Here is a 72,089-nt window from a genome sequence, read left to right as displayed (position 1 = left end):
TTGGTTAAGGCTTATTAATGAAAATAAAATTTATCCAAGCGGACCTGCCAGCTCAACCAAAACCAAGGGCTCTGCCCCTTGGACCCTGCTAGGGGCTGCCGCCCCTAGACCCGCTACCAGGGGCGTCCCCCCCCCCCCCCGGTTCGTTGAGGGTTTCATTAACTTAGAAGTATGAGATAGATATAAAAAGAAAACTAATACATGTAACTTGTTTAATAGTCAGCCGTGCCCAATTGAAGAGAGGTGTCATTATTTACTTCGAGAGGAACCAACTTCAGGTGAGTTCTAGCTCCTTTTCTCTGCTATGTTTTCGGGCTTGTGTGCATACTCCTATGTGTTAGTTACTACAGCTACCTTGAGTGGTAAGTGCATATTAGATGGATGTTTGTAAATGTACATTAAATGATATAGGAGTAATGAGTATGTATGTAGTTATATATTTAGTATATATATATAATATAACATATGTACTGAACATATTGTTGTATGGAACAAGTAGAAGGGCACCAAACCCTAATAATATCCGAGGTATGAAGGGTACCGAACCCTAATAATATCCGAGGTATGAAGGGTACCGAACCCTAATAATATCCGAAGTACATAGGGTACCGGACCCTAATAATATCTGGGGTATGAAAGGTACCAAACCCTAATAATATCCGAGGTATGTAGGGCGAAATTCTCTTTAAAACATAGAGGTATTATGAAAGTAATATAAGTATGAAAGAATAAAGAGAGAAAATATTAAATTTCGAAAGTACGTAAGTATGAAAGTATAAAGAAAGAAAATATAAAATATTAAAGATTGAATGAACGTGTGTATGTAAGTATGTATAACTGAAAGATGAACAGGTAAAGTATTTAACGCATATCTTTGGATGCATATTAGTAAATAAATGAATGAATTGTATATTGTCTGATAAACTAGAACTCACTCAGCGTAACTGACTTTTTGTATGAACGCATGTGAGTAGGATAAGACAGGTTGCTTAAGATGGGACACATGGCATTCAAGGAAAAACTGGCATCGGAAGAATGAAGAATCATGTGTCATTTAATGTTCATTATTAAGACTATTGTTATGTAATTTTGAGACAAGTACCTTATGTTTTGTAAGAAGTGGTTGACCTTTAATATTCCGCAAAATTTTAATTAACTCTGATTTTAGAATTGTGTTTATGATTAAATCCAACACCCGAATGTAAGGCTACTGGGCTCGGGGCCTTACAGTTTCTCGCTTAGGATCCTGAGGAATATCTTAAACGATATCTTGCTGATCAAGATCCATGACAGGTTCGATACTATGAACCCTATATTATTCAGATTAAGCAACAAGACTATCCATAATTCAAACAAATGAATGGCTAAAATAGATAGTTAAATGAAAACATACTTCTTTAACTATCCGCTATGACTTTAAACGCGAAAGATAGTTACGAAACAAGCATTGTATCATCCGTTAAGTCGAAAAAGACTTACAAAACACTTATTTGGGATATTTTTAGCGATCCATAAAAATATTTTTGATTTAACAAACAAATGGTATGTTTTTCTAAATTTACAAGAAATTTGCCGAAAAACTGTAACACCCGTTAATTTTGCGGTTCAAAGAATTAAGCTTGTAAAGTATGTATACTTCTCGAAAGTCATACGGCATATTTCGTTGACCCTATCATCTAAGTTATCTAATCTTTCCTTCCAAGTTGCCATATCTCTTAAATTAGAAGGGCTAGAGTGTAACATGTTTATTTATATCATAAAAAAAAAACCTAAACCCTAGCCTCCCTACTCAGCCGATCGGAGCTTTGGCAGCCATATCCCCTTCGATTTTTCTTTTTTTGTAGCCAAGGTTTGAGCATAAAACTTCAATTGAAGGTTAGTACTATGTCCCTACAAGTCTTTTACACATTAATTGATCTTTATATCGCGCGTGTTGATCGATAAATGGCTTGTTTTAGGTTAACCGGGTGGCTGTCCAATTAAGAGGTTTCGGGACTGTTTTGATTGAGGTTTTTGCACCAAAATCTTCCTAGGTATGTCTAGTATAACATACTTTAGAATCATGTTCTTTGGTGTTCTTTAGATTGGTCAACTAGTTGTAGTTTGAATGTTAGTGTTCGGTTGACTAGAATTGTAGATTGTTGTATTTAACGCGAGGGTTGAAGTGATTAATGACCAATTCAGCTCGGGTGAACTCGGTTTGATGTACGGGCTGTTGAAAAATCAATTTTTTGAGTTATGGGGCTGAATTGGTTGTCGGTTACTCAAATGGGTCGGTACAACGCGTATTCGCGTTTTTTGAATAGTTAGTGCATTGTACTTGCGAATTACCGACTCATTCAACTCGTGTAGCGTCGTGTGGATTCGTTGGCGGTGAATTTATCATAATGGGTCCACACGGGGCTGATTTGGATGCTAGTTGCCTAAACGACTCTTAAACGCGCGTGTTAGTATCACCTAGTGCTTCCGGGGGTAATTTGGGAATTCTTTATTCTCGGGAGTATCTAAGGGTCGTGTTGGGGTATGTAAGGCCCCGAGGGGCTGTTATGATCGAGTTTGATGAGGTCGAGGCTTTAGGTAACTCGAACCATGTTAGAATGTCTCGTAGGATAAACGAGTCCTTTCGATGTCATTAGGAATGTTTGAATGTAAACCGACAGGTGTTTGAGTTTTGAGATTACTTAGGGGTCCTCTAGCTTGTGGTGAAATCGTGCCTTGTTTCAGGTGAGTTCAGGATGCCCCTTTTTACTCTTTTTAAGTTTTTGGACTAGCATGCACACCTAAGCGATTTTGCTTGATGAACCGTTTAAACTATTTTGTATAGGCTTACTTGTATAGGGTAGGCCTTGGGATGATATTATAGTATGTTTGTATGTATTATTGTATGGCCAATAATTGGCGATGTTATTTAGTCGTTATCGACTAATGATGTTTACGTATGCCTACTTTGTGTTTGCATACGTTGGATGAGATGTTACGTGTTTGGGTTGTATGTGTGCTCGACCCTGATGTTATTACTTGGATGATATATATATATATATATATATAGGGATGTAATTATAAGGATGTTATATATATATATATATATATATATATATATATATATATAAGGATGATTATGTATTGATGATGATATATATATATAAGGATGATGTGTGTGTATATATATACACATATAAGGATGATTATGTATTGATGATGATGGCCTAACTGTTGCATCCCTTTTATTTTAAAACTCTTGGAATGACTATTATGATTATTAGTATAGATGTTATTTATTAAAACTTGAACTCACTCAGCTCAAGCTGACTTTGTGTGCATGTTAGTGTGAGTTTCAGGTTAGAGGATGGATGCATTACTGCTTGGACGTGCACGAAGCTACTTGGACGGTGGAGGGCATGCTTAGTCGGAAGTTTTAATAATAATAAACATTTTTTTTCTTCTTTTAAAGATTTTACTAAATACATTTCAAGATTGTTTTTGGGCATAATTCCCCGGTTTTGGGAACTTGTTTTATTAATCATGATTTTCCGCTGAATTATACTCTGAATTGGTTATTTTGTGGAATGAACTATTTTTGAGTTAAGTATTTTTCTAAGTATGTTGTATGAATACCAACTATAGGATTCCCGGTATTTGGGGTCTTACAAAAACACTCGTTTTCGCGCTGTTTGTCGTATCCGATATATTTTTCTAGCCAAAAACTGAACCCAAAATAAATTTGGTCTCGGGATTTTACGTTTGGGCATGCAAAACAAGGAAATTTGGCACAAAAGGAGGCCAATATTCCGGCCGCGATACATGGAGGACCCCCTCCCCTTGATCTTTCTTCACATTTAAACATGCATTGGGATATTTTACATTCTTATCAACTTCAAAAATGATGAACCACTTCTGTACTTTCACACACACACAAAGACTCGCAAGGTAACATGCTTATTTTGATCATTTGAGCTTGTTTTAAACATGAATTTTTCATAAAAATTGAATTTTGGTTAGTAAAAATCAATCCTAACCATGAAAAATTCCTAAAATTGTCCATAAACATATTTTGATCATACACATGGTTAGATATCTAAATTGATAAGTTCTTTGTCCATAAACACGGATTAGAGAGTTTAAATCGCGTCATTACGGTTCAAAAGTTTGGTTTGAAACCCTACCCGAAACCCTATGTTTCAAGGCTGGAATTTTGATGATACATGCTTGGTTGGGTGATATAGGACCTATAGCTACTCTAGCTAGAAGACCAAGAACCCAGAAAAGTGAGAAAAGGTTTGAAACAGTCGAAGACCGCATAGGTATTACCGAAACACTCATTTAAGGGTTGTTTATGATTAGATTGTGACGTGCTTGTTGTTAGATTGTGAAACTTTGCAGGGACATCAAGGACTATATGAATGAATCCCTGTCGAAATTTGGTAAATTTTTGACCATCTGAGAATATTTGGCGAATTTATTACCGTTTATGGACGTTTATTTGGGAAAAACACTTAAACTGCTTGAAAAATTATGAAATTTGTGGAGAACTCGGTATGGCATAATATGATCACATATAAAAATTTGGGGTCATTTGGAGAACCCTAGCTATGTTTTCTGGATTCGCGTTTATTCGAGTTTTTATGGTTGTTTTTGGCTCGAAAGGGTGTGTTGGCCAAATTGTTAAGTTCTGAAAGTTTTACAGAGTACTTTAGAAGCCATTTGGGTCACTCAAGAATTTTATCGGATTTTTAGGAAATCGTTTGGTATAGACGGACAATTTATGGGTTATTTATAGCATATAAAATGAATTTTACAAATTAATAAATCAGTAAATAATTCTAGAAATAATGTTATAAAAATCTACATATTTTAATTAGTGATTGTATAAATTTTCATAATTTAATAATAAACGGATAATTAATTGTGCTAATTTGAGTTAAACATATTCAATTCTGATAAAAACCGACAGGTTTATGATTAATGAACCTGTTGGAATATCAGAACATCAAGAGTGTTCAAAACTTATATAAAATGGGTTAGTTGAGTAAAAGCGAACTTTTTGTGAGAAATCCGGACAATTCGGATGAATTTTGCACGTTTTTCTCCAAACCAGATTGAGTAAACGGAAATGAGCCCCGTAAAGAATCTAGATATCTAATCTATGATTTCTTTTTATAAATTTAATCATTTTATCAACCGAAATGCTTACCCGAGTTTACATGCTTATACCTTTTTTCTGAACGCTTAAACGATCAACTTGGCCTAACGGGTGAAACGGTGAAACTGAGCCAAGTTCGATTTTTAGCAGTAGACATTGAACAACGTCACAATCTAAGCCTATTGACATGTTCTTGGCGTGACAGCCATACCCAGACTAGATATACAGCCCAGTTTAGTATGAAGATTATAATATATTAAAATATTAATACTATTATAATATTGATTATAGGAACTAAGTGATAGCATGTGAAAAAACCATGAGCTGATATTGCACTGAGTACATACTAAACCGTGAGTTTCATGACCCCTCTTGTAAACTGTTTTACGAACTTTTGGGGTGAAAAGCATTTTATATACGTCTAGCTTATCTGAAAACGGTTCAAGATATGAATTATCTAATATTCATATACGAGAAGTCCCCACAAAGACAATGATTGACTACGAGTGGATGAAATGTGAATAGTATTGTTGATTGATAAGTTAGATTGAGATGGTATGAATGCTGAAACATTATGAAATTACACATGATTACATATTTATACAAACACGCTATGTAGTGTTAGGCATAGCAAATTAGGGAATAACGGGGTCCGTGAAGGCCATGGGGATAAGGTGGTTTGTGAGGCCATGGGGATAACGTGGTCCGGATAGCCATGAGAAAAATGTGGCCAGTGGAGGCCACGAGATTGACGTGGGCAGTGGAGGCCACGTGGTACGAACAAACAGTCAAGGCTTTACTATAACTTAGCATAATTATATATATTGATACGTACACGCTATGTAATATTAGACGTAATTACTTGAGACATGTTGTGGGCGAAAGGAGGGACACAATGATTGACTTTACGTGGAAAAGGGAGGCACATAGCATGAACAAACAATCAAGGTTTCACTGTAGTTTTTCATATTTATATCATAAACATACAAACATACATATGTACATACATGCAAACATATATACATATTTACATAAGCGCTTACATAAAAACTATAATTGTGTGGTATGCAACTGATTTCGTTAAAACTTATGTAACTCACCAAGTATTCGTAGTTGACCCGTTTTAACTTCAGGTGACTAGAAAAGTGGAATAGACTGCTTATGTGCTGCGTGTTTGGATCGTGATCGAGACCATGTGAATAGATGTAACTGTAATAGTAAGGAGTAAAGCAGTTAATGGACTGATTCCAATTGTATCACCTAGTTTGTAAATGAAGTAGAACGATGTAATATATTGTAAATTAGTTAGTAATTTTTCTTTATAAACAATGCGTTTGATACCAGTGGTGTCTGTTACATTACCGTTTTACGCTTCCCCAAAATTGCCTAACGGGGTGTCACAGAAGTTGGTATCAGATCCATTGGTTATAAAGGATTAAGTTATCCCTTAGGATACCTAAAATTTAATCTTAGGCTCGATTATCTCTAGAAAAATAAATAATAAGTACCGATATATACTGATAGATACTGGGATGAGCTCGAAGGGCAAGTGAGTTATTAGGGTCCGAAATGTAATAACAAACTTGCTTGTACGAGGGAATTCGGGAGAAGTCGTGGAACATACCAATAGGTAAAAATGGCAACATATGTGTATAAAGGTGATGATGCTAAGTATATATATATATATATATATATATATATATATATAACAGGCATAAGCGATTATCTGGAACAAGATAAACGAATACGTACTGTACTGTCGATAATATTCAATCTTATTGTAATGAATATTGTTTTGGGTAAAAATCAACAAGTGCAATTTCGTAACCAAATTAGTAAGTGAGGTTAGGTGCTTTATTGAAATGAATATAGAAATGCAATGACAAAAGGATTTGTTGCGAGAAAAAAACCCGTTATCCTGAGGATAACAAGAAAAAACCCCGGGCGATGAAAACTATCACTGTCAGTTTATTAATAATCGAAAATGGTTACAAGTTTTGGAGCTTTCTCTTTGGAACGTGTTACAATGAACGAATACTGCTAAGTATTGAGTGTGTTCTAATCCAAAGATTAGCTCTATTTATACAAAAAATAAGCTAACTAAGTTCTCTATAAATCAAGAAAAGCTCTACTAAGTCCAATATAGCCATTACTCCATGGAGCATGTTTTCATACGACTGCTGAGAGTGGTCCGAGTGTTCAGGAAGACGTGTGAACGTTGTAAGACCTGGTAAACATCAAATAAAAGAGGTTGAACTGTTAGTATAACAATATATTAAGGATACTTGTTGCTTTGGAGGATACTATATCCTGAAGTTATCCTGAATACATCGCCTACTTAGGATACCGAAATTTGATGCCTAACAAATAATATATTCGATTATAATTAATATTAAACTTTATTTTAATTTTAATTAAAATTATACCTAATCATAATTAATATTATATTTTTCCTTGATTAATAATATCTGTTACTTTGATTCATACTATCGAAAAATATTATTTTAATGATTAACTGTTGCACCGAAAGATATTGAAATCTGGTAACTTTATGTCAGATGAAGAACCGGTGTTGCCTGTAAACGAGAATACTGAGAATGCTCTATCGAGTCCAAACTGGATCCTATGGTATGAGGGAACCACAGATAGGCTTAATATTCAAGGCCCAGAAAGGAACTGTAGGAGGTGTGATCTACATACACTCATTTCAAGGTGGTACAACACTTCTCAGTTTGGACCTAATCTTTATCCTATATACTCGTTTTCTAACAGTAAACTAAAATGCTTTCTGGTAATCTCTCCATTTTTGTTTTTCAAGAACAAACACCATTCCTAGGAGAATGCCTAGTGGCGAGCCCGATTTATTAAATTATGAATGTAATAATTACCATACTGAGTATTCAATTATAACATAACAAACCATGACTACCAGTACACACCATGTACTAACTATATTTCAAGAAGTAATACTAATAATAAAAATTCCCTTTACATATCACCACTGCAACCGACCCTAACTAGCAAACTCTTCAAACCATTTGTGTACGAGTACCTCCAACCACTCCTATATTTTTGCCACTTCGATCGATTTATTATAGAAGAGGAACCCCATGCTCACGGATCATTGATATGCCTTGGCTGGTGTGGAGCATACTTACTCTTAACTAATAAATTACCACTTTTAGTAAACCCAGCATGCTTGCGGGTACTGAATGATCTAGTGAAAAAATATTCTATAGTTATATTTAATAACATCCAAAGGTCAAGTGGAGTGTACAAGTGCATCCTGACTTATAACACACTGTTTAAACTCATAACAGTCAGATGTCTACTTACGAGAGAGGCTGGACAAAAACAGTTGCCCAATGGTAGGATTGTATCAGAATAATTACTGTGTTAGTCGTGACATGTTCGTGATTGTTATAATGTGTACTTGGATAGGCAAATGATAGTATGATATTGTTGTGCATAGCATCTTTTCGATACTCTACGCAAGCATCTAACAATGTTCTATGCTGACATGGAGGACAATTTGGACTTTTCATTACAATATTAACCCTTACCGGGTTAAAAACTTTTATCACTTGGTAGCAACTTTTGATATATACATACAGTCAATGGCCTTTGTTAGGATCTATATACTATCCTTGGTATATAGACACAAGAACAGATGTGTGCGATACATATGTGCTATCTGAAATACCTGATTACCAGTTAATGTGATTCATTTTGTGATTAGTTAGGTAGTGAATTATTATTAATTGCGGTATAATTGGTTATCGCTATAGAATGGCCCCAAAGAAAGCAAAGACATAGTCTGAGGCAGATGTAGCCGAGATTATTGCTCGGAAACTACAGACAGTCCTTCCGGCAATAGCAGCACAATTCTTTGCCGGTATTAATACAGCTATGAATACAAATCAAATGACAAACACTATGCGGAATTGAATACTAATCCCCCGACAAATACTAATACAACTACAAATGCTCCCCCGATAAATACTAACGCTGTCACAACTAATACTCTCCCGTTGAATTCTAATGATACTCCCAATAGTAATAATCCTCCACCAAACTTGAACAATGGTCGTAGAAACCCAAATCCACCACAACAGGGATATCAACTTAAGAACTTCGTGTTATGTAAACCTATAGATTTTATTGGTACTGAAGGACCAAATTGACTGGTAAAGTGGATTGAAAAGAATTAATCCATTATCAATATCACTAACTGCCCATCAGATTGTATTGTCAAATATACTACTTCTATGTTTGTGGACCACGCCTTAATGTGGTGGAATACTGTTGTGCAAATTCGGGGACAATAGGCAATCAACCGTATGTCTTGGACAAAACTTAAAGATCTTATGATATAACACTTTTGTCCAAGAAATGAAATTCAGAAATTAGAACAAGAACTTTGGAATTGGGAAATGAATGGAGCAGATCACTTGGGGTACACCCACTATTTTAACTAACTGGCCCGTCTAGTACCATGGCTAGTTACTCGAGAATCTAAATGTATTGAACGCTACATTTGGGATTTACCCCCGAAGTCAAGAGTCCGGTTAATTCAACAGGTCCCTTAACTTTCGAGAATGTCGTGTCACAAGCCGGCATTGTAGCTTCTGACTTGGCTAAAGTGGTGTGTTGAGAATGCCTAGGGAATCATCTGGTATAAAAAGAAACCAAGCATGGGGCGAGAATACAAAGAAGACAATCAAATAAACGTGCACGCACTACGATACAAAATTACGCCATTACCAGTTCGGATGTGAAACAAGAGAAGTATAAAGGGCTTTTGCCAAAGTGTGGGGAATGTGATTATCATCATATAGGTAAATGTCGAATGAATGGGTGTTATAGATGTGGGAAGGTTAGACACTATGTCCATGACTGTAAAACCATTGTAAACACTTGAACAGACCATCTCAAATACCACAACCACACCATCCACAACTACCTCGACAACAACCAATTCGCTTACAATCTATACAACTAACCCATCCTACGATAAACCATTATACTTTCTATGAGTGTGGTTGTACAAAACACTTCAAAAGAACTACCCCATTTAAATTAAGAACGAGCATTGACGTCTAACCAGACTAGAGACCATTTTCGTGATTGACTCGGATAGAGCACGACCAGATCCGAATGTGATAATAGGTGCACTCATAGTTTATGATTAGTACGCTTCAGTCTAATTGATATGAATGCCAATAGAAGTTTCAGTTTTGTTAACTTTCTGCCCTTGGAAAAATATACCAGTTAGTAAATTAATAGATTCTTATACTATGTAACCCACTAAAGGTAAGACTATAACTGTTAACCATACTCTCAAAAACTAACCTTTCAACCTAAGCAACTAACTATTTTTTTTATCGATTTACTCCCGGTGAAATTGGAGAGTTGTTATGTAATAGTCAGTGTGGACTAGTTATTTGAATTCAAAATGAAAATAGTATGAAAGGACAGAACTGTCGTAATACCTCTTCCAGATAAAGAAGTGATCCAGTACGTGGAAAAAAACAAAAAACTGATACCATAATGACTTTCATATCCCATCTTAAAGTATTAAAATATTTACATCAAGGACGTGTATTGTATTTAGCAATAGTTACAATCAAAGAATCCGATGAAAAGGGTATGGATTTCGGGCTAACTAGCGCACCGGTAGTGTTCATGAATCTTACAAACCGAACTTGAAGCCCTATCTTGACAAGTTCGTCATAGTGTTTATCGACGATATCTTAATATATCCGAAGAACAAAATAAAATATGGGTTACACTTATTGATTATAAGAAATACAATTTGTAGGGTATCTTGCAAACTAACCAAGGAATTCATGCATACCCCAGCAAGATGAACACTTTTGCAGTATTAGCTAAATTTTTATTTTCCTAACTCAAAAAGACCGAAGTTGTGAATGAAAGAAAAACAAGGTTATAGTATTTACTTCCTAACAACAAAAAGTGCATGAAAAAAATTATACTACCCATGACTCGGAATTGGGAGCAGTTGTCTTTGCCCTTAAGATCTTGGAATACTACTTGTATACCACTAAATGTACTAATTACACAAACCATAAAAGCTTATGACCTATAATTAATTAGAAGAAATTGAATATGAGGTAATGGAGATGGGTGGAGTTACCGACGGAATACTTCACTGCAAGAACCGAAATTTGAACCCCAAACTTTTATATCTATAAGGCTGGATCATGAATGAGGAAAAACTAAGTTTGAAATATTCTGTTCGTCCAAGTACTAACGAATATGAAAAGATGTAATGGAATTTTATGGGTGACCTGGTATGAAAAAGATTATAGTCGCATATGTTAGTAAATGTGTGGCATGTACTAAAGTTAAAGTTGAGTATCAAAAACCCTCGAGAATGCTACAACAACCTAATATACCCCAATAGAAGTGAGAGAAAATTACTATGAGCTTCGTAATACATCCCATAAAAACATCCGGAGAGCACAGTGTAATCTGGATAATAGTTCATCAACTGACCCAATCCGCACACTTCCTTCTGATTCGTAACAACTATACAATTGAAAAAATCACCCACGTTTATATTAACGAAACCGTATCTCGACATGGAGTGCCTATTTCAATTATTTCAGATAAAGATAGTTATTCCACCTCTCATTTTGGCGAGTTGTGAGTGAAGCTTTCGAACTCGAATAGAACTGAGCACGGTCTACCATCCTTAAACAGGCGATTAATCCGAACGAAATATTTAAACACTAGGAGAATTGCTTCACACTGGTGTACCAGACTATGGAGGAAATTGGAACCAGTACTTTCCACTAGCTTAATCCTCGTACATTAATCTAATATTATACAAGCGGCTATATCCTGTATTATATGAGAAAGAATATATATCAACACTTTATCAGACTGAAAATTAGCGACAATAAAAATACGAAATCCGATTTGATTCGAAACCATAGATAAAGCTCGTAAGATTAAAAACAAACTGAAAGTCGCCAAAATTGAAAAAAGAACCATATCAAAATATGTACGAATTTGTCCCAAAAGTTAATCCCGTAACATATTGACTGAAACTATCTCTGGAATTGAGCTAGATATTTTTATATATCGTATCTAAACAAGTGCCTTACTGACGAGGCGGAATTAGTACCGCTTGAAAACTTACATACAGCTAAACTTTGTAAAGAAACCCATGGAATATTAGACGTGAAAATCAAATAGTTATAACATAACAAAATTTCATTTATTGAAGTTCAGTGGAATTCACAACAGGGAACCAAATACATTCGAACACGAAAGAACAAATTCTGGAACAAATACTTATATCTTTTCCCTAAAAAGGGTGTAATCGGTACAATCGAATTTCATGAAAGAAATTTCTTAACTGGGGGAGAATGTAACATTTGTGACAAAAACGGGTATGCCTTTAGTATTTAATTATCGAATAAGCGATTAACCGCTTATTGCGTATCGAGCAAACGAATAACCGAACGAGTCTGGTTATGACCCGGATATCTCAGGGGGGGACATGTATAAATGAAATACATATATTATAATCCAACATATTGATATTATGGCCTTAGTACGATAGCAAACCAATTAAACAAAAATATGCTCGTTTAACTACCCGCTATGACTTTAAACACGAAAGGTAGTTGCGAAACAAGCATTGTATCATCCGTTAATCCAAAAAAGACTTACAAAACACTTACTTGGGACGTTTTAAATGATCCATGAAAATATTTTCAATTTTTACAAAAAATGGTACGTTTTTCTAAATTTACAAGAAATTGGCCGAAAAACATTTGTTTTCGCGCTGTTTGTCGTATCCGATATATTTTTCTCGCCATAAACCGAACCCGAAATAAATTTGGACTCGGGATTTTATGTTTGGGCACGCAAAACAAGGAAAGTGGGCCAAATGGGGGCCCAATATTTCCAGCCACAATACATGGGACCCCCCCCCCCTCCCGATCTTTCTTCACATTTAAACATGTATTGAGATATTTTATATTCTTATCAACTTCAAAAATGTTGAACCACTTCTGACTTTCATACACACACACACACAAAGACTCTCAAGGTAACATGCTTATTTTGATCATTTGAGCTTGTTTTAAACATGGCTTTTTCAAAAATATTGAACTTTGGTTAGTAAAAATCAAACCTAACCATACAAAAACCCTAAAAATTATCCATAAATGTATTTTGATCATACACATGGTTAGAAATCTGAATTGATAAGTTTTTTGGCCATAAACACGGATTAGAGGGTTTAAATCGCGTCTTTACGGTTCAAAAGTTTGGTTTGAAAGCTTACCCGAGATCCTATGTTTCAAGGCTAGAATTTTGATGATACATGCTTGGTTTTGTGATATAGGACCTGTAGTTACTCTATATAGAAGGCCAAGAACCCAGTCAAGTGAGAAAAGGGTTGAAACAGTCGAAGACCGCAAAGGTATTACCGAAACACTTGTTTAGGGGCTGTTTAGGATTACATTATGACGTTCTTGTTGTTAGATTGTGAAACTTTGCAGGGACATCAGGGACCATATGAATGAGTCCCTGTCCAAATTTGGTAATTTTTTGACCATCTGAGAATATTTGGCGAATTTATTACAATTTATGGATGTTTATTTGGGAAAAATACTTAAACTGCTTGAAAAATTATGAAATTTGTGGAGAACTCAGGTATGGCAAAATATGATCACTTATAAAATTTGGGGTCATTTGGAGAACCCTAGTTATGTTTTCTGGATTCGCGTTTTTCGAGTTTTTATGGTCGTTTTTGGCTCGAAAAGGTATGTTGGCCAAATTGTGAACATCTGGAAATTTTACACGGTACTTTGGAAGCCATTTGGGTCACTCAAGAAATTTATCAGATTTTTCAGAAAATGATTGTTATTAACGGACGATTTACAGGTTAATTATAGCATATAAAATGAATTTTTACAAATTAATAATCAGTAAATAATTCCATAAATAATTTTATAAAAATCTAAATATTTTAGTTAGTAAGTGTATAAATTTTTGTAATTTAATTATAAACATATTATTAATTGTGCTAATTTGAAAGTTAAACAAATTCAATTCTGATAAAAAAACCGATAGGTTTATGATTAGCGAACCTATTGGAATATCTAAACATCAAGAGTGATTAAAAATCATATTTTTGGGCTAATTGAGTAAAAACAAACTTTTTATGAGAAATCTGGACAATTCGAATGAATTGTGCGTGCTTTTCTCCAAACCAGACTGAATAAACGAAAATAAGCCCCGTAGCGAATCCAGACATCTAATCTATGATTTCTCTTTATAAATTTAATCATTTTATCAACCGACACGTTTTCCCGAGTTTACATGCTCATACCTGATTTCTAAACGTGTAAATGATCAACTTGGCAAAGCAGGTGAAACTGAGCCACGTTCGATTTTTGACATTAGACATTGAACAACGGTAAAATCTAAGCCTATTGACATGTTCTTGGTGTGACAGTCATACCCAAACTAGATATACAGCCCAGTTTAGTATGGAGATTATAACAATATTAAAATATTAATATTATTATAATAGTTATTATAGGAACTAAGTGATAGCAAGTGAAACAAACCACGAGCTGATATCGCACTGAGTACCTACTAAACCGTGAGTTTCATGACCCCTCTTTTAAACTGTTTTACGAAATTTTGGGGTAAAAAGCATGTTTATATACGTCTATCTATCTGAAAATGGTTCACGATATGAATTATCTAAATGTTCATATACGAGAAGTCCCCACAAACACAATGATTGACTACGAGCTCATGAAATGTGAGTAGTATTGTTGATTGATAAGTTAGATTTAGATGGTACGAATGCTGAAAAATTATGAAATTACACATGATTACATGTTTATACAAACACGCTATGTAGTGTTAAGCATAGCAAATTGGGTAAAAATGTGGTTTGTGACGGCCATCGGGATAACGTGGTACATGATGGCCATGAGAATAACGTGAGCAGTAGAGGCCACGTGGTACGAACAAACTGTCAAGGCTTTACTATAATTTAGCATAATTATAGATATTGATACGTACACGCTATATAATATTAGACGTAATTACTTGAGACATGTTGTGGGAGGAAGGGGGACCATAGTGATTGACTTTACGTAGGAACGGGAGGCACGCAGAACGAACAAACAATCAAGGTTTCACTGTAGTTTTTCATATTTATATAATAAGCATGCAAACATACATATGTACATACAAACATACATATGTATATACAAACATACAGATGTACATACATGCAAACGTATATACATATTTACATGCGCGAGTGCATACAAACTATAATTGTGTGGTACGCAGAACTGATTTCATTTAAACTTATATCACCAACTATTCATAGTTGACCCGTTTTAACATGCTTTTCAGGCGTCTAGAAAGTGGAATATACTTCTTATGTGCTACGTGTTTGGATTGTGATAGAGACCATGTGAATTAATGTAGTAATAGTACTAGTAAGGAGTAAAGCAGTTAATGGACTGATTCTGATTGTATCACCTAGTTTGTAAATGAAGTTAGGATGTAATACATTGTAAATTAGTTAATAATGTTTATTTATATATAATCTGTTTGATAACGGTGGTGTCTTTTACATTATCGTTTTACGCTTCCGCAAAATTGCCTAACGGGGTGTGACACTAGTTCTATACGCTTCCTTACCAGAAATCAAAAAATAACTAACATGAGTGTTGGTGACAAATTTAAATGTTAAGGTTATTAGAACCATAACAAAATGTCTTCTGATTACGCTTTATGATACCTTACAGATTCTGAAGATTAATCAGAAATTATTATCAATAATTAAGCTACACTATGACAATTGTGAGGTTTGCATAGCCAGCATAAAGTTACTCTTACCTTAAACTCTCATATTATTAGTAACTGCATAGAAACATTTATAAGATAGAACTAGATGGTACTATATACTTTCACAACTTTTGTTATCATGCAAATGAGAATTTTAACAAAATACAAATGAGACCTATATATTTCATCCACTGAAACCAAATTTCATGAGAAATCATGACATGGTTGATGAGGATAATTTTCATCTAATCTCATTCTCAGTAATTTCAAATAATGTGTTAGATGCCCTAAACATTACTTGGCTTAAGAAATAAGTATGGGTCCACCAGAAGTTATATTTCACTAACATTCGTGGAACTTATTCAAGACGGAATATTCAGAAATAATTCATTTATAATTTAAAGACTATCTACTATGACAAATTGGTCCTTGGTCCTAAAGAGATACATTCATATATGCTTAATACAATTTGTTCTAAATATGTTCCTAAGTTTACAATGACAAATTGGACGTTAAGGAAATCAAATCAAGTATAACGTATGAATGACACGTCATGTACATCATTGAAACTTCTCTCGTAGCTTTCATGGAGATTTGAGATCATTGGGATAATTAAGGTGTTAAAGACAAAAGATGTCTGCAATCTAATTTCATCTAATTTCATGTCTGCAACTAAAGATATGATATGAAGGTCTGCAATCTGAAAATACAATATTTTTTGTTTTATAAACTGGATATTGTCTATGTAAGTTGAAAATTAGTTACCTATGATACATATCACAGTAGATACAAGTCATTTAATATATGTAGACTACTAAAATAATTTGTGGTAGTGTACGATGTGTGGAAGTGGGTGGTGGTGGATGATTGGTGCTAGACGATTGTGGTAGGCGGTGAACGGTGGTGGTGGACGGTGGGTGGTGTTGATGAACGGTTGTGGTGGGTGGTGGATGGTGGTGGTGGTAGTGGACGGTGGTTGTGGCCAATGGTGGGTAGTGGTGGTGTCCAACGGTGGGTGGTAGTGGTGATGGACGGTGGTGGCGGGTGGTAGCAGACGGTGGGTGGTGGTGGTGGTAGTGGACGATGGTTGTGGCCGACGGTGGGTGGTGGTGGTTATGGATGGTGGTGGGTGGTGGGTGGTGGACGGTGGTGGTGGTGGATGGCGGACGGTGGTGGTAACGGACATTGGGTGGTGGTGGCGGACGATGGTGGTGGTGGCGGCGGACGGTGGGTGGTGGTGGTGGTGATTGCAGACGGTGGGTGGTGAGTGGTGGTGGTAGTGGACAATGGTTATGGCCGACGATGGTGGTGGGTGGTGTACCGTGGTGGTGGCGGACGGTGGTGGTGGTGGCGAACGGTGGGTGGTGGTGTTGTTGGACATTGGGTGTTGGTAGGATGTTAAGAAGTGTGAAGAAGTTGAATAATAGCTTATTTTTTAAGATCATAAAAGCATTTTTCAAATCTTTTTTTGTTTTACACACAGTCTTCAGAAGCTTATGTCTGTGCGCCCGCAACGCCCCTTGCAAACTTTTTAAGCAAAAACAAACAACACCTAAGTGTCTTAATCATATCTTGCAAGATTTGCAAGAGGTGAGGAGTGAAAACTTGAAATCATCTCAAGTTACACCTCTTATACAAAACTTATCTTCTTAGAATCCAATGCTACTCTTACAAAAGTTTCATTGTTGCTTAAATATGGGCATACTTAGATTTCTTACTAAAATAATCTTCACCAAGAGAAATTATAACGACTAATGTCATTAACTTGTTTCTCTATTAGAATCTATTGGTCATTAAATATTGACTTTAATCATGCAAATTTCCTAAAGGCTTCTAAGGTCAGTTAGAAGAGTAAAAGTACTTATAATGACTTGTCAAAAGTACAAGAGGTAGGGAAAAAGAGTCATTAAATTTTACTCCAAATTTAACTTTGATTACACCTATTGTAAACCATACTGCACTAACTCTTGCACGCTTAAAATCCTGAAAATGATAGCAACCTAACCAAAAGCTAATCCACAAAACTGAGACTTCTAATAATTACCTAATAATCAACTCTTGAGGTCATCTAGATTTTAAAACCTATTGACATTGATTATTATGTAACCACCCAAAATAAAGTCGAAATGGATGTTGGAAATTTTACTAATCTTACATCTTCTAATTAAGTCATTAGCATCAATCAATCTTCTGAATGGAATAAGCTATTATTAGAAGATTAAACTAAACTTCATAAGTCAGAATAACGTTTTGAGATTTGGTTGAATCACCCAAGAGTGTTGTTCATAACTAAACTAAATCCTAATACAAAACGTTAAGACACTAAGAAGCACGATTGTTTGTTAAATGTTATCTTCAAGAGGAAACAAATTATCAAAGAATCTTATTACCTATATTACAAAAGATTTCTTTGAGGATCATCACTGTTCAAGTAGCTTATAATAGCTAAGACCTAAGTTAGATGAACACTAAAACACCTTTCCCTAACAACATGTTCATAAAACAACCAGAAATTTCTAAACCGAAAGTCAAAGAACACTTAGTCTGTAAGTCAATATAATCCATGTATGGGTTAATAATGCAAATACATTAATACAATTATTTTTATCAAGAACCAAGTGGATTCATGTACCTACCTCAAGATGAGTGGGAACACCTAAAACAACCTTGTCCTTATATAAATGACATTCTTTTGACAAGTATATGCTACATAAGTAAATCATTATTCATCCATACTTTGATATGATAGATCTCAGGGATATCCCTTACGTGATAGATATCATATCATTCAGAGATAGACCCATAGGGACGTTAGTTTTATTTCATAAGCTTACCTTAAATGGGTCCTTACTCATGTAACAAACTATATTACTCTCCTTTGGAGGATAATAGGATCACTGAGATTATTTCCTTGTGCTTCATTAAGTAGAAGTAGTGTATGTTCAAGTCTATACTCGTTCAGATATTACTCAAATTACCACAAACTAGATGTGTCTAGATTAATGTGATGCATCTAAAAGAGTATTTAAATATTTTAAAGGAAACAACAGACTATAATTTAAAAGAAGAATTGAGAATTCAAACCGCTTTGATTACTCTAAGCAATGTTATGTACAAATATAACAAGATGTAATTAGCTCCATATAAATTGTAGATAAAGACTTATTGTGATAAAGTCAGCTAACATGCATTCTCAAACAGTAACAGTTCGAGAGGTGTTGTGTTAAAATTCGATTTGAAATTAATTGCTCGTTTATTAACGAATTGAGGAAACTAAATTTTTGTATCGAATGAATTCTTGATATGCTTAAGGATCCTATACCTAAAGGTCTATTACCCATAAGTATTATGAAAGCGCTTATAATCATGAGGGGTTTATTGATGACCATGTACAACTGCATATCGTACTACGAATGATTAACTATTAATTGTTCCTCACCCGTTTAATTTTAAATGTATCTTAATATGTTCTTGATGTGTTGTAAAACATACTTATTTTCCGCATCTTTTATCTATCTTTTTATATTATATTTAATGTAATTTAACTTATTTTATCTAGGTTTTACATAGTTTTATTTATCTTGTAGGTTATGGGTTAATGGAAGAAAAACCGGGCTTCACGAGGAGCTTAACGGTCTTTTATGCAGACGATTTCAAGTAAAGACACAAAGCCCGGCCCAAATTGCATCTTGGAAGCCCAAGCCTTACAACAATAATAATATAAAAAAAATTAACCCTAAGTCAGCCATCATCAGTTCCGATCGTAAATTGGCAGCGAGGAAAAAGAGAGAAAAAGTTTTGTACAAGCTAGGGTTTTGATCGTGTGGCGGCTAAGGAAGAAGAAGGAGTCAAGAACAAGTATTGGCCACGTTTTTCATCAGATTATTGCAGCCAAGAACAGCCCATAATCATCTTATATCCTTTCTTTTTAAACATTGTTCATCACTTTATTATTCTTGTTCAATTGATTAGTAGTTTTGCAATTATTTTGAAGATTGAATTGTTTATGATTAGTATTGATTGTTGAATGATTGTTAAGATGATTGGGATGAGTTATATGATGTTTTTATTGAGTATTCATGACTGTCCAAATATGATTGTAGGCTAAACTTGTCGGTTCTACCTAGGAATGATGATTGAGTTTGATGAGTTTTATGGATTGTTCGATTGATAGACTTGAATTGTTATTGTAAAGTTTGATTTTGACATGAAATAGGTTGTGTTTGATGGCTAGAAATTTTTACTAATTCATTGCTTAAACCCCTTTGCGTTGGTTAATTAGTTTTGTATTGATTGATCGGTACTTGTTTGATTCTAGACTTTGTGTTTAGGGTTTGTTTGCGGTAGGTACAACCGTAGGGTTTTGTTGCATGATTTATTGGTTAAAGTACAGTGGTTAGACGCTTTCTTAGGGACCGAGAGGTGATAAGAAGTTAGGGTTGTCTCATTGCCTTTGCATGCTAGAATCAGAATTGCGCGAGAGCGAGTTCGTTTCTTGTCCGGTTTAGGTGTTTTGAGCTACTAGTTGATCTATTTGGTTTAAATTAAATTTTTCCTCTATCCTTGGTTGCGTAGTATTCATTACCATTAGGGTCGAGTGTTGGTGAGACCGAGAGGTGAGTCAACATTAGAACACGTTAACAATTGTTTTCCGGTTTGTTTTCTCTACATCAAACAGGAAATGATATTATTACCGAGCAGTGTTTGTTTTATAACTTTTTGGTGTTTTCAAAAAATATATATAATAAATAAGAACAGTGCCCATTAGATCCACACATAGTGTATTGTAACTGAACGGTTTAAATTCAGTGTTCGATGTGCTGGTAGGCTCAGCCTCCAATAATGAAAGGGCGGTTTGGTTGTTGACTTGACTATAGAAAATGGGATGAAAAGTCGGGTCATACTCAAGCCTTGTGTTTAGTTTGATCGTAAAAATTAAAAATTTTATAGAAATTGGAATAGACTAATCATACGATGCTTGGGTAGGTTTAACATTAAGGTATGCCAAAGTAGCCTGTGATATAAACATAAATTTCATGCTTCTAGTTTTAGTGGTTAACATTTCATAGGTGTACGGTTTTATAACCTTAAATCCTGTATTGATGGAATGCTCCGGGGAACGGACACCATGGGTCTTTATGCGATATATCATCTAGGTATTCATATCTCCTAAGTGGATTTATGAATATTAAAAGAGCTCAAATAGCAAACCCGCAGTTTATCTGCCAAACATAAGTCAATAAACATGATCACCTCGTACTTCAAAGTACAAATACACTACTGACTTGATCATCCACGCTGTTAGTCATATGGGGCCCCCTTGCTCGCGCCCTATTACCATTAAGAAACGGGCCACAAGGGACACGTCATGTAAGCCCTACAGATGAATTTGTGCATACTCACCTTTGGAGATGGATTTTGGAGTATTGCTTGATAACGGGGGTATGTCATGTAGTAGGGAACACTTACTAGTTAGCTACTTAAGCATACATTAATCATATCTAATGACTGCTAGGTAGACCTTAATGCTTAAGCTTATGTGGATAAACAATACCCTTGATTGTCTTTAGCTATTCTAAAAAATGGTACATTATGTTTTGATCAACGAGATATAAGTTTTAAGTCAAATTGGGGTGGCTCGGGTCCGGGATGGTTCTTAATTGTGGATCCCACTTAGTCATTCAAACTGATAAAATTGTCGCGCCTTATTTGCCTCGGTAAGTATTGGGGGTATGGGTTTAAGTGGACAGCAATACCGGCAATCGACCTGATCTAGCTTATTAGGTGAAAGTTGGAAGAAATATTTGGGTAATGGGTCACTTGTTCTAATACTTTAAAAAGAAAAAAAAATAATAATAAATAAATAAAACCAAGAGTGGTCGTTTAAACTCGGTTATGATCCTGTGTAAAATTCTTTTTCGGGGACAAAAAAGTCTTAAGTGTGGGGATGTTTGATGTGTTGTAAAACACACTTATTTTCCACATCTTTTATCTATCTTTTTATATTAAATTTAATGTAATTTAACTTATTTTATCTAGGTTTTACATAGTTTTATTTATCTTGTAGGTTATGTGTTAATGGAAGAAAAACCGGGCTTCACGAGGAGCTTAACGGTCTTTTATGCATACGATTTCAAGTAAAGACACAAAGCCCGGCCCAAATTGCATCTTGGAAGCCCAAGCCTTACAACAATAATAATATAAAAAAAATTAACCCTAAGGCAGCCATCATCAGTTCCGATCGGAAATTGGCAGCAAGGAAAAAGAGAGAAAACCCTTGAGGTTCAAGAATTCGTCATATTTTTGGCTTTATGTGCCATGGACTTTCGGATGAGTCTTCATCATCTATACTTGGATCCTGTGAATGTTTGGCTTTATGTGCCATGGACTTTCGTTTCTCCTTCTTGAGGTTCAAGAATTCGTCATATGAAAATTCGTCATATTTTTTCATAATTACTTCATGTACTTTAAGGTTCTCAATTAACTTATCCATTTGAAGAAGATTCACTTAATTGTCTCGAGGTTCGAGAATTCGTCATATTTTTCCATGATTCATCATATTTTATACTAAGCTCATTGTCTTTTCTTTGGGTTTGAGATGTAACATTCACTTAACTTGAGAAAACAAGTATTACATTCATTGTGTATTACATTCAGGTAATTATATAATATGTATTTTTTATTGTGTTTTACGTTTCAGGTTATTGTGTAATATGTATTCACCATTGTGTTAATTGTGTTTTAGGTTATAGGTTATTATCTAATATGTATCCATCACTGCGTTTTATGTATTAGAAAATTTCTTGATATTTATCATTATATTTACATATTAGGATTACACAACGGTGTTGTTAGTATTAAAAAATAAATAAATAAAACACAATAATGAGTAGCAAGACACAATGGTAGAATAAAGGCAAAATGACGTAATTTTTTTTTAATTTTTATATAACAAAATCATACTCAAAATAAAGATAAAAAACGCTTGTTATTATGGTTTTTGAAAAAATATATCATATGAAAAAATTATATATGATTTAAAATTATTGAGGAATTAACACGTACCTTACATGTGGAGAGAGAAAATATATGTTATTACTTTTATGTCCCTCTCTCTTTCGTTCTCACTTAACACATGTCAATTCATCAAGGTTTCCCTCAATTTTTATTTTCTTGAGCCTTTGTGTTGTAGAATAACAAAACCCTATTAACCATATTAGATTATTAACCACATTAGATGGCCCAAGCAATAGAAAAGAATTTTCTTTGTTCATTCCGTTTCATATAATTATTTATAAACATAGCTTAGTTATCAATAGTAAACAATTTCTTAAATATATTTGTAAAATATCACAAACAAAAATAGTTTAGGCTTATTGGGTTTTAATAATCTCTATTGACGGGTATTGGCCGATAATAATCCTCATTCATTTTATCATCACCTGACGGTCCCAAATTTAAAAAAGTTGGCCGTCAATGGTCCTCTATTAAAAAGGACTTAACGACGTTATACTTTTTTCCGAATTTCAAGCTAATTTTTTAGGGTTTTTGATCAGGAGAAGCGAGTTGATTGTTGTAAAACTTAGCTCGAAACGATGATTCAAACGACTTGATTTTTGTTAATTGGAAGTTCAAGCACCCGAATTAAAGCATTGTTTCGGCTTTTTGGAGCACCGTTTCGAACTAAGTTTTACCTCAAACGACTCGTATCCTCATTCCGATCAAAAGCCCTAAAACATTAGTTTGAAATTCGAAGAAAAGTATAACGTCATTAAATCCTTTTTAACGGGGGATCATTGACAGCCAACTTTTTTTAAATTGGGACCGTTAGTGGCGATAAAATGAATAGGGATTATTATTGGCCAATACCAGTCTATAGGGATTATTAAAATTCAATAAACCAATAGTTTATTACAATAAATAAATTGGATATGAAAAATAAAACGAAAAGTGGATTATGTGAGGAATATAAATATGTAATAACGCTTATTATATATGCACAATACTTGAGAAAAGTTAACAAGCATGTGCTCATGATGTATATGAGGTGACTCCGTGTAATGTTAAATAGAAACAATTTCAAATCTATGCTTGTGTGTCTGACCCATCATAAGGGTTCGTATGATGTCAAATCAAGTCTTCACATGCATGGTTAGTTACAGTATCATAAATGCATCACTATTTAAAAACAATTAAAACGGCAAAACCCATCCACCGGGTTGGGCACGGAACCCGTTTTTTATGCACATCTAGTATTCGGTGGTTTTGCATGTAGATTTAATATTCACTTTTCCCTTTATAAAAAATAGTTTATTTATCAATAATGAATAATTTGTTAAATATATATTTATACAATATCTCAAACAAAAATAGTTTATTACAATAAATAAATTGGATACGAAAAATAAAACAAAAAATGGACTATGTGAAGAATGTAAATATGCAATAGCGCTTATTATATGCATAGTACTCGAGAAAAGTTGTGAACAGGCGTGTGCTCATGATGTATCCGAGGTGACTTTGTGTTATGTTAATTAGAACCAATTTCAAATCTATACTATTGTGTCTGAGCCATCATACGGGTCATATGATATCAAATAAATCTCTATATGCATAGTCAACTGCAGCATCATAAAAACATCATTATTTAAAAACATCCAACACAGCAAAACCCATCCTACAAAGAATCCTAAAAACATCCCCCACCCAGCGCCACCGCATGCACACATCACCCGTCTTTTCTAGTTTTTATTCAAGAACATATTTAAAAGATGAACACTAATAGTGGCTCTCACAATAGACAAAAAAAAAAGGACATAGAAAAGCACCAAAAATCAACCTCCAAACACATGCTATTTTGGGGGTTGAGTAATTATAAAAAGACCAACAAAAATAAGAAGTGTGAGCAGTCATTGTTGATTGACATGTATCAAGTGGGGATTAATGGTAAAAGGGTATAAAAGTAATAGTACATATTTTCTCTTTTACATGCAAGTCACATGTCAATTCCCCCGTCATTTTAAAACGTCAATAACTTTTTATACAACATATTTTTTAAAAGAATTTCATCATAATAACAAGCTTTTTTTTATCTTTAATATGAGTATGACTTTGTTATATAAAAATTAAAAAAAAATTACGTCATTGTCGTTGTGTCTTTTTGTCATTGTGTCTTTTTGTTTGTCAATGTGTTTTTTTCGTCATTGTGTCTTTCAAATCATCATTGTGTTTTTTTAAATGCTAATAGTACGGTTGTGTAATAATAATATGTAAATATAATGATAAAATAACAACAAATTATCAAATACATAAAACACAATGATTAATACATATTACACAATTACATGAAACGTAAAACACAATGATTAATACATATAACACAATGACCTGAAACGTAAAACACAATGACAACTACGTATTACGCAATGACATGAACGTAATACACAATGACTAAAACACAATGATAAGTTGAAAGACAAATTATAAGCACAAAAACGCAATGACAAACAAAAAGACACAATGATGTATCTTTGTTTTAACTGTTATCTTTAATATTAGTATCAATTGATAATACAGTGACCAAAATCTATAACAAAATGCATAGAAAAACCCAATTAAAAATCATAATAAACAACCAATAACACAATATAAAAAACCCATTAATTTTTTTTATTTTTATATAACAATATGATACTCATATTAAAAATAAAAAAACGTTTGTTATCATGGTAAAATTTTTCTAAAAAAATAATTTTGAATGAAAAAGTTATGAGCGTTTTAAAATGATGGAGGAATTGACATGCGCCTTGCATGTGGAAAGAGAAAGTCAACAAAAGTGAGCTATTACCTTTATGCCCTTCTCATCAATTTATTTTCTTAAATTAATCTCCACAATTCAATTCTAAGATTAATGGATTAGATTCCTTCTCACCCTTCTCATTTTTGTTGTGCTTTGTATTTTAACTTACCCGCTATTTTGGATGCTATAAGAGCATGTCACATTTACACATCACATGATAAGGTGAAAAAGGTAAAACATGTAACATGACTTTTTCAGTTGACACATTAAACAATTTAGCTGTATGGGGCTACCACCGCCCCATACAGCTCCTCATACGATCATTTTTAGCATGTCGACATTTTCTTCCTATCATATGACCCAAATGAAACAAAATGTCACCAGTGTTGAATATTGTGTAAGTTGTGTTTCTTTAGCCAACCCCTTTTTTCTTCATTTTAGGCACATGATTATTATAACTAAACGGAATGGTCCCGAGGGGGGTTACCCAAAAAAGAAAATAAACATCAAATGGACACGCATAATCAAACGCCCCTTACTATAAAATAAAAGCCTGGAAACCCTTGACACAAAAGGGTCAACAAAGTCCAACTTAACTACTCATGATCCTAAAACATGATCAACAAATTCCAAAGATATAATAATTAAGAAACACTACGTTATAACATAAAAAGATAATCTGAATGTACCATCTTAAGCTGCAAGAGACAATAAACAAATCATAAGTTTAAATCAAGATTGATGGATACCAACTGGTGCAGGACATATAAACCTGAAAAAAATATCTTTGTCCAACATGCACGCTGTCTGGGTTAAGCCCAGACATGACTGAGCTTGGATGCAAGCCTTGCACTTCTGTAGTCGTCTCGAAGCTGCACAAACCTAATGTTTGGATCCAAAACAGAAAGCATTAATATAAAATTATCTTTCTTAATCATATTTAACACAATTTATTTAACTCATATATCTTTTTGGACAAATTGTGTTACTGGAAATGAGATTTTTAGAGACAGACGTTATTAAGAGAATGATTACCTTTGGGCCTCTTTTTTAATGCTCGGAGTGCCCTCAATTAGACTTGCCAAGCTTTCAGGGGCAACAATAAATATGTTGGCCATGCTGATGATTTAAAGGTTATATTAGTCATTTAGGAAAATTGCATGGAGAGCCAAAGATGCTCCTTAAAGACAGACAAACAACTTCTTTAACTTACATGCTTAGCGATTCAAATTTTTCATCAATTGTAGGGGTGTTGAAGTTTCGCAGGAAGTCCCCATACTCGGTGATGTCACGTTTAAGTTTCAGTCCTCCGCTGCATTAATATGTGGATATATAGTTATATTTTATCTTGAAGCATCTGCGTTTTTCTTTCAAACTATTACACTAATTGTGAATGTTACCTGGCATTAAAAGCGAACTTTAACCATTGGTTAGTCAGCGTCTTGTGCAAACGGTTTCCCTATATCAACAAAGTAACTGTGTTAACGCTCCAGCATATGAAGAGAACATAGCTAGATGTTTCACAAAGCTAACGGATAGAAAAGCATATCGCATCAAAGATGATCTGGCAAACATTCATAAGTTACCGCACGCCAGATCATTGATTCAAATGTCAAGACAGGCGGTCACAAAAACAATAGCATCATTAGTTGCATATGGGGACAATAAACTGTAGGGTATAAAGATCAGTGATGTCTATCATGCAGTGGTGCATGAAAGAGTTGCGTCTACTTATGATGCTATGATCAGATGAAATAGAAGAAATAACTTAACATACGTCAATAAATCAATTGTACAGAAGAAATTTAGACGTACCAATTCACCTAGAAAAGATTGTTTGTTAAGACCTTCTAATGCAGTGAATGCGGACTCAAGCACACGAGAGAGATATGCTACAACTCTGACAAAACTTTATAAGTTAGTATTAATAAGAATAAAAACATACAAGGGGAAAAAGTAAACTAAAATTAAACAAATGTCATTATAGACCTCCACCGTTTTAAACAAAATAAAAGTTTTTCCTTGTTTAATGGAAGGAATGTTTAATAATAACAAGAGAATCCATAATGAAGAATTATACTATCAAGAAAAACAATTTCAAGTTTGTTAAACTGCACAACCTTGTACATGCAGTTGTAGGGCGAGGATCTGCCATGAGGCCGTCGTCTGGTGACTTAAAGTCAGTTGCCTTTTGCTCGGTTGAAAGCAACCGTTCCACCTGCAGAACAAAGGCAGTTGTCAAAGACATGCGCATAAATATGCTATATACATCTATGACAATGTGTGGAAATTACAGAGCTCAAAGTTTTAATAATGCAGACCTCGGAAATAACTATCTCAATGCATTGTTGGAGGCCTTTGCATGCAGAACTCTCTGCACTGGACATAGCTGATGTCATCTCCTCACAGGAAGAAGCATGTGCACCATCCACCGGTAACAGAAGCCTTGAAATAGATTTGGCAAAGTACTACAATCCAGTAGTTTTTTAAAGTAAGCATTTAGATTGTCATATTATCAAATAGTAAACCAAGTGTGCAAATGTAAGCGTCTCGGCATACTTGCTGAATTATAGCCACACTGCTTCCACAACCTTGTAAAGCAAGCATGAAAGACCTAAAACTGCTTTCACCAGCAGTAACTGTACCTTCTGCCTACATGTCAAATTTGGTTTGTCATGACTATGCAACTCGATAGAGTGGTCTACTTTTTGATACACAGACAATCTTAATCTTAATAAATTTCTTTGAAAGAAAGATATAAATAGTATGTTTGAATAAGGAGTAACTAGAGACGAATTACCACCAGAGCAGGGCCAGAAGTCACTTTTCGACCCAGCACAAACCTCTCTCTCTGAGAAGCGGCTTCCCTGAGGCCCTCTCTAGATCTTTCAAGCCCTTCTGTTGTATATTGCCTGACCTGCAGCATCAAAGTAAGGAATCATGACAAGTATAAACAATCACAAAATGACATGTGTACGATGTTGACGACTTACTTGGTCTAGAAGGCAAGTAAACACAGCTTTAGCATTCGCTGCAAGATTAGCAGGCTGTATACAGACAAACAAACAAAACAGTTACAAGCATATAAATTTTCAAGTTTAGATACATTCATATTTCATGCGTTTTTTACTTTTCCCATTCGCATGCGTGCGTGTGAGAGAGAATCCATATCTCAGAAGGTTTGTAAATTCCCAAAATATATATATTTTTTTTCCTTAAGCAAGTTATTGCAATCTTATGTTGCCATATTTTATTCTTTATATTTGATTTCCTTGTAAATCTAAACTTTTATTTTGAGTAATTTTGCTCATCATTTTCTTGCATTCAAAAATATCTCATTTGATGAACCTGTGTGGTCTTTCACCGCAGCCTCTTTAGAGACTGCAACTGTTTACATGAAAACCATAAACACTGAACAATGCAATATGCCATGTAATTAAATACTACATGAAAAGTCCAAAAGAACTTAACCAGATGCACTGCAACATGCAAAGTTTGCATCAAGATTTACCTGAGGTGAAAACAATTTGCATCTTGAAATTGCTTCTTCGTTCCAATTCACAAACTCCGTTACCACTGTAACAGATATTGTAGCTCCTTTGGCTGTCAGCTGGCCCTCAGCAAGCAGTTCATCCATCTGCATAGCATAATCCATGATGTACTTTTACCGTTCAAAAAAATAAAATAAAAAAAAATTCCATGATGTAAGGTGGAGGGAGAGAAAGAAAGACCAAGACAAACAGAGAAAGAGAGAGAAAAGTGCTGATAAGAACCTTTGCTTTGTAGAGTTGTCTCATAGAGGCTCGTTCAAACTCACGATAGATATCTTTGTGCTCGGTAAACAGAGATTCTGTTAGGCCTGTACGGATAACCATCATGTTCTATCATTTTCCAAATCCCATCTGGTCCATAACTCTTAAGGTAATTGAATGGCATAATATACTCTAAATTGTCTATTAGTTTGTGATAGTGAAGGATAGTTGATCATCATAGATGGACATATGAATATCACATTGAACTGTATGCTGATACTACACATGACCTTGTGACAGTTCTCCCCAATGCTTACAAATAACAGGAAGATGTAACGTTTTGTTAAATGGTCGGATTTTTTTTTATAAACTAAACAGGATACGTACACAGACAGTATGACCCAACCAATCGAAAAAATAGGTTTATCAGACTCGTAACAGCCTTATTACAACCATGACCACAGAAAGTACATTTAGAACCTTACAGTATGGAAAAGCTACACTAACTTACTAATTGTTCAACAAAACCTTCCAAGGTTTTAATGCATGCTTAGTTATAAATTTAACTTCTTGTATAATCTTGCAACTGTCTTCTTTGATGCATCCCTAAAGTCTACCAAACATTTATTATGCTACTTAAATCCCTATTAGTCATGAATATATTAGATTTAGATATAAGACGATATAATCAACAAACTGATTTATTATTTTCTTAATCTAATGACTGTAGTTGCGGATTTAACTTAACTAACCCACCAATAAACCAAAACCAAAACCAACACAAGATTTTGTAGCTAAATTTAATATCCACCACTACCTTAGTGTCCCCGTAAGGTCATAAGAAAATTGACTCTGGTGTCTTATAACTTATATCCATAAATCTACTTCTCTTACTAACCAGTAACAACTAACAAGTTTTTTTAATCCATCAAAAATATATTTACCATGTCAGGTTTTGATTTATGGTGTCATCGACCAAAAAGAAAAAAAAAAACATAGCAGTGTGTCTTAAAAAGGTAGTACCTTCAACATCCAAGTCACCACATCCCACACAGCGGAGATCTTTGGCAAGGTCTTGTGTCCTCTCATATCCCACTGCAAGCCTTCTGAGATACTGAAACCACAAACGTAAAAGCAAAACTAAAACATAAACCTAAGAATTCATGTTTCATCAACACAAAATGAGCAAATGTGGCCAATCAATGTACTTACTAGCAATAATCCACCTTGTCTCATAAGAGGTGGATTAACAAGAGATGGTTTCACCAATAGCTTCTCTAAAAGGTTTGGGATTCGGTCCTCCATTACTCTCTGTCACAGCAACAACATGCATGTCGTAAATTCCTAATACGACCTTTACAGACACCTATGAGGAGACTATAAGATTTTGCATTTCAAATACCTGAACCAATATTGACATGACATCGTTGGGGCAAGGGAATACAGTCCTGATGGTGTTTGATTCTTTTCGGACAGTATCTGTAATCCAGTCGAAGGAATGACAGTTTTCTATATACGAGACACCCAACATTTTTCTAAAAATTGTTAATAAAAAAAGTTAAAAAATTCCATACCTATTATTTGTTTGTATCGTTCTGATAGAGCAAGGTTGGCGTCCTCATGGTTAGGCGTGGAATCCGGGTCGCCAAGAACCAACCTAGAGTCTTCATTCATCACCTCTACATCAAACATTGGGCGTAAGCCCACATAATGTTGCATGGCACTGGTGCCTCTGTTAAACTGCACACATAAGCCAAAAGTGAATTTGTGGCTGATATTATCATCCAAATTGATGATTATATTAAATACTGCCTGGAGTTTATAATGGATATCATGAAATTAGCATTTAGCATCATGTAAAATTCCTGCAAACTAGACAGACGGGTACCTGCGAAAGGATTTTTGCACACTCTGCCATATTATTCAATTCTCTTCTCTGAGTTGCGGAATCAAATCGAGCCAACAGCTTGTTCTCCAATTCTAAATAAACATTCACCACAAGCTAACTTCACATGTTAGCATTAAAAAAGGTAAAATTGAGAACTTCAAAACTTAATAACATCATACCATTGCAGTATTCTTGCAGGTTGGTAATTGCAACCTCCAGTCCTTTACTAGCATTTGAATTTCCTGCAACAGATTGCATAGTTGCCCCATGCCTTCCGATATCTTCCTCTGCAAGCGAACCTAAAATGAAGGATAAAAACTGAAACATTCAGTTTCCCAGACTTTACTAATCATAAGTTTTTGAAACAGTGTAAAAAATTTATCATACGCAATTTTCGTGCAATAGAAGCAGCCTCGGCTACACGCTTGTCGTCAGAGAATAGTGAGGGAAGCTGTATCAAGTCACCCTGGCTACTGTTGAATTCCATCAGGTGCTGGAAGACCAAAACAAATATGTGAATTAATATTTGCAAGGGAACTCGGTAAGGAGTTGAGAATACCTTTATGAGCTCCATAGTTTGGTTAGCGGTCTCCCGCTGTGAATCTGCACTCTGGTAATAAAGAACAGAAAGGTTAAATAAACTTGGCAACCAATAGCATCCACTGAAAGGACCAAAAGCAATAGATACTGATAATAGTAAAACTTCACCTGCAAATGATCCCCAATCTTTGCAGCTGTCTGTCCAACACTTGAAATACGTGAATCCAATCTCGCAAAACTACTAAATATTCCATCTAAGCCCTTTTCTAGCTGAAATTGAGATAGATATAATAAGACTATAACTGAAATTGCTGATTGCATATTAGAATGTTGAAGGTATACCGAAGATTCATCGTGGCATGTAATGCATACTTCTTAAATGCTAGATATATTTGAGCCATTAGTGTTCCAGTTCAATAAAAAAGATGAATAAATTACCTCGCCAAGTGTCTTCCTATGTTTAGAGTCTTGTTTAACAACATCCTTTTTAAGCTTTTGTAGTCTTTCATCAATCTTGAATAAACATGGGAATAAATAAATGAGAGCAAGACACGTGTCCAGTGCATGAATGCAGAGAAGAATATTCATTGATAAAGAAGAGAAAGGTAAGAAGAATACAAAGTTAATATCTACCTGTTTCCGAAGGTCGACTAATTGTGTGCAGGAATCCTTAAAGATTAACAACAAAGTGTCTACTTCAGGAAAGAGGGGACTTGATAATCCTTTAGCTGACTTCGAACTTGACAAAGTATCAGTTGTAGCGTCCGCTGAGTCAGCCTCTTCCTCTACGAAAGATGGCAACAGCCCGTTTACTAGGTTGGCAAATAAAGCATCATATGAGAAGTCCCCCTTCATAAAAATAGAACATCATTTAATCAAATAAATGTGGAACACACAGTCAGTCACACATACAAATAGCATCAAGCTTTACCTTGAAATTTTCTATTTCTAAAACAAGTGATTCAGCATTGCCTCCGTCTCGAGACTCTTTCATCTAAACATCAGAAACAATTATTTGCCAATCAGCCATTTTGTAATTTCGTTACAATAAATCAAGCAAACGAATGAAGTGATGCAGCATTAGAAATGAAGATACTCTTCGCTAGGCGTCTCACTAATTAGTGATGTCTCATATATGGAATTCAACACAATATAAATCACACTCAATCTATGTAACATTCATGCGCATTTACATCTTAATAGTCTGTAATATTTCATCTTAAAAAAAAAAAGAAAAACTGTAAATCTGGCAGCTACTCATCCACTCAAAAATCAATATTGTAGCGAATCTAACCAAACAGAAAAACCGAACCAAACCAAACGAGGCCTTCCCCATGTTTGTTTGTTAAGCTATTATCAGACAAGCGAACGGTTTAGGAAACAAACCGAAGGAAATTTCTTGCTCGTGTTGATCATTCATTAAGGAAATGAACTTGTTGTTGGGTTCATAGGCCTTGTTGGCCCGGTTTATTATTTGAAGTCCAAAGGGCAGACGGGTGTAGGGTGGTCGGCCCGGTTTAGATTTCTTGCTTAATAATTTATTAACCCTAGTTCGATATCTATTTAAACCACATTATGTACTTGTAATCATTGTCACTCAATAAAGAATACCTAGCTGTCACCCGTGAACGTCGGTCAGTTTAGACCGAACCACGTTAAATCCTCGTGTTTGTTTATTGCTTTCGTGTTTGTGTGTGAGTTTAATCCTAACACTTGTTTGTGAACGGTTCACAAACACAAAACAATGTTTTATCTGATTTGGGTAACCGAGAATGGTCAGTGTTGGTTGCTTTTTTCATAACACTCATGTGCTAAATTCACATATAAACTAATCAAATAATACTCATATCACATTTGCTTGTTTATATCATATTCTGATACAACTAGAAAAATTATTAAAATGTATTAAAACATTTAATGAAAACAAACGTTAGCGAACACATTCACAACTGACAAGAGAAGAATAATTACCTAGCTAGCTATCAGGAACGTATTGAAAAATATGAAGTCTGTAAGTGAATCATGTTTTAACCTAAGTATAGCAGATTTCTGAAAACCTACTAAATTAGTGGATGAATATTATGATCTGATTAACATGGAATTTGTAATAAATGTAATATATAGAGATTACGATAAATGATTAACCTTCTTAGATGATGATGATGATGATGATTTATTTCACAAATAATTCTTCTTCTTCTTGTTGGTGTTGTTGATTTTATTTTATGAATATACCAACGTCATGATGCTGCTGGTAACGACGTAACTGAGCATGTAGATTGTGACAAGTGTAATCAGAATACGTACGGAAAAGGAAAATAGAAAACCTCCCCTGTTATTACTATTATTATTATAATTCTGCCACATGGATCATTCACAATTCTGTATTTTATTAAATTTAATCACAACTATGTCCTTTACTTTGCCATCAGTCATTCAATTCTTGATAACCATGTCTTCAACCTCTTTACATAATCCGCTATCTATTATAAAGAAAACTTGAAACCCATTATGATCTCTAAATATTTTCAATGAAAGTTTGTTTTCTGATGCATGGAGTTAGCTTATTGAAACAGAGTCATGTTTTTTCTTTCTTTCTTTCTTTCTTTTTTTAATCAAGCTTTTGAGTCTATTCTTCTTGACTAATAAATTGTTTTGAAAGTTATTAAACTAAATCTGTCATCAATTTTGGACATCAACTGATTCTAATTACGGTTGCTTTCAGGGAGTTTGGTACTGGATTTGTGTCAAGTTTGTGGTTTGGGTTGTAAAGTTGGTGTAGGGAAAGAATTTAAATGGTTTTATCGGTCAAAAAAGGCATTCAGACGGATTTGTTTTAATCAGAAACGGGTCAGATATGTTGGGTTATTTTGACAGCTTAGTTAGGGTTGTTTTAGGTTTGCTTGTTAATACTTAATAGGTTGCATACAATGGCAATTTGGGAATTTCTGACATTACTTTGCAATCTGCATGCCCCCCTCCTAAAACAAAAAATATCATGCACAAAAATGGCAAAGAGATCAACAAATTCTACTTAAAGTTATACATATCAACATCGTTATATAAAACACAATGTGATGGCGGCTAAAAGAACATTCTGAAAGAGACAGAGACACCTTTAATTGTTGAAAAATCTTGCAACTTTACATGTAAAAGAAGTGCAGTAAGTATTCTCAATGTATCTTGTGATCATTTGGGTAAGTATACTCATGTGTTTAACAAACTAATCACAGCAGTAATCTTATCATGATCTCCGGCAGCTATCAATTGCTTTACAATTCCTTCCACTCAAACAAAACACTTACACAACACCAGAACCATCACTGATACTCAAAACCATTAAAAAAGAAACACCATCCAAAATGAACTGAACAAATTCAGGTTTTTGACTCAGTATGTATAATTTAATGAGACTCGGTATGTACATTTGGGCATGTCTTGTTTTCAACCTTTCAAATTCAGGTTTTTGACTCAGTATGTACAATTTAATGAGACTCGGAACTTGCATCCCTTGATTTAATCATCCCATTCATATTCACTTTTAAGATAATCCCATTTAAAATTTGAATTTTGATCCTTCAAAGGCATGATGTGAGTAAAGATCATTAATGAACATGTTTTATTGATAATCAGAGATTGTATTTATATAAAACTGGAAACAGAAATGAAACAGATTCCTAATACTATAGAGAAGATTACAAGATCTCAAAGCATAGTGTTTTGACCTAACAAATTCCTAAAGAATAAGACTATTATCTTAAACAAATACCATTTCAAAAGTCACAATTTCAATAACTTGTATTGCATGTGTATACTACAACCGTGTTCAAGAAGTAGCTGCTAGCTGCCGAACAAATTCAGCATGCAGCGAGTGTCCTCCCTGCATTTGAACAAATGTGTTAAATATGATTGCAAAAACCATATAATCAAAATAATAATAATATAAACATTATTATCCATAACTAATGTGTCAGCAGGATTAATGATACAAACCTTGTAAGCAATAATATTTGCAACCGGAAGCCCTTGACTACCACTACGAGCAAAAAGAGAGACATCGCCAATAAAATCCAAAATCTTGTGCCTACATGGCTCCTCAGGTGACCGCAAAGGCGGATTCAACAAACCGCTATTGGTACTGGAGCAGAACATGAACACATGTATCATTCGTTTGCATTTGTTCATTTATATATTCACTTTTTAATTTTTAATTAGGCCCATTATACATTCAACTAGTTTATGAAATTAAGTTATAACACATTACAGTTTAGGCTCAATAGATTGACATTCAGTTTACTGTTAATTTGTGTTCGCTCACTTGCTCGTCAATGCTATTAACGAAAAAACATAAACGAACACAGAACAAAAAAGCTCAATTCTTTAATTCTTCGTGTTTAAAGAAACGAACATGCTCCATTCGTTTAAAAGCCTACCGACATGTTAATCTATAAAAAGGTAACTTACCATAATTGGGTTCTATTCAAACTTTTAGGGCCCTGTCGGTACAACCCATCAACCCAAGAACCCGGCCCATTTAGCACCCACTCAAAAAGGCAACCTTTTGATAAACATCTCACCTGAAAACAACAGCATTCTCTGCAGAACCACCCCTAATGAGTCCTGCATTTCGCATTTTCTCCACCTGCAATAGTTTGTTTTTTCCTTAATAAGCATGACAAAAGTCAAACATATACCATAGGTCCTGCTTTAAAATTGAAGGTTAATGCAAATTTGGTCGATTTCATCATGATAGTAAATGAAACTCAAAATCAAATATTCAAGTGGCGGTATCCTAAGATGTTACAGTTGGAGTTTGAATATCCCAACATAGGATGACATCAATGTAAAACTGTTGGCCAAGAGAATTAGCACCTTACCTCTTCATAAATGCAGAAGGTTCTAGAAGAAGCTATTTCTTTAATGTAGAAAGATCCAGTGCAATATCTTGAAGAAAACCATTGAAGGCTTAAATCTGATACCTGAAATAGTATTCATAGACATATATGCTAAGTGGAAGTACCACCCTAGCCAGTATGCAAAATGTAGCATTGCGTGAATGTGGCTGTATTTAAAGAAAAGAAACAATATAAATACCAGCGGAAAATCAATTCCATAACTGATATTAGTTTCTTCACTAGCAGGAAATGCTGCTATAACTGAATCTCCTTTCGACACATAAACAGGTTGAGTAATATAAGGTGCAACTTTATCACAACTTCTGCCATTGGAGTCCATGGCAACAGTCAACCCTACTTGGTCAATAGCTTCCGCCCATTCTCTAGCTGATCCATCAAAAATTGGAACCTAAATCACACAATCAACTTCTAATGCTGAATATCTTAAATCACAACCTAATTTCATGTAGGCCTGAAAATGAACCAAACGAACACAAACACTAACCTATACTCTAAACACATTTTTTTGTTCGTGTTTGTTCACTAAGAAAACGGGCATGTTCGTGTTTGTTTATGTATGCTCGTTTAAAACCTAAATGAACAGTTAACGAACTTAAACGAACATAAACAAACTAACTAACTAAATGAACATAAACTACCACTAATGAGCAAAAACGAACAAGTCTAATGCATCACAATTTATCCAAAAACACATCTAAACTAGTTGTTTAAGTTTACAAGATTTATCCAAAATATTCATCATGATTAGTGGTTTAAATGAGCCCGTAGTATGTTTATATTTATAAAAATATCGCTACTTATGTATTTGTTAAATATTAAACAAACATAAAAGAACAAACAAAACATGTGTTCATATTCGTTCGTTTAACTAAATAAACAAGCTTCCCGCCGAACAGTTCATGAATGTTGGGTTCATTTACAAGCCTAATTTCATGTATTCAAATACTTGCAAGCTATTGATGCTACCTCCACTGATGTGGTATCATCACAATCGGAGTTGGTAATCTCTATTCGACAATTATCGACACCGGTCCCTTCCAAAGCCGATAGCAAATGCTCAACGGTGCGAATACTGTGTCCGTCTTTACGAAGCGTGGTACAAAGGGGCGAATCTTGAGCAAAATCAATTGAGGCGGGAATTAAATGTGAACGGAAATAGAAGTACCTTCCTGTTCCGGCTGACTCTGGGCAGATTCTCACGGTGGATTGATTGCCGGAATGAAGCGTTAGCCCTGTCTTCTGGATGCAGTTACGGATTGTTTGCTGTTGCTTACCGGTCTGTAATGATATCATATGAGAAAGGTTAACAGATAGAAGAGAGAGAGATGGAATAGATAGAGAGTGAGACGTACGGATCTCCATGAAATCAGAGCGGAAGATTTTAAAGCTTCCATGGATGCGCCTCTGATCGTCATTTGACCGTCAAACGGAACGCACAACAACACTTGTTGCCTTCCTAAAAGCTTCAAAATGAAGATTTTTAAGAGTTTTTGTTTTTTAAAAATCTAATAAGCAAGTTTGAAAAGCTCACCCAAGCAAGTCACAAAATGCTCTCTCTTACGTTTTCGATTACGTTGTTTGATGTTCCTACCTAGCTGAGTTCGGGCAACGGCAAGCTTGGGCTCGGCTTGCTTTTAAACTGAGCTGGCCTAGCTTGGTTTAGCTTAGTTTTTAAAAAAATAACTAAATAAGTTTCAACAAAATGCAAAATATAAGTTTTATAAGGTGTTCAATCGAATACAAAATACATAAAGAGCTCAACTGAATAAAAATAAGTTTTTAAAAATTGTATTTACCAAATTGTCTATATCAGACTACTCGCAATGCAAGGTCCTGCATTTACTACATGCATCCTAGTCATTAGTAACTTATCCTTCCCACATGCACTATATCTTCTCTTTTTAACTCCAACCCATTATTCCCACATGCATCCTCTCTCTCTTCCACATCACTATTTGATTTTCTATTGTGTGGCCCATTAGACTGGACGCTATGGGCGTCGTGGGTTTGGCATGAAGGGGACGGCCGCGCGTGGAAGGAAGGTGGAGAGGGCGGCCCACCCCAACGGTCAAAAAAGGAGTCCTTTAAAAAAATTAATAATTAACCATTTCTATATAAATTCAAACAATTTTTTCACTTTTACTCAAACAACTTTATTTTCACACCAAATTTTACCATCTTCACACCAAAAACAAATTAACCATGAATCCTAACTCGAACCCGAACCCGAACCCAAACCCAAACCCGAACACGAGCTCGAGCTCAAACCCGAACCCAAACCCAAACCCGTGGGATCCGAGTTGTATGTGGTGGGCTAGTTTGCTCGCAAATAACGTCGACTTTAGCAACCGTTCTATGCAAACCAACAACAACCGATGATTCCTCCACGCATGCAACCGTTTACCCCCGATATGTTCTTTCGGTCGCCAATGCCGTATATGTCCTCGCAAGTACCACAAACACAAATACCCGAAACACAAATGCCCGACATCCAAATACCCGAAACACAAGTCCGCTGTCCAAAAGAAGTCATAAAAAAAGAACCCAGGTGACGTTCAAACCACTGAAAAGGGCGAAAGAAAAATGTGGGAAGCGGACAAAGAAATGGCGTTAGCGTGGATCGACTCTTCCGAAGATTCGATTCAAGGTATATTATAAAAATATTTATATGTTTTCCATGTTATATTTTTTTGTTTACTAATACTAAGCTTTTATATGTATCGAAGGTGACGACAAACATTCGCCAGAGTTTTGGGTAGAAATAGGCACCAAGTTCTTTGCTTTAATGGGTCGAGGCGAGTATCGCGGGAATGATTCCGTCTACAACAAATGGAAAGCATTACACACAAAAATAACCGACTTCATAGTCGTTCACACTTGCGTTATGAATAAGAGAAAAAGCGGCATGAGTGATGCCGACGTGTTGGAGGCTTGCTCAAAACACAAGGCCCTTTATAATAAAGATTTTAGTATGTTGGAAATTTGGAGACAATGCATAAGCTCGCCAATGTGGCATCCGGTCCCGACATCATCACCACCGCGACGTCCAAACCTTCAAAGACAAGCTCTACTTTGGCCAATCAATCGCCGTCTCAGCCCATGTCCAATGGTCGTTGTCAACTTAATCTAAACTAGTTGGACCCGGACTTAATTTTTGATGAACCGGATGGGTTGCCACGGCCGGTAGGAAGAGATAAAGCCAAGGCGGTGGCTAGAGATGGAGGATCTTCATCCAGAATCACATCCTCTATGAGTTCCGACGTGAGCTCGCGTTTTGACAACTTGGAGCTGAGGCTAGCCGAGATTGCCAACGCTAAAAAACAAAAACAAGAGGACCTCATGAGAATGCATGAAGAAAGAAAGGCGATGCTTACGGAATACAAAGTGAGGCATGAACAACGACAAAAGGCTCACTTGGAGCGAAAGCAAGAAAAGGAATTCGAGTTTCTCACAAAAGATCTATCGCATCTAGATCCTGTGACGCGGGCGGTGATGGAAAAAAGAAAAGCAAAAATATTGGCCAAATATGCAAATGAGGACGACGAATATTAGTTATATTTTTATTTTTTTATTTGTATGTTTTTTATTTTTATTTGTATGGTTTTTATTTTTATTCAAATTTAAATCTTATTACTATATTATATTTAATATATTACTTAAAGGGCTTCGAAGCCACGCTCACCATAAAGGGGCACTATACCTTGGGGTTTCGATGCCCCAAGTGCCCACGTGGCACTGACGTGACATCGTAGAGGGGCTTCAAAGCCCCCCACCATAGCATACAGCCTTAAAATATTCATTTGCATGCACTTAGTGAAGTACATGCTTCCAACATACATACATCTCCAATGCAATTCTTCTCACATGCACATTCCACCTTATCACATGCATGCCATTAAATGCATGCATTGGAGGTAGTCTCAGGAATTGGGATTTGAGCATACCATTAAGTATATATTTCCCCTCCTTTTTTTATTTTTTTTATTTTAATAAATATTGTATGTATATAAAATTAAAATAATACGTGCCGAGCTAACGAGCAAGCCAAATCAAGCCAGACCAGCTCGTTATGAATCGAGCCGAGCTTAAATCTCTTTTTAACTGAGCCGCACCGGCTCGGGGCGGTTTCAAACCAAATCGAGCCAAACCAGCTCGTTATGAATCGAGCCGAGCTAAGCTCGCTTTCTAACCAAACCGAGCTTAACTCTCTTTTTAACTGAGCCGAGACCTGAGCTCGGCTCAGGTCGTTTTCAAACTGAGCCATATCGAATGAGCTTTTTCCAAGCTAAATCTGTGCGAGCTCCGAGCCACGAGACTTTTAAACATCTCTTTTATTAAAATGTTTGTGATTATTGTGTTTTCATGTAGAATAATCTGTCATTTGTTCTTTGCTTGGGCTCATCGTTCTCAATGAATATTGTAGTGATGGCCGATGGGTTATGGTTGCACAAATATACCATTGAAACTAAAGCTACAGACTGCTATAGATATGACTTCAAATGGTTACACAAATATACCACTGAAACTAAAGCTACACACACACACACACACACACACACACATATATATATATATATAAGCATTATTTTGTGCATTTGTACCAAGATGACCAAACTCATACAAAAAACAACTTAAGCAATGGTCAGAATCTATCATCATCACAAATTTATTTGTTTACATATTTTCTCATGTACATGAATAAATACATTCTAACATGCGTATAGACTCGAGTACTATTCAAACTTGTTCATTTCCCTTGAGAATATTGTACTTGCAAAGTGGGCAGGTTGCATTCATCTTCAGCCATTTCACAATGCATGTAGCATGAAAATGATGGTTACAAGGAAGCGAATGGAGTTCAGCTCCATCTTCATATGTGCTTAGACAAATGCAACAATCCTGGGAATAAATTGCAACATTTTAATCATTGTCAAACACCTAAAATACCCTTCCAATTGACAAACTTACAGCATCCTCAGGTAGAAGAACACGCTCAACAGCTAGTTGACCGCCGTTTGACTCAACAGGAACCATTCTCCCTGCTCCCACATCGGGTTTGTCCTCGTTATCGTTAGATGCTGTGGAATCTGTATTTAGGAAGAACACTAAGGTCTGAATCAGATGCACCTTCCTGTACGTTAATATAGTATGTTATAAACATTCATGAAACATTGATCATTCGTCCATTTAACGTTAACCGAGCAAATGATCAAACACGTACAATTAAACGAACAGAACTTTCTTGTTCATCTTTGTCCATTAAAGAAATCCATATGTTCATGCTAGTTTGTGTTAGTTTGTTAACAGTATAAACAAACGGTTCGTGAAGATAAACAATCGAACAAGACTGAACATAGATGAACAAAGATAACTGAGCTAAAACTATTTAAAAGAAATGTAAAATAATGTATTGGGCATTATTAAAAATTTAAAACTATATTAAGTTGTTATGGGACAAAAAAATTAAATGAGTATATTAACAAATGTAAACAAATGAACTTAAAACAAACGTAAACTAACAAACATAAATGAATTTAAATGAGCAAATGCTAACAAACGAGACGTGTTCATTACATTCGTTTAACTAAATGAACAACTTTTTTGTTCATGTTCGTTCATTTATTACATAAACAACTTCCTGCTGATTGGCTCACAAATTGTTCACTGAATGTTCGGTTCGTTTACATGCCTAGAATTAACACACCAAAACGGCTAAAGAAAGAAACAGAAAGAATATGTCAAAAGTCATCTAACTTTTTATAGAATTGAAAAGCTGATAAAAGCATAAAGTTACTTGTTTTTAGCCAGCCTGACCGTATGTTTTGCCACCTCAAATAAGAATATATTAGAATGAAGAAAGAAGATTCTCATTCTTACCTGGCCAGCAACTGCATACAGAATAGCAATTATGCAGGGCAAGCAACAACAAAGAGCAATCCCTATTAAGCATGCCAATACAATACAGAAGATTGCAAAGAACACATCAAAGGCTAGAAACACCACAGTCACCCTGCAATTATGAGAAAGAAAAAGAATCGTAACACTCTTAAAAGTTTCTGTGTTCTAGACTGTAATAAAATTATCCTAGTGCAAGGCATACCAGTACAAACGTGTAGCACGGTTAAGAAGAACCTCACCACCAGCAACCATCCAATAGAAACCAATTAGCCACCAGACAAATGACACCATTGTATTGAGATTTTCACATTTTTTAGTGTAGCTGAAAATCATACAAATCTTGTAACGCATCAGTCAAGGATGCAAGTATACAACAGTCAGCAGGTACACAACAAATCTACCAAAAATTAGGGTAAACACAATGAACCTCACATGATACACAATACTCAAAACATAATGGCCTCCAGATTTATATCTGACTTGATGATAACCTAAGTAGCACGGGAACGGGGACGGAACCAGGATACGGCAAAAATCAAAAATCCAAGATACGGGTACGGCTAGGGTATGGCAAAAAAAATTATATAAAAATATATTAACAAAGTTCAAAATAGATTTACACTAATATAACGTGCAAACTACAAAAAAAACTTATATCAGCCATAGGTAATTAATTATCAATAAAAAATAAATAAATGCATAATTTTTATCTATATATATAGTCAATTTTAAACATTTTATTTATAAAATTATAAGTTGAGGACCAAATGTAAACTAGTCTAGATAGAGAGGGTTAAATTTTAAAATGCATAACTTAATTTAACATTTTATAAAATGTAAAAGTTAACAAATCTTAGGGGCTATATAAACAACTAAAAGATCAAGGGGTTAATGTTAACTCTAAACTTATTTAACCCTAGAAAAGTTAACAGCCGCTACTTTCTTCTTCCTTCTTCTTCATTGGTTTTCCGGCGCTGAAATTCTTCACCGGAATATGCTATATGGCCACTGCGCCATGCTATTGGCTACAGAAACATCTCGGAATCGTTTGTTGACCGTCCCCATTTAACAGGTTCGTTTAGGAAACGTTTCCGACGCGTTTCCGTCGCGTTTCCGTCCCCGGGACCGGTACTCCAACCTCTATGCCATCCCCGTGCATCAGAGATGATAACTGCAATTTTGCTCAAATGTACTACTACTAGTCATAGTTATCAAAGACGTTAGGCGCACTCAAGGCGCATAGAGGCCTAGACACAAGGCGCAAAAATAGCGAGGGCCTAAGAAAAAAAAGGCGCACTAAGTAAAACAAAATATACTATGTATTAGAAAAATAATACTATTCTTCATGTAAAATAAATAAAAGCTATTATATAAATTTAATATCATCTAATCAATACCAAAAGTTCTTACAGAGTTAAGATTCAAAGGCAATTCCAAACTTGAATAACAAAATGCTCAAAGTAAAGTACCAAAAGTTCAAACATCAAAATGTTCAAAACATGAAAACCAACAGTGGAAATGATCGTTGTTCTTGATCCGTCATCAATACCAATAGAGGTGTTGTCAACTTCAGAAACAAGGGCCTAGAAACTAGAAGCACATAAACTGGCTTCACATGAAAAATGGGCCTAAGTGCAAGAAGCAAGGGCTTTTAGTAACTATGCTACTAGTTTCATCAAAATGAAGCTCAAATCATGAAAATACAGCCGCTCAACACACAAAAAGCAGTAACACAGAAGCTTAAAAACCAAAACTAAACCAACACCTAAAGGATACTACTTAAAAAACTACTGCATATAGGCATAATTACCCCACATAAACAATAATACCACAATGCAATGAGCAAATTAGTAGGTATAAAAATCAAATGGCAAAAACAAAAAAACAACTAGAACACCAATCCATGAGCAAATTAGTTATGAAGACCAACTAATAACAATGGAAAAACAACTAGAACACCAAGCAATGAGCAAATCATCTATAAAAATCATCTGGTAACAACGAAAAAAATTCTTAATTGAATTGTAAGCAAATAAAAACCAATTTCATCAACAACACGGGCACGCACCTGATCGTATTATTACCGACCAAAACACCCTCACTCCTCCCATCCTCCTCCTCCTCACTATCATTGAACTCCAAACCACTACTCCCCTCCTCCCCGGGCCTCCGATTCCTCCTCGTATACTCCACCCACACCAACCCAACATGAACCAAACACTGCAACGCATACCCACACACCCAAACCCTAACCGGCACATTCGGCTTCTCATCCAATGTACAAAACAACAGCACAACCGAAACCAAAACAAACGACAGGTTCCATGTCATGTCCAGGGCCACAACAGGCTTCGAATAGCCCCAATCGGCTCGCCGTTGTTCCAGCTGACGTGCTGCGGTTTCGCGGACCAGCATGGATGCGCCGTGGCGGCCGGAAGCACGGCCGAGAAGAAGAGCAAGTGTGTTGGGTCTGGGTATGGAGGATTGGGAGTCTCCGGCGGGGTGACGTGGGCGGAGTAATGGTGCGGTGGTGGCGGTTGACATCTTGGGTATCGTGAAAGTTCTAAGGATGGAGTGTGACCGGTTGGGTGTTCGTAGGATGACAAAACAAAACACAGGTCTTCTTTTCTTTTCTTTTTTTGATTTTTTTTTTAATATAAAATTGCATTTATGATGTTTTATGGTTTTTATTTTGAGACTAAATTACAAATTTTACTTTTTAAATATATAGCGGAACCTCTCAATAAAATAGTTTGTCAGGTCTTAACTTACGACGTGTATAAAATTGGGTCATAATCGATAAATAATGATATAATAGATTTTTTAAATCCTAATGTAAATATACTGGTCCCATCGAAACTATAAATTAGTAATCTACCTATTCTTGCCATATTTTGGTTAATTTTCATAATTTTTTAAAATCTACCTATTCTACCTATTCTTGCCAATGTAAATTTATTAAAATTTACGTATTCTAATAAAGTAAAATAAAAGTTGACACTTGTCATGTTTTGGTTAATTTTCATAATTTTTTTCCATCTAAAACTAATACACCTAATCTTTCTATATTATATAATAAATAAATGTTTTTTCTTGCCACGTGTCACTCTATGGTGCATTCTTATTCTTTCTTCCCGCCTCTCTCTCCTAATAATTATACATTAAATATTCATATTTTTTAATTCATTTTGATTTCTATAAATGCTTTTACAAAACGTATTTTATTTTTAAAAAAGTTAGATTTGCTTATTAAACTTTTTATAAATTCGGCATTTTTCATGATTTAGTTTCTCTAATGCGAATTATATCGTTTTTATATATATAAAAACAATTCAGCATTTTTCATGATTTAGCTTCTCTAATACGAATTATATCGTTTTTTTATATATAAAAACATTTACAGATATATGAATCATTTTTGTCCTTAAAATTTACTCGGGTTCATTGTTAAAAACACATGGATTTTTAACTGAACCCGGCCCGCTTTCTTTTTCTCCATCCATATATTGTTAATCAAAACCATATCAATTCTTTTTAATGCATATTCTTTGACTAATCGAAAGATATCTTCCACTGATGATAGGTTCGTTTTATTCCGATTGTACCGGTTATGTTCTTATAATAGTATTCTACTTTAGTTGTTACCATATTTTTAGTGTATTATCTAATGTTGTATCCAAAAAAATATTTAGATATTTATGATTTATTTTTTAGTTTGTGAATTATAATTGTAATTTAACTTTTTACTTATTTAATGCAATATTCAATTTTTTTAACATTCTTTTAAGTTATTCAACCCGTGTAGGACACGGGTACCTAACCTAGTATATGTAATAAATCAATAATGATTCACTTTCCTTTTACACTATATTTTTAGTTTGTGAATTATAATTGTACCTAACCTAGTATATCTATATATTTTTATAAATATAAATATTAACATATTATTTTACTATAGATTTCAAAATACTTGGTGAATTTCAAAAATCAACAACAAATCATGTTTCTCAAATGAAAATTGTTTTGGGTTTTTTGTGGCACTTAAATTTGATTTTATGGGTTAAAAGTTGGTAAATAAATTGTTTGGTACAAGTTAACTGCATTTAGGTTAAAATTTGTAACGGGTCAAATATGAAAATTTTGAGTATTTTTAAAAGTTTGAGGATGCAAAATAGGTTTATCATCAAATTTGTTATGGGTTCAAAGTGTTGACTTTAAAATGTCAAAAGTATGAAAGTTAAAAGTTTAAACATGATTCGGGTTTCAAATTTATTTTTAAGGGCATTTTTTGAAATAATCAAAAGGTTCGGGATTTGGCAAACTGACTGTTTTTCCCTCAACTATTAAAATATAAGAAAAGATTGTGAACACTTTCGACGTGCCACCCCCATGCTTATCAATGCTTCTAACTTTTATCAAATTCGAAATATTTATGTCAACATTAATTTTTCCTTTAATGGTGATCAGAACGTTGTATGGGAAGCATGTCATGCAAATATATGCTCAAATGAATATTCACAAAATTGAATGGGTTAACATGTTATTTTTTATGTTGTCATTATGACAAAGTCGAAAAACCCTCTGAAACTTATCAAAATCTTTTTCATGGTGTAGCTAAGAGAAACATAGCTCTTGAAGAACATCCATTTTTACAATTTAATGTTCTATTTTCCTTTGATGGGTGATAAATTAATAAATATATAACGCTCCTTTTGTATTTAGGCCGAGTGGTTCGAACTACTATCGTATGAGAAGCTTTATTTCCGTAATTGATTCATAACCAAAAGTTTTTCAGTTATACATATATGGCACAGAGAATGAATTTTTCAATAGAAAGAAGCCTTCTTTGGTACGTTTTTGCACAGACATTTTTTTATTAAGTTCATTTAAAAATAATCATTTTGTGATATAAATAAAATCAATTTATGTACACATTGTATAGATACAAGCATAGATGTAATACATTATTTTTCATATACGCCATGTAATTATTTTTTTTACTTATAATTTTATAATTTGAATTATCACGTGTGTGACACGGACTCTAAAACTAGTTATTAAAATATTCCAAAATTCTGGGATTGTCTAGTAAAAATGAATTTATAGTCATTTGTTTTTTTTTTTAAAACTTCATATCTATATTGAGTTTACATTTAAATCTTCTCATCATTGCACTTAAGAGTTGAGGCACTGTATACTCGTATGCAACAAAAAGTTGTGAAGAGTTGTTGCCGCTTACAATGCTTCTTTCAGAATGACCGGTTTCAAAGGTACTGAATCATCATCAACCGGATTTTGAACGGTGCCCGTCATAATTTCTTCATTCATATGTGAATGTACATAGGAATTTTGAAGCTCCTTGTTTATGTTTTATTTAAATATGTAAAGTGAACGGACATGAAAATTTCGAAGGTCATTGCACTAATTTAAGAGTTGCTCACGAATATAAGCCAACTCTTTAAATTAATAATTTATTAATTTATCAATATAATAATATCTCGCTAAATTAATAAAATATCTCGGTCCTAACATTATTAATTTATAGAGGTTTTACTGTGTCTATTGGCATCCTTTAAAAGTTTATATTTTTTTACTTTATGTTATTTGAATGACAAATTGATTCTTCTTTTATACTCTTTAACTATACTCAAAAAGTTAGTTAAATGAGAGAATGTGATGGGTATGATGGTAATTTTCATCTTTATATTAATATTAAAAGAATAAAGAATTAATAGTAAATAAAGAAGTTCAAAAGTTGGCTCATATCATTGCTTTTATACCCATTTGTATAAAAATAGGAATTAATTTTTACACACTATGCTCTTGAAGCGGGTTTCAAACCATACGGAGCCTTGAACAAAATATACATATACTCATTTTTCCATTTCACTTGAACCATTGTGGTTTAACAAATATTTCTTATTCCAACTCTCCATTTAGAAAAGGCATATTGAACATCAAGTTGGTACACAACCCAAACAAAATAATGTGACATCCGCGACAAAATCGAATATGCCTTAGTATTCGTTTATCGAATAAGCGATTAACCGCTTATTGCGTATCAAACGAACGAATAACCGAAAGGGTCTGGTTATGACCTGGATATCCCAGGGGGCCATCTATAAGTGATATACGTCTATTACAAGCCAACATATTGGTATTAAGGCATTAGTATGATAGCAAGCTAGTTAAACGAAAACATACTCGTTTAACTACCCGCTATAGATTTAAACGCGAGAGATAGTTCTGAAACAAGCATTGTATCATCCGTTAAGCCGAAAAAGATTTACCAAACAATTTTTTGGGATGTAATAAGTGATCCGTGAAAATATTTTCGATTTTTACAAACAAATACTATGTTTTTATAAATTTACAAAAAAATAGCCGAAAAACACTCGTTTTCGCACTGTTTATCGTACCCGATATTTTCGCACCAAAAACTAAACCCAAAATAAATTTAGACTCAGCATTTCGCGTTCAGGCATGTAAATCAAGAAAAGTGGGCCAAATGGGCCCAAAAGGGGGCCTAACAAGCCTAGCCTGCCAAAGTTGAAAAAAATACCTTTAATATTATTATATTGTTGTTTTTTGTTATATATATTAGATATGAGATATTTTGCACATTAACACATGAACCAAATTCTGGAAAATTCATTGTTCTTCAGCCAACGTTAAAAAACATAAGGTATTGAACTCATATCAATCAATTTTAACATGTATTAATGATGTTTAATTTCATATAAACCTTGTTTGATTACCAAAAATCATTCCTAAAAATGAAAAAATCCTAAAAATAGTACAAAGACATATTTTGATCATACACATGATTAGGAATCAGGATCATACTCTTTATTGGCCATAAACACGGATTAGAGGGTTTAAACGAAGTTTTTACGTTTCAAAAGTTCTGTTTAGAATCCTAACCGAAACCCTAAGTTTCATGGCTGATCTCTTGATGATACATGCTTGGTTTGTGATATAGGACATGTACTTAGCTTATATAGAAGCACAAGAACCCGGAAATTGGATTAAGAGAGCGAAAACGGGCGAAAACCGCAAAGGTAATGCCGAAGTGCTCGATTACGGGCTGTTTAGGTTAAGGTTCTGATGTGCATATTATTAGGTCATAAAACTTTTTTCAGGGACATCAGGGGCAATATAATTGATTCGCTGTCCAAATTTGGTAATTTTTCGACCATCCGAGAATATTTGGTGAATTATTACCGAATTGGGGCGTTTATTTGGGAAAAAAATACTTAAAATGCTTGAAAAATTATGAAATTTGGTGGGGAACTCAGATTTGATATATTATGATCACATATGAAATTTGGGGTCATTTGGAAAACCTTAGGTATGTTTTGTGCATTCGCGTTCTTTTGGATTTTCATAGTCGTTTTTATCTCGAAAATGGTATTTGACAAGCTTGTTAGATTCTGGAATTTTTATAGGTTGTATTGGGAAGTATTTTGACACTCAGGAATTTTGTCGGATTTTTTGAAAATCGTTTGGTATAACGGACAATTTTCGGACTAAATATATCATATAAAATGAATTTTTATAAATTAATAAATCAGTAAATAATACCAGAAATATTTTTATGAAGATCTACATATTTTAATTGATAAGCGTATAAATTTTCATAATTTCATGGTATACGGATCATTACTTGTGCTAATTTGAATGTTAATCAAATTCGATTTTGATAAAAACCGACGGATTTGAGATTAACGAACCTGTTAGAATATCAGAACGTCGATCACAGAATCCATTGACAGCTGCATAAATGACTAAAATTTGTTTTTCAATTGGAAATGGTGCATATTGTGGTTGTTTCAGTACTTCTGTAAGCCTTGCACCTCTATTGAGTAATGCCTGAGTCGCAGCATCCAGGTATGACCCAAATTGAGCAAGGGCAGCCACTTCACGATATTGTGCCAATTCCAGTTTTGAACTACCGTAGACTTGTTTCATAGTTTTCAACTGAGCGACATAACCAACACGACTGACAGATAAGCCGACGTTAATAGCAGGTCTAATTCCGCGATAAAAGAGCTCTGTTTCTGAATAGATTTGTCCATCAGTAATGGAGATCACATTAGTAGGAATATAGGCTGATACGTCTCCAGCTTGTGTTTTAATGATGGGTAAGGCGGTCAAGCTACCTGCACAAGTGGTCAAAAAGCATATTTTCAGATTAATTAAGTAAAAACGAACTTTTTGTGAGAAATCCGGACAATTTGGATAGATTGTGCACGTTTTTCTCCAAATCAAACTGAATAAACGGAAACGAGTCCCATAGCAAATCCAGACCCCTAAACTGTGATCTTTCTTTATAACTTGAACATTTTATCAACCAACACGTTTACCCAGGTTTACATCCCCATAACTGTTTTCCAAACGCGTAAACGAGCAACTTGGCCCAGCTGGTAAAACGGGAAAACTGAGCCAAGTTCAATTTTAAACATTAGACATTGAATAACATCACAATATAAGCATATTGACTCTTTCTGGGTATTACAGCCACATCCAGACTAGTTATACAACCCAGCATAGTATAAAGATTATAATAATATTAAAATATTAATATTATTATAATATTGAGTATAGGGACTAAGTGATAGCAAAGGAAACGAACCGTGAGCCAACCTCGCACTAAGTGCCTACAAAACTGTGAGTTTCATGACCGCTCTTTTCAAACTGTTTATGAACTTTTTGGGGTGAAAAGCATAGTTATATACGTTATCTATCTGAAAATGGTTCAGGATATAAATCACGTGAACGTTTACATACAAAAAGTCCCTACAAACATAATGATTTATTACGTGCGAAAGAATGGTGAATAGTATTGTTGAATGATAAATTAAGTGGACATGGTACGAATACCAAAACATAATGAAATTGCACATGACAATACGTTTATACAAATATGTTGTGTACTATTAAACATAACAAGCTGGGGGAATAACGTGGTCTGTAATGGCCATGGGTGAATAACATGGTTTGTAACGACCATGGGGAATAACGTGGTCTGTAACGGCCATGGAGAATAACGTGGTCTGTAACGGGCATGGGGAATAACGTGGTCTGTAACGGCCATGGGGATAACGTGGTCTGTAACGGCCATGGGGATAGCGTGGGCAGTGGAGGTCACGAGGATATTGTGGGCGGAAGGGGGGGCCACAGTGTTGGTGATACGTGATAAATATTATATATGTGCATATATATATATGTATGTATGTATGCCTATATACATGCTATGTGAATAGGCGTAGGAAATACTATAGTGTAGGAAATACTAATTATGTGTGTATGCACTGTGTAATGCTGATTTTACGTGGAACCGTTGTGGGCGGAAAGGGGGTCACAGTGGTTGATTAAACACGGAAACTGGAAAAACGTAGTACGAACAAACAATCACGATTTTATCATAATTTCGAATTTATGTTATAAACTTACATGCATGCATATGTACACACAGAGACACAGTTGTACAAATATACAAACGTAAATACAATTTTTATATACACGCATACATGCAAACTACGACTGTGTGGTATGCAGAACTGATTTCATTAAAACTTATGAAACTCACAAACTATTCGTAGTTGACATTTTCTTTAAACATGCTTTTCATGTAATCAAAAAGGTTGAGTAGATTGATTATGTGTTACTTGTTGGATTGTGATCGATGCTGTGAGCATTTGAGTTAGAAGTAAAGTAATTGAAGAGCTAGTTTTGATTGTATCACTTAGTTTGTAGAAGATGTTAGAACAATGTAAAATATTGTAAATTAGTTAATAATGTTTCTTTATAAACAATATATTTGATATCAGTTGTATATGTTACATTTCCGTTTTACGCTTCCGCAAATCGCTTGATGGGGTGTGACAGAAGTTGGTATCAGAGCCAGGTTATAAAGGATTAGGTTATCCCTTAGGGTACCTATAATATAACCTTAGGCTCGATTATATCTGGGAAAATTAATAATGAGTAACGATATATACTGATGGATGCCGGGATGAACTTGTAGGGCAAGTGAGTTATTATGGTCCGGAATGTAATAATATACTTGCCTGTAAGAGGGAATTCGGGGAGAAGTCGCTGGACATATAGATAGGTAAAAATGGCAACATACGTGTATAAAGGTGATGTGGAGTATATATGCAACGTGCATATGTGCTTGCCTGAAACGAGGTATATGGATACGTGTATGTACGGTACTACCGATAATATTAAGCCTTACCGTAACGAATATTATATTCGGTTATAATCAATATTAATTCCTATTATGATTAAAATTATATCGTATCAAAATTTATATTATATTTTTTTATAATTAATATTATACCTGTTCATAATAAATAAAATATTTAATTTTGGTACTAATTAATAATATCCTTTACGCTGATCTAAGCTATCGAAAAACGTTTTCTTCTGATTAACGATTGCACCGAAAGATGTCGAGATCGGGTAGCTTTACGACAGACGAAGAACCGGTGTTTCCTATAAGTGAGAATACGAGAATGCTTCAACAAGTTTAACTAAGTCTAGTGATGTGACGGAACCACAAAGGGGCTTAATATACACGGCCCGGGAACGAACCGTGGGAGGTGTAACCTACAAATAATAATTTTAAGAGAACATATATATATATATATATATATATATATAAAATACTCCACAGCTTGGATCCAATCCTAGCTTATAAACTTGTTCCTCTGACATCAATCTAAACTGTTTTCTGGTCATCCTTTCAATTCTGTTGTTCAAAAACAAACACCATCCCTAGGGGAAATACCTAGTGATGAGGCCGATTTATTAAATTATAGATATGATAATTACCCAAAATTGAGTTTTTAATTATAATATGACCAATCATGGCTACCAGTACATATAATGTACTAATGATATTTCAAGAAGAAATGTTAATAATGATAATAATAATTTTCTTTACATATCACCAGTACAACTAACTCTAATGAACCTCCCTAACTAGCAAACTCTTCGAACCATCTATGTTCGAGAACCTCCAACCTCTCCTATATTTTGCTTCCAATTGGTTGCTATAGGAGAGAAACCTTATGCTCATGAATTGATGACGTGCTTGACTGGAATGAGACATATTTACCCCACCAGTAAATTACCACTTTTAGTAAACCCAGCATGATTGCGTGTACTGAATGACCTGGCGAAGGAATATATTCTATAGTTATATTTAACAACCTCTAAGGGTCTAGTGGAATATGCGAATGCATTCCTATTAAAATATACTGATTAAACACATAACGGCCAAATGCCTACGTAGGGGAGAGACCAGACAAAAACAATTACCCAATGAGGGGTTCGTACCGAGATAATTGTTGTGCAAGTGTGAACCGTTTGTCACACCCTAAACTACGACGGAACATGCCAAGGCGCGACATAATTTGTATCATAGCTCAAAGACACTAATAATAATAATAATACTAATAATAATAAGTGTCAATATCTAAATTTATTTATTCACAACAATCGTACACAAATAATTCAAATGAAAAAGAATTTAATACAACATTTAAACTTTATAACTTTTAACCTAAAGTATAAATCTATGTCTTTACTTCAAATAACTTCTTATAACAACCTGCATTATGCGTTAAAATAATTTGTCAACAACACATGTTGAGCGAGTAACCATGGTTTAGTGTAAATATAATATAATAATAATGAGAAATAAACAATTCCTTGCGTATGTGAATAGCACCAATTAATTTTAACAAGTATAAGTGTCTTTTCGATCATGCCACTAGAATACGGACATGTCTACTCGGACGAATTCGCAACCAATAACAACATAAAATAAAAGTAACAAAAGTGTCTTTTCGAACATGCCACTAGATTCGGACTTGCCTACTCGGACGGCGTATGATCATACTATGAGGATGAGGATGAGATACCAACCAAACATAAAGCAGTAAACACATAATTCATATAGCAATCAATAATCAATTGAGCAATACCACAACCACGTAAATATTGGAATTGGTTTGAGTATAATAGTATAATAATTAATTTTTAATGCGCATAATGTCCCTAAAACAAAAATAGGAAAAAGGGGATGTGCTTACTCACCTTAGATAATAAGGTAAACGTGACGTAGCGGCGGTAACGGAAAGACAATTAAAGCAAACTGTTAGTTAGTTCCACAAGGAGTCTTTACGATAAGCTCTAGTTTTAAAGGTAAAAATAAAATTATTCTAACGAATGAAACACGACATGATGGGTTTATAATGGATTAGGGATTGTTAATTATACTGTATATAAATTTTGTAAAAGTTGAGTTAAAATGTAATCAATTTTAATATTATTATAAGTTGCATGTTGGTTTTAAAATAATCGATCGGTGGTTTCACATTACGTATACCTTTACAAATAAAATATCTCGTTTTTAAAAGCTTGGCGATGATTTATTTAAACGAGTAAGAACAACTTAGATTATTTATTTACTTTCTAAGAAAGAGATATATATATATATATATATATATATATATATATATAAGGTCGGAAGTTTAGCGAAGATCGGTTTAAGTAAAAGCTATTTTTACTTTCTTTATTTATTCATAAAAATATATTATATTGGGTTAAATAGGAAAATAATTATATTTATAAAGATAAAGTTTATGTGTGTGTGTGTGTGTATATATATATGAACACGGAAACGTTCAAACAAAAAATATCTTTTGCGAGTTTTATGGTGTTCAGTTCGATAAAACAATATTAATTTTAATAGATAAGCTTACAAGAAATTTATATAACCTAATATAAATAAAATAAACAAAAATAAAGATAAAAGTAATTAAAAATTGGGCCTGGGGGCTCGAACCTGCACCCCAGGCCGGTTCACGGTAATATCAAATGCAGTCTGGCCAACTGAGCTGGAGAAACACTTGACTAGAAGACACAAAAAAACTTAAATATAAACAAAATCCAGATTAAATCCCAAATTGCATAAACCCTAAATCAATTGGTTCCTGATTGAACGTTGATTAGAGGGCTATCGTTTATCATCAAATTCCGATCAACAAACATAATTCAATTACCAGGTATGATGAACAATTGATGAAGAACGTAAGGCTAGGGTTTATGGCTCATACTTGAACTCAAAACGATTTAGGACGTCTTCTAGAACAAAAATTGGGTTAGGGTTTTAACTTGTTATGATGCAGGGATGGTGCTTGACGATTTAATTGAGTTATGGTCGTGTATATATAGAGATTGGCGATTAAAAGAGCCGCGGTTCTTGTTATTGAATTTTCGGATCAATTAGTTACCAATTACCATGATTAAACGATGATGCTGACGCGTTTTTAGTCAATAAACGAGTAAATTAGTCAAATTTCATGATATTCGGCTTAATTGATGAATCAAGAACAAGAGGGGGGGGGGGTAATGCTCGTCGGTGTAAATGAAGAAAGGAGGAAGAAGAAAAATTATTATTAATATTTTGGGAATTTGCTGTTGGGTTTCTATAGGATTTAACAAACTTAGTTAACCGATTAACTAGTTATAATATATGCGGAAACGTGATAGACAAACTAAACATATGAACAACCTAGTTTATTCATTTCAAGATTACCAATAATCTATTTACTAGAAACCCGAAGCAAGGATCAAATGATACGGGAATAACTAAACTATCAAAGCATATAAACACTTACAATCTTAACCCTTTAAGAGTTTAGTGGAAGGTTGAAGAAGATGATGATGTGAATGCTAGACTTTCAAAGGAAAACCCTCAAACGGAATATACCCCGAGCCTCCAACACACACCGAGCTATGCTAGGAAGCTTGAACACGAAAAACGAGACCCGATCCCTTCTTTTTCTTTTGGCCGTAAACAAGAAAGAAAGAAAGGAAGAAGTTTGGTTTTTTGGTTACTTGAAAAAGTGTTGTGTATATTTGATCTTTTCATCATTTATAAAACCAAGGAAGTATGGAGTTAGGGATTATGTCTAGTACAACACTCAATCCTCCATGCTTGCATGTTAATGATTTTGATCAAGTTAGTGGGGTGTGGGGCCCACCCTAAAACCGGCCCCAATAATAATTTTTTTTTTTTTTTTTTTTTTATTTTATTTATTTTATACTTTATAAAATATATAAACACCCCATCTTTTATAAACCATTTTATAAAAGAATACATAGTTAAATAATCATTCCAATAATAATTATTTGAATAAATAAATTAACCGATTAATTTATTTAACACTTTCAAGTAAATATTCAGAAACCCGAATTTCTGAATGTATCGTGTTCTGTATTTGTCTTATAGATCTTATCTTAACAAATACATAATTGGTGTGTGTCTAACTCGTTATTGGGTATGACCCGACTTGGATCAAACATGACTAGCCACATTAACCTAATTATGTGTCTCGGGCATACGGTATTCCAACAATCTCCCACTTGCACGTGACTCATAAGAAGTTAATGCTAATGGTGAATACCGCCTAACAACAGGTCACCACCCCTAGTGTGTTTGACTAAGTGCCATTCAATAACATCATCCCCTTCAAGTCCATACTTGATATGATATAGGTAAGTCTTATCATTACATCTCTTTGTTACTAGATGTCCTGTCAAATCGAAGAGACACAGAGTGATCATTCTCTCAATGATTTAACTTAACAGGCCTTAGACATCTAAACTCTCAACACATAAGAGGAACAAATCCCATCTTGACTGCATACATCCTTGTTGACATCTCGTATGATATCTGAGCTCTTTCTTTTACGTCATCGTGTTACCGAAAAACAAAGAAGAGAGTCAAGTTATCAGACTTGATGAGAAACCAGATCCAATATGCATCTCAGGTCAAAGGACACAATGATACTCGCCTTTACTCAAGGATTACTTATGATCAGTTGCACTAACTCCATGCAGTGATCCTTGAGAGCGGATCATGTCCAATATTTGTGTCCCACAAATATCTATGAACCTTGGTGGCAAACCTATGCCTTATATTCATCACATGAATATCAACCAATCCGGGTTCATAATAGTCTTACCTTCATACTTGTTCCCACAAGCATGATCGACTACGGACGTTTAGAACAACATAAGTCATTCATGGATTAAACATGCAAATATAGAACATAACTCATTGAATAATTAAAACATAATTAATTTCATGAGATACCCATTACATTCGTTCTTATATAAACACTAAACACAGATTAAATCCACTCACTAGAATACCGAAGTCCTAATGCACAAACATGACCCTCATGCTTTGGCCTATCGAGGAGCTTCGTGAGTGGGTCCGCAATATTTTGATCGGTATGAACTTTATGAATACATATCTTTCTCTTTTCAACTTCATCCCTTATGTAGTTGAATCTGCGCTCAATGTGCCTCGTTTTCTGATGAGCACGAGGCTCCTTGATCTGTGCAATAGCACCCTCATTGTCACAGAATATCTCTAGGGGCTCCTGAATGGAAGAGATAATCCCTAGATCCATGATGAACTTTTTCATCCATGCAGCCTCTTGGGCTGCCATTGAAGCGGCGATGTACTCAGATTCTGTAGTGGATAACGCGACAACATCCTGCTTCGAACTCTTCCAAGAGACAGCGCCTCCATTCAAAATGAAGACATATCCCGACTGTGATCGAGAATCATCTCGGTCAGTTTGGAAACTCGCATCCACGTAACCCTTTACGACGAGTTCCTCCTCACCAGACCCATATATTAAAACATATCCTTAGTCCTTCTAAGGTATTTTAATATATTCTTGACAGCCATCCAATGACTGTCACCTGGGTTGTGCTGGTATCTACTCGTTATGCTTAAAGCATACGAGACGTCCGGTCTGGTGCACATCATTGCATACATAATAGATCCTATTGCCGAAGCATAAGGAACATGCTTCATCCTATCCTGCTCTTCCTTAGAGCTAGGACTTTGGGATGAGCTCAACACGGTTCCTCTAGGAATAGGTACCAAACCTTTCTTAGAGTTTTCCATCCTGAACCTTTTCAGGATTTTATCAATGTACGCACTTTGATTGAGTCCGATCAATTTCCTTTGTCTATCCCTATAGACCTTTATTCCCAAGATATATGTCGCTTCTCCAAGATCCTTAATTGAGAAACGACTACTTAACCACGCTTTAACGTTTTCCATACTTGGTATATCATTTCCAAATAAAAGTATATCATCGACATACAAAATAAGGAAAATGATTATACTCCCACTAGCCCATTTATACACACACGCCTCATCACCGTTTTGGACGAAACCAAACGCTTTGATTTCTTCATTAAAACGATGATTCCACATCCGTGATGCTTGTTTCAACCCATAGATTGATTTCTTTAACTTACAAACTTTATCAGGATTAGATGGATCGACAAAACCTTCAGGCTGAACCATATGGACATCTTCCTCAAGATATCCATTTAGAAAAGCGGTTTTGACATCCATTTGCCATATCTCATAATCAAAATGAGCTGCAATGGCAAATAATATCCTGATCGACTTAAGCATCGCGACCGGCGAGAAGGTTTCATCATAATCAATCCCTTGAGTTTGCGTGAAACCTTTTGCTACAAGTCGTGCTTTGTAAGTATCTAAATTTCCATGCATATCGGTCTTCCTTTTGAAGACCCACTTACATCCAACCAGTTTGGAGTTAAGTGGACGATCAACCAATTCCCAAACTTGGTTATCGTGCATGGATTGCATCTCGGCGCTCATGGCTTCAAGCCACTTGTCACAATCAGGTTGTGACATAGCATCTTTGTAGGAGATCGGTTCATCCGAATCGACCAAGTAGCAATCATCCACAAGAAATCCATATTTCTTGGGAGGTCGACTAATCCTATTAGATCTGCGAGCAACGTGTGTATGATCAACTATTTGATCATCTTCAACATCCTCGTGTTGAAAGCTAGTATCGACCAATTGTGTATCATCCAGTGATTCTTGAACCTCTTCAAGTTCCACTCTCCTTTCACTAGGTCCTTCCATAAGGAACCTAGTTTCTAAGAAGTATCCTTTGCGTGAAACAAACACCTTTTGTTCACTAGGATCATAGAATATATATCCTATATCATCCTTTGGGTATCCTATGAAGATACACCTGATGGATCGAGCCTCAAGCTTATTTGGGGTGTCACGTTTAACATAAACTATGCATCTCCATACCCTTAAATATGAAAAGGATGGAACCTTTCCATGCCACACTTCATAGGGTATTCGATCCACCTTTTTGGTCGGGGCCATATTCAAAATACGAGCCGCTGTGAGTAGCGCATATCCCCAAAATGATGGCGGTAGTGAGCTTCGTGCCATCATTGATCGAACCATGTCCAACAGTGTTCGATTCCTCCTCTCGGATACTCCGTTATGTTGAGGAGTTCCAGGAGGAGTGAGCTGTGAAATAATTCCACAATCTCTAAGATGACTTTGAAAAGCTTCACTTAGGTATTCGCCTCCTCTATCGGAGCGGAGTACCTTGATTGTTCGGTCGAGCTGATTTTGTACTTCATTTTGAAATTCTTTGAACATTTCAAAGGCTTCATGTTTGTGTTTCATTAGATAAACATACCCATATCGACTAAAATCGTCGGTAAAGGTAATGAAGTACCTTTCACTATTCCTACTAGTTGGCTTGAAAGGACCACATACATCCGTATGTATGATACCTAACAAATCCTTAGCCCTTTCATTTGTACCTTTGAAAGGCTCTTTGGTCATCTTGCCTTGAATACAAGATTCACACTCATCAAACGAACCTAACTCGTTTGTTTTCAAAAGACCTTTCTTTTGGAGAGTATTTATACGATTCTTGTTTATGTGTCCAAGGCGACAATGCCAAATGTAGGAATCACTCAAATCCTTTTTGAGTCTTTTAGTAGAAGTTTGATATAATGAGCTATTTAAGGTATTATCATGAACCAATTCATAAATACCGTTGTTTGGTACAGCTTTAAAATAAAAGATACCATTAGATGATACATGCATTTCTGATCTTACAAATTTAAAATCAAAATTACATTGTCTAAGAAGGTGCACAGAAATAATGTTCCTAGTCAAACTAGGAGCATACAAAACATTTCTCAAAACAACTTCCAAACCACTTGGAAGCGATAAAGTGAAGTCTCCTCTAGCGACCACGTGCACCCTTGCACCGTTGCCCATGAAAAGATTCACTTCGCCCTTCTTTAAGTCTTCATTCTTTTTGAACCCCTGCAACCAATTGCAAATATGAGTTCCACATCCGGTATCCAATACCCATGTGTTAGAAGAAATAAGATTTAGCTCAACATTAATCATAAAGACATTACCCGAGGTATGCGCCGCATTCCTCTTGTCTTTTAGCTCTTTTAGGTAGACCGGGCAATTGCGTTTCCAGTGTCCGGTCTCCCCACAACCAAAACAAGGATCATCCTTATGACCCCTCGGTTCCATAACCTTTTGTTTCTTTGCCATAACCGGTGATTTGCCCTTACCCTTAAGATGCATAGGAGGACCCTTTCTTTTGGCTACCTTAGCCTTAAGATTGGGTTGAGATCGATTCTTGGATCTACCTTCATTGATCGCAAACATGGGTAAAACCCTTTTGCCCATGCTCGCCTCGGCTGTTTTAAGCATTGAGTGAAGTTCTCCAATGGTTTTGTCCCACCCGTTCATGTTATAATTTAACACGAAAGTGTCGAACCTTTTCGACAAAGAGTTAAGGATCAAATCCGTTGCTAGCTCTTTTGAGATGGGACAATTGAGCTTGGCGAGGCGATCAATGTAACTTTTCATCTTAAGTACATAAGTTGAAACTGGTTGATTATCATCCATTCTACATGCATGCAAGGCTCGAACCGTTTCGAACCTTTCCACTCTCGATTGCTTAAGGAACATTTCCTTAAGTTGAGTAATCATGTCGTACGCATTATGGTTTTCGAAATCCTTTTGGATTTCGGGAACCATAGTCGCCAACATGAGGCATGATACTTGAATGGAATCTTCCGTGAGTTTGACCCAATTCATGTATTCGACCTCACTACCCTCTTCCGGTTCTTCGGGGATAGGTGTTTCCAAAACATGATATAATTTTTCTTGTTTTAGAACTATCCTTAAATTTCGGAACCAATCCGAAAAGTTATTGTGGTTAAGACGGTCTTTAGCGAGAATAGATCGGAGAGAGACATTTTGGACGTTAGGGATTATGTTGTCGTCGACGTGTGCGGCCATCTGCAGAATTTTAATTAAGTTCATTTTAGTGTTTTACCTTTTTAATTATTAATACCCTTTTATATATATACCAAATATAATTAATAATTAAAATCTAGAATCCAACGATAAACCCGACTCCGGTTAGGTGACCTTTTTCCCATTGTCGGTTTATCAAGGTAGTTATTCATAACAATTGCAAACCCTTTTGCAACTTCTAGAGTTTATGGGACCGGTTCGAAATCATATTTCGTGTTGGCATGTTTATCCCATCAACACCTATTAGACCCCATGCTTGGGTGACCCTCTTCACATGGTTCTAATTTAAGTCGTCCTACTTGTATCAACTTGTAATATTAACATACAAACGGTTAGGTGACCTTTTTCCCATTTTATGCCAATATTACCTCAACATGTTAATTTACTCTATGCGGTTAGGTGACCTTTTTCCCACTAAGAGCTTATTAATATGTTAAGTGTTATACAAAAGGATGGTGTTTAACTTATTATCCTTAAATTTAAAAAGGGATTTTTAGTTTTAATAATTCTAGTTGTAAAACTTTAAATCATGTTCTAACATGCATTTAGTAACATGATATTTTGAAACCATTTTCAAAATTCTAATTTATAATAAAGCCATTTTATTATGGGCGTGAGACGGCTAGTTAATAAATCCATTTTATTAAACTATGTGTCACGTAATTACCGATAATTATTAGAACCCGTTTTATGCTTTGTTAATTAATTCTATGTGACGAAGTTGATATCCTAATATCTAACAACCACACAATCAAACAATCAATTAACAAGCATACACAATTATACTAGACACGAGCCACTAAGTTAGACCACACTTGTTAGCCGAAACAAGTGTGTGTCTTAGGTCCGATCCTAAGGGACACATGACACATGGATGTTGTAGCTCCCACTCGATCCCGCATCCAAATGCTTCGAGCATCTTCTTCAACCTTGTTGTGATCCATTGGGCTTGAACTTGGGCCTTAGCTTCCATAAGCTTCCACTTGGGCTCAATTGGTGGGCTTAGGTCCTTTTGGGCTTGAATCCCTTAATGGGCTTGTGAAACCCATTATCACCATACCCGGCCCAATTAGGCCCAAACTTCCAATTTTGCAATCTTCTTTAATTTTACAAAATCAAATGTCCTAATACATTTTTTTCTATAAAATAAAGAAATTACAAATAACCTATTTATTACATACCCATATGAATAAATAATTACAAAATTACAAAATTGCCCATAATTAATTATTACAAACCGAAACTTGAATAATTAACTACAATCACAACATCAACCACAAACAAACATCCACATTGGTCTACGGCTCGGTCTAGTATTAGCAAACATAACCCGTTATGTCATAGGAACCCGTTCCAAAACCCCTTGCCTTTATCGGGCCTAGCCCAACCCATTTGGGCTTGACCCAATACCAAGATTATGGGCTTCGGCCCAATCAAAACTGCATGGGCTCGGCCCAAACAAAACTTATGGGCCCGGCCCAATATAAAAACCCATGGGCTCGGCCCAAAATCCTTATGGGCTCGGCCCAAAAATTTTTATAAAACCGGTTAGCCCAATAACCCTTTTTCAAGTGGGCTTCGGCCCAAATTCACCCGAATTGGGCTTCGGCCCATTTGCTCGGTTTTTTTTTTTTTTTTTTTTTTTGAAGTAAGCCAAAAACAATAACAAGATTAAATACAAAAATATCATGCATGTTAATTTTGTATAAATCTTTCAAGGGGAAAATAAAAAACCGAGAACCCGAAGCTTAGTTTCCCGTATCCCGGCTCTTGATGCCATTTGTTGGGTTTCTATAGGATTTAACAAACTTAGTTAACCGATTAACTAGTTATAATATATGCGGAAACGTGATAGACAAACTAAACATATGAACAACCTAGTTTATTCATTTCAAGATTACCAATAATCTATTTACTAGAAACCCGAAGCAAGGATCAAATGATACGGGAATAACTAAACTATCAAAGCATATAAACACTTACAATCTTAACCCTTTAAGAGTTTAGTGGAAGGTTGAAGAAGATGATGATGTGAATGCTAGACTTTCAAAGGAAAACCCTCAAACGGAATATACCCCGAGCCTCCAACACACACCGAGCTATGCTAGGAAGCTTGAACACGAAAAACGAGACCCGATCCCTTCTTTTTCTTTTGGCCGTAAACAAGAAAGAAAGAAAGGAAGAAGTTTGGTTTTTTGGTTACTTGAAAAAGTGTTGTGTATATTTGATCTTTTCATCATTTATAAAACCAAGGAAGTATGGAGTTAGGGATTATGTCTAGTACAACACTCAATCCTCCATGCTTGCATGTTAATGATTTTGATCAAGTTAGTGGGGTGTGGGGCCCACCCTAAAACCGGCCCCAATAATAATTTTTTTTTTTTTTTTTTTTTTTATTTTATTTATTTTATACTTTATAAAATATATAAACACCCCATCTTTTATAAACCATTTTATAAAAGAATACATAGTTAAATAATCATTCCAATAATAATTATTTGAATAAATAAATTAACCGATTAATTTATTTAACACTTTCAAGTAAATATTCAGAAACCCGAATTTCTGAATGTATCGTGTTCTGTATTTGTCTTATAGATCTTATCTTAACAAATACATAATTGGTGTGTGTCTAACTCGTTATTGGGTATGACCCGACTTGGATCAAACATGACTAGCCACATTAACCTAATTATGTGTCTCGGGCATACGGTATTCCAACATTTGCAAAGTAGTCCTTGGGGTTTGGTTGCTGGATCAAGTGAGAACTAACATAGTTTAGGGGTGGATCTTGCACATGCTAGATAGCTGTAATATTTACAGAATAAACAAAACAACACCAAGTGACTCGAAGTGAAATAAACGATCAAGAATTAAATAAGATAGCAAATGTATTGAATATAATCACGATAGTCCAAATAACGTTAAAAAAATTTAAACGGGCCGGGTTTTTGGATCCGAAAATGACGAATGTTACACCGTTCATGATTGTATAATGTGTAATTGGATAGATAAAGATAGTATGATGTTGTTGTATATAGATTTCGATAACCCATGCAAGCATCTGGTAGTGTGCTATGTTGATATGGGTGACGAATTGGATATTTCATTACGAACACTGACTTTTACTGGGTTAAAATTACTTGCCATTAGGTGACAACTTTCAATATATATACAAACTTTGGCCTTTGTTAGGCTAACTTTACATACTATCCTTGGTGTATAGAATCGAGAACAGGTTCGTGTGAGACATACGTGTTAATTGAAATACCTGATTGCTTGTTAATGTGATTCCTTTTGTGATTAGTTGCATAAGTGAATTTTGTTAATTGTGGGATAACTGGTTATTGTTATAGAATGGCCCCGAAGAAAGTAAACACGTTGTCTGAGGCAGATGTAGCCGAGATGATCGCTAGGCAACTACAAACAGTACTTCCAACTATAGCAGCACAATTCGCTGCCGGTATTAATACAACTATGAATACAAATCAAGTGCCGAACACTAACGTGTGACATCTGCCCCGATCCGACCCGACCCAGGTACCCGTTTCCCTTATCCGATCTCTTTCTTTTATGATTTAATATTTATTTATACTTATATTTTACTTTTAATAATGATAATATATTTTCCTTCCCGCCTCTTTCTCTCTCTTTCTTTCCGCCTTCCTTTTCTCTTGTCGCCGTCCCGCCCTCCTGTTTAACCCCTCAGCCTTGTTTCCCTCTTTTTCTCCTAACTCTCCTTGTCCTTTATTTCTTCCCACCTAAGGTTGTCTGCGCAGCTCCACGCGCCAGACTCCTTACAAGGAAGCCTGCGTGATGACCAGCTGTTCCAGCGATACGCGAGACGAACTCTTCTCGCAGCGCGCTAAGAATTGTAATTCTTCTCGCAGCGCGCTAAGAACGGTAGTTCTTCCCGCGACGCGCTAAGGATTTGTAGTTCTTCTCGCAGCGCGCTAAGAATCGTAGTTCATCCCATGACGCGCGAAGAATCATAGTTCTTCCCGCGGCGCGCTAGGAATTGTAGTTCCTCCCGCGGCGCGCTAAGAAATGTGATTCTTCCCGCGGCGCGCCTTAGCCTTCTCGCACGCAGCTTTCTCGCGCTAGACCTATCTTTCCTTCTGTTTTATCCAGCCTGTTTGCTTTTGTGTTGTCTTATCTTCTGTGCTGTTGACCTGACCTATTTTATGTCTGAAAAGCCACTTTTGGCGCAGCATGCGCACCAACCCCATTGGTTGACAGAAAAAGTGACTGACATTATCTTTTGAGATCTGCTTTTCCATGCTTGACCAGTACCTTTATCTGACCCGCCCATGCCTGTTTACTGTTACCTGTCAGCTTTTCCTTGTCCCCTGCAGCTGCCATATCTTTCGATATCTTTTGCTTTTGGAACCTTTTTGCTTTTGTTATCTTTTGCTTGATCCTGTTGAAGATCTTTTCCCCTTTTCTAGGGATTGTGTTCCCTAGGGTTTCCCTATAAATAATAATGCTATTTTCTTAAACACTACACACACAAATACTTATTATCTTTCTCTTCCTTTGCTCCTTGCCGTTGTTCTTCCTCTGTCGCCTCCCTCTCTGCCTCCGTCTTCCTCCCTGTTCTGCCCTGCTTTTCCGGTAATATATATTATATATAATAATTTACTTATTAATTATGCTAACTTATAATCAAGACTTAAAACAAATCATTAAAACAATAATCTTTAATTATAGGTTAACTTGTGCTTGTTTAAAGTTGGTTCTTGCTTTATCTTTCACCGCATCTTTATCAAGTGAGTAATCTCGTACCTAATCCCTTTTTATTTTTTTAATGTTTTGGGATGTTCATGTGTTCGTACAAACTCGAGTCTTAAACTTGTTTATGAACTTTAGTCGCGCAGTATCCCATGTGTTGAGGACGTTTACTTGGCTGTTTATTTGTATGTGTGTATCATTAACCGCTTTGTTCGGCCTATTCCGAAGTTTTCATGGATCCATTAGATGAACACGGGAGACCTATCGTTTACGGTTTTCTTTGTTTACACTTGCACAGATGTTTTCTTGTTTTTGTGCTCATTTGGGAGCACGGATTGAACTATGAACTATGAACTATGATCTATTTAGGCTTGATCACAATCTGATTGCACCCTTGTTAAACACCAGACATACACGTGTTGCGCGCAGATTTATTGTTATCTATTATCTATTAAACTTGATTTCTCACCAACACGCAAGTGTTTGACGTTTTATTTTAACACATGTTCAGGTTTGCTGTAGCTACATTTGGAGCTTGTGGACACGTAGGACGTTTTTACTTTTGGACCTAGATTAAAATGTATCAAGACAAGTTATTGTTGTTCGAATATTTTGCCTTAGAATATATTGAATTATGTTGCTTTATGTTATCTTGTGTTTACTTTGCGCGTGCGCGAATGAATGTATTTATTAAATATTGACACCCAAATAGTGTCACGAGTAATGAAACAATATGTGGCGCCCCGATGTATAATCCGCCTTTGGTCGGGGTGTTACAGATTGGTATCAGAGCCAGGTTGACTTTAGGATAGGTGGTTAGACGTAACGGCCTAGAATACCTAAGAGTCCCTTCTCGCGCATGAGAGAAATCTCATGTTTGCGCGCTTATTGTTAAATACTCGTTGTTTATAAATATGCTTGCGCAGACGCAGTATATGATTTTATATTTTATTCCGTGATATTTCGATTTTTGTTGAATTTCGATTTTTATTGATTTTTCTTACATATTCGTTTGTTGGATTTGAAAATCCGAAAAGTCATGGTGATACATGAATAGTTGATTTTCAATTTCCATTTACGATTATGTTCTGAGGTTGGAGACTTGAAAAGTCTTGGTGATACATGAATTGTCAACCTCCAATACTCATTTTCTTGTATATTTTATATTAAGGATTGAAAAGTCATGGTGATACATGAATCGTCGATCTCCAATACTCGTTTGCTCGTATATTTTATATTGAGAATTCGGAAAGTCATGGTGATACATGAATTGTCGATTCTCGATTCGAATTTGTTATCTGTATTAAGTTTGCATTCAAATTCATGTTTTACTTTAACTGTTGATGGTATCTAACCCCGCGAAACCAAGTTTATTAAGATGATACTTTGCGCTAAAACCAAGATATTAACTAAAATTAAAACTTTTATAGAATGCCTCCGCTATCCCGCCGTCATCAGAGGAGAGAAGCCTCGCGCAGGCGTAGACAGCAACGTTCCCAGGAAATGGCCGCCGTGATAGCCCAAGCTTTGAGCCAAAACAATGCTAACACCTCTGGTTACAACATTAAGTCCTTTAACGCGGGTAACCCCCCAAAGTTCACAGGACTTGAAGGACCCACCGTGATGCTCCAGTGGCTTGAGAAAATTGAAAACACTTTCCTCCATACCCAATGCCCCTCAGACAGACGAACCCTATATGCTTCCAGTGTCCTGGAATCTAGAGCGCTTACATGGTGGAATGGAGTAGCTCATGCGCGTGGCGCAGAAACTGCTTCTAGCATGCCCTGGGAGGAATTCAAAGAAATTCTGACGCGAGAATTCTGCCCTCCCAACGAAGTTAAGCGCCTGGGGGAAGAATTTTGGAATCTTAAGCAATACAGTGGCGAAGCGCGCGAGTACGCGACGCGCTTCCATGAACTAAGCCTGCTTGTCCCTCACCTTGTTACCCCTTCCCGCCGAGCCATCGAGAAATTCCTTGGGGGTCTCCCCATGGAAATTCAAGATTCTGTATGGGCCAGAAACCCAGTAACCCTCTCTGACGCCATTGAGTTGGCCGCTGTGCTCAGCGACAACCATGTCAGAGCAGGAACCCTGTTCCTGCGGGGAACAGAAAAGACCAAACCCACCAAGACTGTCCCAGAACCAACAGAAACCAAACCTGAACCCTCTAACCGTAACAACCTCAAGCGCAGGCGCAAAGCCTATGCGCTTACCAGCCCGCCCATTGTCCAGCAACCCACCTACCTACCTCCAGTTTACACGCCTAACCCACTGACAGCCTACCCAACACCTGTAGTCCATAACTATGCCTTAACCACTCCCGCACTCCCTGCCCCGCCACCTAAGAAACCTTACACAGGAACCCAACCCTTTTGCCCAACCTGTAGACTTCACCACCCAACCCAAACCCCGTGTCGACAATGTAGCCGATGTGGCCGCGTTGGTCACTCTGCCGAGTTCTGTAGAGTCCCTCCCGCCAACCCAATTGCGCAAACACCACCAGCCTACCCGCACAACCCTCAACCAGCATACCCTAATCCACGACCCAGGTCGTGCTACAACTGCGGTGATCCCAGTCATTTCCGGAACGCGTGCCCGAGACTACAAGTGCAAATCACACAAGCGAATCTGGTGAACCAAATTTCGAACCAAGTGGCGCGCGGATGAGCTTTTAACATAACCACGCACCAAGCGCAAGCGACTAATGACGTAGTTAATGGTACATTTTTGCTTAACGGATTTTATGCTTCTGTACTTTTTGATACTGGCGCCGATCGAAGTTTTATTTCTCGCGCGTTTGAGCAGAAGCTTGCGCGACCGCGCGATAAGTTAAAAGAGAATTTTTCAGTTGAATTGGCTAATGGCGAAACTGTTTTAATTAACTCAGTAATTAAAGATTGCACGCTTAACCTTAACGAAAACGATTTTCTGATTTCGACCTCATCCCCATGCCTCTTGGAAGTTTTGATGTTATCATTGGTATGGACTGGCTTACGCATAATCGCGCCGAAGTTATTTGCGCCAAGAAGATGATTCGCATACCTCGAGAAAATGGTAATCTTCATATCTACGGCGAGAAACCCTCCAGTGGTCTTAAGCTTATGTCTTGCGCCGAAGCCCAAAGACTCATGCGGAAGAAGTGTATTGCATTTTTAGCCCATGTAGTCAAACCTGCTGAAGAAAAGAAGAAGCTTCGCGATATCCCTGTTGTGCGTGATTTCCCTGAAGTTTTTCCTGATGATCTTCCTGGTATCCCTCCCGCTCGTGAAGTCGAGTTCCGTATTGATCTTGTCCCTGGTGCTTCCCCTGTAGCTAAATCTCCTTACCGTCTTGCGCCCGCTGAGATGCAAGAATTGGCAAGCCAACTTCAAGAGTTGACTGCTAAAGGATTCATCCGCCCTAGCTCTTCGCCCTGGGGTGCTCCGGTGTTGTTCGTTAAAAAGAAAGATGGTTCGTTTCGCATGTGTATTGATTACCGCGAGTTGAACAAACTCACCATTAAGAACCGGTATCCCTTACCGCGTATTGACGACCTCTTTGATCAACTCCAAGGTGCCTCTTGTTTTTCCAAGATTGATCTCCGCTTTGGCTATCACCAGTTGCGCATCCGCGATGAAGATGTTCCGAAGACTGCTTTTCGAACTCGTTATGGCCATTTTGAATTCTTGGTCATGTCCTTCGGTTTAACCAACGCACCTGCCGTTTTCATGGATCTAATGAATCGGGTGTGTAGGCCTTTCTTGGATAAATTCGTAATTGTGTTTATCGATGACGTTCTGATTTATTCTAAGACCAAGGCCGAGCATGAGCAACATCTTCGGTTAGTGTTGCAAAAGCTTAGAGCCGAGCAACTCTTTGCCAAACTCTCCAAGTGTGAGTTTTGGTCGGATGAAGTACAGTTTCTTGGTCATGTTGTAAACAAGATGGGTATTCATGTCGACCCATCCAAGATTGAAGCAATCAAGAACTGGATTACGCCATTCACTCCTACCGAAATCCGTTCCTTCTTGGGCTTAGCTGGTTACTACCGGCGATTTATTTCGAACTTCTCAAAGATCGCATTGCCTTTAACAGCTCTAACGCACAAAGGTAAACCGTATATTTGGGGCTCGAAACAAGAAGAAGCCTTTCTGACGCTCAAGCGATTGTTGTGTGAAGCTCCTGTTCTTGCGCTACCTGAGGGTAATGAAGATTTTGTCGTGTATTGCGATGCATCCAACCAAGGTCTTGGTTGTGTTCTTATGCAACGAGGCAAGGTTATCGCTTACGCATCAAGGCAACTCAAGATTCATGAAAGGAATTATACCACTCACGACCTCGAACTAGGCGCAGTAGTATTTGCCTTGAAGATCTGGAGACACTACCTCTATGGTACTAAGTGTATCCTCTACACTGACCATAAAAGCCTTCAGCATATCTTTGATCAAAAGGAACTCAACATGAGGCAACGCCGATGGAACGAACTCATCAGCGATTACGATTGTGAGATCCGGTATCATCCTGGTAAGGCTAATGTGGTAGCCGATGCGCTCAGCCGAAAACCCAGCCAGCTTAACTGTATCTTGCCGCGCACGCAGCTTCACTTCGCGCCGATCCAAAGCAACCTTGAATCGCGCATTCGTGACGCGCAGCGCGCATCCATCAGTAATGGTAACCTTCGCGCCGAGTTAGCGTGTGGCGCGGAAGCTCACTTTGTCCCTAATCTGAGTGGAATTCTCTGCTATCTCAATCGCATCTGGATTCCCTTTGATGAGAATCTTCGCGCTGATATCCTGAGTGAAGCGCACAAATCTCGATATTTCGTTCATCCTGGCGCTGATAAGATGTACAAGGATTTGCGCATTACTTATTGGTGGCCCGGTATGAAGAAGGATATTGCTGTGTTCGTAGCTAGATGCCTGACTTGTTCTAAGGTAAAAGCTGAACACCAACGCCCATCTGGTTTGCTCGAACAACCAGAAATTCCTACGTGGAAATGGGAAGGTATAGCAATGGACTTTATTACCAAGTTACCTTTGACAGCAAGCAAACATGATAGCATTTGGGTAATAGTGGATCGTTTGACTAAGTCTGCTCACTTTCTGCCCATTCGTGAAAACTACCGTGTTGAGCAACTCGCACAGCTTTATGTCAAGGAAATTGTCTGCCGTCATGGTACTCCTTTGAGCATCATATCCGATCGCGATGGCCGTTTTATATCTCGCTTTTGGAAGTCTCTCCAATCTGCGCTAGGAACTCGCTTGGACATGAGTACGGCATATCATCCTCAGACTGACGGTCAGTCTAAACGAACTATTCAAACTCTTGAGGATATGC

General features: G+C 35.8%; 2 protein-coding genes and 2 pseudogenes across 3 annotated transcripts; all 4 read right to left on the bottom strand.

Moving 5' to 3' along the window:
* Nucleotides 1–26,611: 26,611 nt before the first annotated feature.
* LOC143611071 (exocyst complex component SEC10a-like) lies at nucleotides 26,612–32,973 on the bottom strand. Its single transcript, XM_077085376.1, has 24 exons — nucleotides 32,911–32,973; nucleotides 32,613–32,828; nucleotides 32,418–32,492; nucleotides 32,148–32,249; nucleotides 31,999–32,049; nucleotides 31,827–31,932; nucleotides 31,619–31,738; nucleotides 31,440–31,531; nucleotides 31,126–31,291; nucleotides 30,954–31,030; nucleotides 30,764–30,862; nucleotides 30,575–30,665; nucleotides 29,573–29,658; nucleotides 29,311–29,436; nucleotides 28,793–28,846; nucleotides 28,600–28,716; nucleotides 28,359–28,451; nucleotides 28,121–28,267; nucleotides 27,920–28,017; nucleotides 27,615–27,699; nucleotides 27,200–27,258; nucleotides 27,013–27,111; nucleotides 26,835–26,918; nucleotides 26,612–26,681 (listed from the first exon to the last, which is right to left on the bottom strand). Exons 1-24 carry the CDS (start codon nucleotides 32,971–32,973, stop codon nucleotides 26,612–26,614), a joined length of 2,376 nt encoding a protein of 791 aa, XP_076941491.1.
* A 2,737-nt stretch (nucleotides 32,974–35,710) lies between these two features.
* On the bottom strand, nucleotides 35,711–38,310 carry LOC143611075 (putative UDP-3-O-acyl-N-acetylglucosamine deacetylase 1, mitochondrial). Its single transcript, XM_077085378.1, has 7 exons — nucleotides 38,248–38,310; nucleotides 37,862–38,173; nucleotides 37,074–37,283; nucleotides 36,857–36,958; nucleotides 36,557–36,621; nucleotides 35,973–36,117; nucleotides 35,711–35,859 (listed from the first exon to the last, which is right to left on the bottom strand). The coding sequence occupies exons 1-7, from the start codon at nucleotides 38,308–38,310 to the stop codon at nucleotides 35,806–35,808; spliced, it is 951 nt and encodes a 316-aa protein (XP_076941493.1). The 3' UTR covers nucleotides 35,711–35,805.
* Nucleotides 38,311–41,487: 3,177 nt separating this feature from the next.
* LOC143611070 (E3 ubiquitin protein ligase RIE1-like) lies at nucleotides 41,488–43,252 on the bottom strand (annotated as a pseudogene). Its single transcript, XR_013149702.1, has 4 exons — nucleotides 42,996–43,252; nucleotides 42,773–42,905; nucleotides 41,864–42,026; nucleotides 41,488–41,794 (listed from the first exon to the last, which is right to left on the bottom strand). The product of XR_013149702.1 is annotated as an E3 ubiquitin protein ligase RIE1-like (transcript).
* Nucleotides 43,253–44,780: 1,528 nt separating this feature from the next.
* On the bottom strand, nucleotides 44,781–45,337 carry LOC143611073 (E3 ubiquitin protein ligase RIE1 pseudogene; annotated as a pseudogene).
* Nucleotides 45,338–72,089: the final 26,752 nt, after the last annotated feature.

The sequence above is a fragment of the Bidens hawaiensis genome, unplaced genomic scaffold (assembly GCF_021521415.1).
Source record: "Bidens hawaiensis isolate Kalapana, Puna unplaced genomic scaffold, B.hawaiensis_p1.1 tig00029072_1, whole genome shotgun sequence".
Lineage (NCBI taxonomy): Eukaryota > Viridiplantae > Streptophyta > Magnoliopsida > Asterales > Asteraceae > Bidens > Bidens hawaiensis.
This window is presented reverse-complemented; position numbering and strand designations above follow the sequence as displayed.

Bases quoted from the DNA above. Each gene is read 5' to 3' on its own strand.
- LOC143611075 (XM_077085378.1), bottom strand. From the start codon at position 38,310: ATGACGATCAGAGGCGCATCCATGGAAGCTTTAAAATCTTCCGCTCTG. The intron at 36,622-36,856 runs GTAAGGTGCTAA...AAACTATTGCAG, and splicing joins CCTTCTGCATTTATGAAGAG to GTGGAGAAAATGCGAAATGC. The intron at 35,860-35,972 runs GTTTGTATCATT...GTTCAAATGCAG, and splicing joins CAAATATTATTGCTTACAAG to GGAGGACACTCGCTGCATGC.
- LOC143611071 (XM_077085376.1), bottom strand. From the start codon at position 32,973: ATGAAAGAGTCTCGAGACGGAGGCAATGCTGAATCACTTGTTTTAGAA. The intron at 32,829-32,910 runs GTAAAGCTTGAT...ATTTTTATGAAG, and splicing joins TAGAAATAGAAAATTTCAAG to GGGGACTTCTCATATGATGC. The intron at 27,259-27,614 runs GTACGTCTAAAT...TTGTTGATATAG, and splicing joins AATCTTTTCTAGGTGAATTG to GGAAACCGTTTGCACAAGAC.